Source organism: Heterodontus francisci, chromosome X (genome assembly GCF_036365525.1).
Source record: "Heterodontus francisci isolate sHetFra1 chromosome X, sHetFra1.hap1, whole genome shotgun sequence".
Classification (NCBI taxonomy): domain Eukaryota; kingdom Metazoa; phylum Chordata; class Chondrichthyes; order Heterodontiformes; family Heterodontidae; genus Heterodontus; species Heterodontus francisci.
In genome coordinates this window covers 37,209,147-37,281,235 of record NC_090421.1, presented here as the reverse complement: position 1 = coordinate 37,281,235, position 72,089 = coordinate 37,209,147, and positions in this window count along the sequence as shown.

Sequence of the window (72,089 nt, the reverse complement as noted above, 5' to 3'; positions counted from 1 at the left end):
ACCCCTTCCCCACACACTGAAACCACTTCCCCACACCATGAAACCACTTATCCAAACACTGAAACCCCTTCCCCACACACTGAAACCTCTTCCCCACAAACTGAAACCTCTTCCCCACAGACTGAAACCCCTTCCCCACACACTGAAACCCATCCCCACACACTGAAACCTCTTCCCCACACACTGAAACCCCTTCCCCAAACACTGAAACCCATCCCCACACACTGAAACACATCCCCACACACTGAAACCTCTTCCCCACACACTGAAACCCCTTCCCCACACACTGAAACCCATCCCCACACACTGAAACCCTTCCCCACACACTGAAACCCCTTCCCCCGCACTGAAACCTCTTCGCCACAGACTGAAACCACTTCCCCACACACTGAAACCCCTTCCTCACGCTCTGAAACCTCTTCCACACACACTGAAACCTCTTCCCCACGCACTGAAACCTCTTCCCCACACACTGAAACATCTTCTCCACAGACTGAAACCCCTTCCCCGCACACTGAAACCTCTTCCCCACACACTGAATCCCCTTCACCACACACTGAAACCCCTTCCCCACACACTGAAACATCTTCCCCACACACTGAAACCCCTTCCCCACAGACTGAAAACCCTTAACCACACACTGAAACCCATCCCCGCACACTGTAATCTCTTCCCCACACACTGATACCCCTTCCCCACACACTGAAACATCTTCCCCGCAAACTGAAACCTCTCCCCCACACACTGAAACCTCTTCCCCACACACATAAACCCTTCCCTACACGCTGAAACCCCTTCCCCACACACTGAAAACCCTTCCACACACACTGAAACCTCTTCCACACACACTGAAACCCCTTGCCCACACGCTGAAACCCCTTCCACACACACTGAAGCCCCTTCCCCACATACTGAAACCCTTCCCCACACACTGAAACCCTTCTCCACACACTGAAACCTCTTCCCCACAAACTGAAACCGCTTCCACACACACTGAAAACCCTTCCACACACACTGAAACCTCTTTCACAAACACTGAAACCCCTTCCCCACACGCTGAAATCCCTTCCACACACAATGAAGCTCATTCCCCACATACTGAAACGCTTCCCCACACACTGAAACCCTTCTCCACACACTGAAACCACTTCCCCACACACTGAAACATCTTTCACTCACACCGAAACCCATCCCCACACACTGAAACCTCTTCCCCACAAACTGAAACCTCTTCCCCACACACTGAAACCCCTTCCGCACACACTGAAACCCCTTGCACACACACTTAAACCTCTTCCACACACACTGAAACCTCTTCCCCACACTCTGAAACCCCTTCCCCACACACTGAAACCCATCCCCACACACTGAAACCCTTCCCCACACACTGAAACCCCTTCCCCCGCACTGAAACCTCTTCGCCACAGACTGAAACCACTTCCCCACACACTGAAACCCCTTCCTCACGCTCTGAAACCTCTTCCACACACACTGAAACCTCTTCCCCACGCACTGAAACCTCTTCCCCACACACTGAAACATCTTCTCCACAGACTGAAACCCCTTCCCCGCACACTGAAACCTCTTCCCCACACACTGAATCCCCTTCACCACACACTGAAACCCCTTCCCCACACACTGAAACATCTTCCCCACACACTGAAACCCCTTCCCCACAGACTGAAAACCCTTAACCACACACTGAAACCCATCCCCGCACACTGTAATCTCTTCCCCACACACTGATACCCCTTCCCCACACACTGAAACATCTTCCCCGCAAACTGAAACCTCTCCCCCACACACTGAAACCTCTTCCCCACACACATAAACCCTTCCCTACACGCTGAAACCCCTTCCCCACACACTGAAAACCCTTCCACACACACTGAAACCTCTTCCACACACACTGAAACCCCTTGCCCACACGCTGAAACCCCTTCCACACACACTGAAGCCCCTTCCCCACATACTGAAACCCTTCCCCACACACTGAAACCCTTCTCCACACACTGAAACCTCTTCCCCACAAACTGAAACCGCTTCCACACACACTGAAAACCCTTCCACACACACTGAAACCTCTTTCACAAACACTGAAACCCCTTCCCCACACGCTGAAATCCCTTCCACACACAATGAAGCTCATTCCCCACATACTGAAACGCTTCCCCACACACTGAAACCCTTCTCCACACACTGAAACCACTTCCCCACACACTGAAACATCTTTCACTCACACCGAAACCCATCCCCACACACTGAAACCTCTTCCCCACAAACTGAAACCTCTTCCCCACACACTGAAACCCCTTCCGCACACACTGAAACCCCTTGCACACACACTTAAACCTCTTCCACACACACTGAAACCTCTTCCCCACACTCTGAAACCCCTTCCCCACACACTGAAACCCCTTCCCCTCACACTGAAACCTCTTCCCCACACACTGAAACCCCTTCCCCACAGACTGAAACCACTTCCCAACACACAAAAACCTCTTCCCCTCACACAGAAAACTCTTCCCCACACACTGAAACCCCTTATCCACACACTGAAAACCCTTCCCCACACACTGATTCCTCTTCCCCACACACAGAAAGCTTTTCCCCAGAGGCAGAAACCCCTTCCCCACACACTGAAACCCATCCCCACACACTGAAACCGCATCCCCAAACACTGAAACCTCTTCCACACACACTGAAACCCCATCCCCACACACTGAAACCCATCCCCACACACTAAAACCTCTTCCCCACACACTGAAACCCCTTCCCCACACACTGAAGCCCATCCCCACACACTGAAACCCCTTCCCCACGCACTGAAACCCATCCCCACACACTGAAACCCATCCCCACACACTGAAACCTCTTCCCACGCACTGAAATCTCTTCGCCACAGACTGAACCACTTCCCCACAAACTGAAACCCTTCCCCACACACTGAAACCTATTCCCCACACACTGCAACCTCTTCCACACACACTGAAACCCCTTCCCCACACACTGAAACCTCATCCCCACACACTGATACCCCGTCCCCACACACTGAAACCCCTTCCCCACACACTGAAACCTCTTCCCCACACACTGAAACCCCTTCCCCACACACTGAAACCTCTTCCCCACACCATGAAACCACTTATCCAAACACTGAAACCCCTTCCCCACACACTGAAACCTCTTCCCCACAAACTGAAACCTCTTCCCCACAGACTGAAACCCCTTCCCCACACACTGAAACCCATCCCCACACACTGAAACCTCTTCCCCACACACTGAAACCCCTTCCCCAAACACTGAAACCCATCCCCACACACTGAAACACATCCCCACACACTGAAACCTCTTCCCCACACACTGAAACCCCTTCCCCACACACTGAAACCCATCCCCACACACTGAAACCCTTCCCCACACACTGAAACCCCTTCCCACGCACTGAAACCTCTTCGCCACAGACTGAAACCACTTCCCCACACACTGAAACCCCTTCCTCACGCTCTGAAACCTCTTCCACACACACTGAAACCTCTTCCCCACGCACTGAAACCTCTTCCCCACACACTGAAACATCTTCTCCACACACTGAAACCCCTTCCCCGCACACTGAAACCTCTTCCCCACACACTGAATCCCCTTCACCACACACTGAAACCCCTTCCCCACACACTGAAACCTCTTCCCCACAAAACCGAAATCACTTCCCCACAGTCAGAAACCCCTTCCCCACAATCTGAAACCTCTTCCCAACACACTGAAACTTCTTCCCCACACACTGAATCCCCTTCACCACACACTGAAACCCCTTCCCCACACACTGAAACCTCTTCCCCACAAAACCGAAATCACTTCCCCACAGTCAGAAACCCCTTCCCCACAATCTGAAACCTCTTCCCAACACACTGAAACACCTTCCCCACACACAGAATCCCCATCCCCACTCACTGAAACACCTTCCGCAAACACTGAAACCCCTTCCGCACGCACTGAAACACCTTCCCAACACACTGAAACCCCTTCCCCACACAGTGAAACCCCTTCCCCACACACTGAAACTTCTTCCGCACACACTGAAACATCTTCCCCACACACTGAAGCCACTTCCCCACACACTGAAACCCATTCCGCACACAGTGAAACCCTTCCCCACACACAGAATCCCTATCCCCACACACTGAAACCACTTCCCCACACACTGAAACCCTTCCCCACACACTGAAACCCCTTCGCCACACACTGAAACACCTTCCCCACACACTGAAACACCTTCCCGACACACAGAAACCCCTTCCCCACACACTGAAACAGCTTCCCCACTCACTGAAACCCCTTCCCCACACACTGAAACACCTTCCCCACACATTGAAACCCCTTCCCCACACACAGAATCCCCATCCCCACACACTGAAACCACTTCCCCACACACTGAAACCCTTCCCCACACACTGAAACAGCTTCCCCACACACTGAAAAAACCCCTTCCCCACACACTGAAACACCTTCGCCACACATTGAAACCCCTTCCCCACACTCTGAAACCGCTTCCCCAGAAACTGAAACACCTTCCCCACACACAGAAACCCCTTCCCCATGCACTGAAATCCCTTCCCCACACACTGAAACCCCTTCGGCACACGATAAAACCCATCCATACAAACTGAAACCCCTTCCCCACACACTGAAACACCTTCCCCACACACTTAAACACTTCCCCACACCCTGATATACCTTCCCCACACACCGAAACCCCTTGCGCAGTCACTGAAACCCATCCCCACACAGTGAAAACCATCCCCACACAATGATAACCATCCCCACACACTGAAACACCTTCCCCACACACTGAAACCCTTCCCCACACACTGAAACACATCCCCACACACTGAAACACATCCCCACACACTGAAACACCTTCCCCACACACTGAAACCCCTTCCCCACACACTAAAACACCTTCCCCACTCACTGAAACACCTTCCCCACACACTGAAATACCATCCCCACACACTGAAACACCTTTCCCACACTCTGAAACCCCTTCCCCACACACTGGAATCCTACCCCACTCACTGAAACACCTTCCCCTGACACTGAAAATCCTTCCCCATATACTGAAACCCTTTCCGCACACACTGAAACACATTCCCCACACACTGAAACCCTTCCCCAAACACTGAAACCCCTTCCCCACGCACTGGAACCGTTCCCCACATACTGAAACCCCTTCCCCACACACTGAAACACATTCCCCAAACACTGAAACACCTACCCCACACACTGAAAAGCCTTCCCCACAAACATAACCACCTTCGCCACTCACTGAAACACCTTCCCCGCACACTGAATCCCTTCCCCACACACTGAAACACCTTCCCCACACACTGAAACACCTTCCCCACACACTGAAACCCCTTCCCCACACACTGAAACACCTTCCCCGCACACTGAAACACCTTCCACACACAATGAAACCCATCCCCACAAACTGAAACCCATCCCCACACACTGAAACCCCTTCCCCACACACATAAACCCCTTCCCCACACACTGAAACACCTTCCCCACACACTGAAACACCTTCCCCACACACTGAAACCCCCTCCGCACACACTGAAACCAATCCACACACACTGAAACCCATCCCCACACACTGAAACACCTTCCCCACACACTGAAAACCTTCCCCACACACTGAAACACATCCCCACACACTGAAACACATCCCCACACACTGAAATTCATCCCCATACACTGAAATTCATCCCCACACTCTGAAACAACTTCCCCACACACTGAAACCCTTCCCCACACAATGAAACACATCCCCACACATTAAACCCTTCCAAACACACTGAAACACATTCCCCACACACTGAAACCCCTTCCCCACACACTGAAACCCCTTCCCCACACACTGAAGCGCCTTCCGCACTCACTGAAACCCCTTCCGCACACACAGAATCACCTTCCCCACAGACTGAAAGCCCTTCCCCACACACTGAAACCCCTTCCGCACACAGTGAAACCTTTCCCCCACACTGAAACACATTCCCCACACACTGAAACACATCCCCACACACTGAAACCACTTCCCCACACGCTGAATCACATCCCCACACACCGACGCCCCTTCCCCACACACTGAAACACCTTCCCCACGCACTGAAACACCATCCCCACACACTGAAACCCATTCTGCACATAGTGAAACCCTTCCCCACTCACTGAAACCCCTATCCCCACACACTGAAACACCTTCCCACACATTGAAACGCCTTCCCCACACACAGAATCCCCATCCCCACACACTGAAACCACTTCCCCACACACTGAAACCCTTCCCCACACACTGAAACAGCTTCCCCACACACTGAAAAAAACCCTTCCCCACACACTGAAACACCTTCGCCACACATTGAAACCCCTTCCCCACACTCTGAAACCGCTTCCCCAGAAACGGAAACACCTTCCCCACACACAGAAACCCCTTCTCCATGCACTGAAATCCCTTCCCCACACACTGAAACCCCTTCGGCACACGATAAAACCCATCCATACAAACTGAAACCCCTTCCCCACACACTGAAACACCTTCCCCACACACTTAAACACTTCCCCACACCCTATAGTACCTTCTCCACACACCGAAACCCCTTGCGCAGTCACTGAAACCCATCCCCACACAGTGAAAACCATCCCCACACAATGATAACCATCCCCACACACTGAAACACCTTCCCCACACACTGAAACCCTTCCCCACACACTGAAACACATCCCCACACACTGAAACACATCCCCACACACTGAAACACCTTCCCCACACACTGAAACCCCTTCCCCACACACTAAAACACCTTCCCCACTCACTGAAACACCTTCCCCACACACTGAAACACCATCCCCACACACTGAAACACCTTTCCCACACTCTGAAACCCCTTCCCCACACACTGGAATCCTACCCCACTCACTGACACACCTTCCCCTGACACTGAAAATCCTTCCCCATACACTGAAACCCTTTCCGCACACACTGAAACACATTCCCCACACACTGAAACCCTTCCCCAAACACTGAAACCCCTTCCCCGCACACTGAATCCCTTCCCCACACACTGAAACACCTTCCCCACACACTGAAACACCTTCCACACACAATGAAACCCATCCCCACAAACTGAAACCCATCCCCACACACTGAAACCCCTTCCCCACACACATAAACCCCTTCCCCACACACTGAAACACCTTCCCCACACACTGAAACACCTTCCCCACACACTGAAAACCCCTCCGCACACACTGAAACCAATCCACACACACTGAAACCCAGCCCCACACACTGAAACCCATCCCCACACACTGAAACACCTTCCCCACACACTGAAAAACTTCCCCACACACTGAAACACATCCCCACACACTGAAACACATCCCCACACACTGAAATTCATCCCCATACACTGAAATTCATCCCCACACTCTGAAACAACTTCCCCACACACTGAAAGCCTTCCCCACACAATGAAACACATCCCCACACAATAAACCCTTCCAAACACACTGAAACACATTGCCCACACACTGAAACCCCTTCCCCACACACTGAAACCCCTTCCCCACACACTGAAACGCCTTCCGCACTCACTGAAACCCCTTTGCACACACTGAATCACCTTCCCCACAGACTGAAAGCCCTTCCCCACACACTGAAACCACATCCGCACATACTGAAACACCTTCCCCACACACTGAAAGCCCTTCCCCACACACTGAAACCCCTTCCGCACACAGTGAAACCTTTCCCCCACACTGAAACACATTCCCCACACACTGAAACACATCCCCACACACTGAAACCACTTCCCCACACACTGAATCACATCCCCACACACCGAAGCCCCTTCCCCACACACTGAAACACCTTCCCGACGCACTGAAACACCATCCCCACTCACTGAAACCCATTCTTCACATAGTGAAACCCTTCCCCACTTACTGAAACCCCTTCCCCACACACTGAAACACATCCCCACACACTGAAACCCCTTCCCCACACACTGAAACCCCTTCCGCAGACACTGAAACACCTTCCCCACACACTGAAACCCCTTCCCCACACACTGAAACCCCTTCCGCACACACTGAAACCCCTTCAGCACACACTGAAACACGTTCCCCACACACTGAAACCCCTTCCCCACACACTGAAACCCCTTCCGCACACACTGAAACACGTTCCACACACACTGAAACCCCTTCCCCACACACTGAAACCCCTTCCGCACACAGTGAAACCCTTCCCCACACACTGAAACCCCTTCCCCACACACAGAAACCACTTCCGCACACACTGACACACATCCCCACACACTGAAACACCTTCCCCACACACTGAAACCCCTTCCGGACACACTGAAAAACCTTCCCCACACACTGGAACCCTTCCCCACACCCTGAAACCCCTTCCACACTCACTGAAACCCCTTCCCCACACACTGAAACCATTACCCACACTCTGAAACCCCTTCCCCACACACTGAAATACCTTCCGCACACACTGAAACCCATCCCCACACACTGAAAACCATCCCCACACACTGAAACCCCTTCCCCACACACTGAAACTCCTTCCCCACACACTGAAACACCTTTCCCACACACTGAAACACCATCCCCACACATTGAAACCCCTTCCGCACTCACTGAAACACATTCCCTACACACTGAAACCCTTCCCCACACACTGAAACCCCTTCCCCACACACTGAAACACCTTTCCCACACACTGAAACACCATCCCCACACATTGAAACACCTTCCGCACACACTGAAACCCTTCCCCACACACTGAATCCCCTTCCCCACACACGGAAACCCCGTCCCCACACACTGAAACCCTTCCCCACACACTGAAACCAGTTCCCCAAACACTGAAACCACTTCCCCACACACTGAAACCCCTTTCCCACACACTGAATCCCTTCCCCACACACCGAAACGCCTTCCCCACAACTGAAACCCTTCCCCACACACTGAAACCCTTCCCCACACACTGAAACCCCTTCCCCACATACTGAAACCCCTTCGCCACACACTGAAACCCCTTCCGCACACAGTTAAACAATTCCCCAGACACTGAAACCCCTTCCCCACACACTGAAACCCCTTCCCTACACAGTGCATCCCCTTCCGCACACAATAAAACCTCTTCCCCGCACAATGAAACACCTTCACCTCAAACAGAATCCCCTTCCCCACACACTGAAACCCCTTCCGCACACAATGAAACACCTTCCCCACACACTGAAACCCCTTCCCCACACACTGAAACAACTTCTGCACACACTGATACCCCTTCCCCACACACTGAAACACCTTCCCAACACACTGAAACACCTTCCCCACACACTGAAACCGCTTCCTCACACACTGCAACCACTTCCGCACACAATGAAACACCTTCCCCACACACTGCAACCACTTCCGCACACACTGAAACACCTTCCCCACACACTGAAACCCCTTCCGCACACAATGAAACACCTTCCCCACACACTGCAACCACTTCCGCACACACTGAAACACCTTCCCCATACATTGAAACACCTTCCGCACACACTGAAACCCCTTCCGCACACACTGAAACACCTTTCCCACACACTGAAACCCCTTCCCCACACACTGAAACACCTTCCCCACACACTGAAACACCTTCCCCATACATTGAAACACCTTCCCCACACACTGAAACCCCTTCCGCACACAGTGAAACCCCTTCCGCACACTTTGAAACCCCTTGCTCACACACTGAAACCCCTTCCCCACAGACTGCAAAACATCCCCAGACACAGAAAAACTTTCCCCACACACTGAAAAACCTTCCCCACACAATGAAACCCCTTCCCCACACACTGCAACCCCTTCCCTACACACTGAAACACATTCCCACATACAGAAACACCTTCCCCACACACTGAAACCCCTTCTGCACACACTGAAACCCATCCCCACACACTGAAACCCATCCCTACACACTGAAAACCATCCCCACACACTGAAACACCTTCCCCACACAGTGAAACCGTTCCCCACACACAGAAGCACATCACCACAAACAGAAACACCGTCCCCACACACTGAAACCCCTTCCCCACACACTGAAACACCTTCCCCACACACTGAAACGCATCCCCACACACAGAAACACCTTCCCCACACACTGAAACCCCTTCTGCACACACTGAAACCCATCCCCACACACTGAAACCCATCCCTACACACTGAAGACCATCCCCACACACTGGAACACCTTCCCCACACAGTGAAACCGTTCCCCACACTCAGAAGCACATCACCACACACTGAAACACCGTCCCCACACACTGAAACCCCTTCCCCACACACTGAAACACCTTCCCCACACACTGAAACACCTTCCCCATAAAATGAAATCCCTTCCCCAAACACTGAAATACCTTCCCCAGACACCGAAACACCTTCCCCACACACTGATACCCCTTCCCCACAAACTGAAACCCTTCCCCGCACACTGAAACAGCTTTCCCACACACTGAAACCCTTCCCCACAAACTGAAACCCCTTCCGCACACACAGAAACCCTTCCCCACACACTGAAACCCTTCCCCACACACTGAAACACCTTCCCCACACACTGAAACTCTTCCCCACAAACTGAAACCCCTTCCGCACACACAGAAACACTTCCCCACACACTGAAACCCTTCCCCACACACTGAAACCCTTCCCCACACACCGAAACCCCTTCCCCACAACTGAAACCCTTCCCCACACACTGAAACCCTTCGCCACACACAGAAACCCCATCCCCACTTCCTGAAACCCCTTCCCCACACACTGCAACACCTTCCCCACACACTGAAACCCCTTCCGCACACAGTTAAACAATTCCCCACACACTGAAACCCCTTCCCCACACACTGATACCCCATCCCTACACACTGCATCCCCTTCCGCACACAATAAAACCCCTTCCCCACACAATGAAACACCTTCCCCACAAACTGAATCCCCCTCCCCACACACTGAAACCCCTTCCGCACACAGTGAAACACCTTCCCCACACACTGAAACCCCTTCCCCACATACTGAAACACCTTCCGCACACACTGAAACCCCTTCCGCACACACTGAAACACCTTCACCACACACTGAAACACATCCCCACACAGAGAAACCCCTTCCCCACAGACTGAAACCCCTTCCGTACACACTGAAACACCTTCCCCACACAGTGAAATCCTTCCCCACAAACTGAAACCCCTTCCGCACACACTGAAACCCTTCCCCACACACTGAATCCCCTTCCCCACACGCGGAAACCCCGTCCCCACAAACTGTAACCCTTCCGCACTCAATAAAACCCCTTCCCCACACAATGAAACACCTTCCCCACAAACTGAATCCCCTTCCCCACACACTGAAACCCCTTCCGCACACAATGAATCACCTTCCCCACACACTGAAACCCCTTCCCCACACACTGAAACACCTTCTGCACACACAGATACCCCTTCCCCACACAGTGAAACACCTTCCCCACACACTGAAACCGCATCCTCACACACTGAAACACCTTCCGCACTCACTGAAACACCTTCCCCACACACTGAAACCACATCCCCACACACTGAAACCCCTTCCGCACACAGTGAAACCCTTCCCCACACACTGAAAACCATTCCCCACACACTGAAACACTTCCCCACACACTGAAACCCCTTCCCCACACACTGAAACACATCCCCACACACTGAAACCCCTTCCCCACACACTGAAACACATCCCCACAAACTGAAACACCTTCCCCACACACTGAAACCCCTTTGGCATACCGTGAAACCCTTCCCCACATACTGAAACCCCTTCCCCACACAATGAAACACATCCCCACACAGATAAACCCCTTCCCCACAGACTGAAACCCCTTCCGCACACACTGAAACACCTTCCCCACACACTGAAACCCCTTCGGCACACAATGAAACCCCTTCCCCACACTCTGAAAACCCTTCCCCACACACTGAAACCCCTTCCGCACACACTGAAACAGCTTCCCACACACTGTAACACCTTCCCCACACACTGATACCCCTTCCCCACACACTGAAACACCTTCCCAACACACTGAAACACCTTCCCCACACACTGAAACCGCTTCCTCACACACTGAAACCCCTTCTGCACACACTGAAACACCTTCCCCACACACTGCAGCCACATCCCCACACACTGAAACCCCTTCCGCACACAGTGAAACCCTTCCCCACACACTGAAAACCATTCCCCACACACTGAAACACATCCCCACACACTGACGCCCCTTCCCCACACACTGAAACACATCCACACACACACTGAAACACATCCCCACAAACTGAAACACCTGCCCCACACACTGAAACTCCTTCGGCATACCGTGAAACCCTTCCCCACATACTGAAACCCCTTCCCCACACAATGAAACACATCCCCACACAGATAAACCCCTTCCCCACAGACTGAAACCCCTTCCGTACACACTGAAACACCTTCCCCACATAGTGAAACCCTTTCCCACACACTGAAACCCCATCCGCACACACTGAAACCCCTTCCGCACACACTGAAAGCCCTTCCCCACACAATGAAACCCCTTCCCCACACTCTGAAAACCCTTCCCCACACACTGAAAGACCTTCCGCACACACTGAAACACCTTCCCCACACACTGAAACACCTTCCCCACACACTGAAACCACTTCCCCACACACTGCAAAACATCCCCACACACTGAAAGACCTTCCCCACACACTGAAACACCTTCCCCAGTCTCTGAAACCCCTTCCCCACACACTGAAACCCTTACCCACACTCTTAAACCCCTTCCCCACACACTAAAGCACCTTCCCCAAACACTGAAACCTCTTCCGCACACACTGAAACCCATCCCCACACACTGAAACCCATCCCCACACACTGAAAACCCTTCCCCACACACTGAAACACCTTCCCCACACACTGAAACACCTTCCCCACAAACTGAATCCTCTTCCCCACACACTGAAACCCCTTCTGCACACACTGCAACACCTTCCCCACACACTGAAACCCCTTCCGCACACAGTTAAACAATTCCCCACACACTGAAACCCCTTCCCCACACACTGATACCCCATCCCTACACACTGCATCCCCTTCCGCACACAATAAAACCCCTTCCCCACACAATGAAACACCTTCCCCACAAACTGAATCCCCCTCCCCACACACTGAAACCCCTTCCGCACACAGTGAAACACCTTCCCCACACACTGAAACCCCTTCCCCACATACTGAAACACCTTCCGCACACACTGAAACCCCTTCCGCACACACTGAAACACCTTCACCACACACTGAAACACATCCCCACACAGAGAAACCCCTTCCCCACAGACTGAAACCCCTTCCGTACACACTGAAACACCTTCCCCACACAGTGAAATCCTTCCCCACAAACTGAAACCCCTTCCGCACACACTGAAACCCTTCCCCACACACTGAATCCCCTTCCCCACACGCGGAAACCCCGTCCCCACAAACTGTAACCCTTCCGCACTCAATAAAACCCCTTCCCCACACAATGAAACACCTTCCCCACAAACTGAATCCCCTTCCCCACACACTGAAACCCCTTCCGCACACAATGAATCACCTTCCCCACACACTGAAACCCCTTCCCCACACACTGAAACACCTTCTGCACACACAGATACCCCTTCCCCACACAGTGAAACACCTTCCCCACACACTGAAACCGCATCCTCACACACTGAAACACCTTCCGCACTCACTGAAACACCTTCCCCACACACTGAAACCACATCCCCCCACACTGAAACCCCTTCCGCACACAGTGAAACCCTTCCCCACACACTGAAAACCATTCCCCACACACTGAAACACTTCCCCACACACTGAAACCCCTTCCCCACACACTGAAACACATCCCCACACACTGAAACCCCTTCCCCACACACTGAAACACATCCCCACAAACTGAAACACCTTCCCCACACACTGAAACCCCTTTGGCATACCGTGAAACCCTTCCCCACATACTGAAACCCCTTCCCCACACAATGAAACACATCCCCACACAGATAAACCCCTTCCCCACAGACTGAAACCCCTTCCGCACACACTGAAACACCTTCCCCACACACTGAAACCCCTTCGGCACACAATGAAACCCCTTCCCCACACTCTGAAAACCCTTCCCCACACACTGAAACCCCTTCCGCACACACTGAAACAGCTTCCCACACACTGTACCACCTTCCCCACACACTGATACCCCTTCCCCACACACTGAAACACCTTCCCAACACACTGAAACACCTTCCCCACACACTGAAACCGCTTCCTCACACACTGAAACCCCTTCTGCACACACTGAAACACCTTCCCCACACACTGCAGCCACATCCCCACACACTGAAACCCCTTCCGCACACAGTGAAACCCTTCCCCACACACTGAAAACCATTCCCCACACACTGAAACACATCCCCACACACTGACGCCCCTTCCCCACACACTGAAACACATCCACACACACACTGAAACACATCCCCACAAACTGAAACACCTGCCCCACACACTGAAACTCCTTCGGCATACCGTGAAACCCTTCCCCACATACTGAAACCCCTTCCCCACACAATGAAACACATCCCCACACAGATAAACCCCTTCCCCACAGACTGAAACCCCTTCCGTACACACTGAAACACCTTCCCCACATAGTGAAACCCTTTCCCACACACTGAAACCCCATCCGCACACACTGAAACCCCTTCCGCACACACTGAAAGCCCTTCCCCACACAATGAAACCCCTTCCCCACACTCTGAAAACCCTTCCCCACACACTGAAAGACCTTCCGCACACACTGAAACACCTTCCCCACACACTGAAACACCTTCCCCACACACTGAAACCACTTCCCCACACACTGCAAAACATCCCCACACACTGAAAGACCTTCCCCACACACTGAAACACCTTCCCCAGTCTCTGAAACCCCTTCCCCACACACTGAAACCCTTACCCACACTCTTAAACCCCTTCCCCACACACTAAAGCACCTTCCCCAAACACTGAAACCTCTTCCGCACACACTGAAACCCATCCCCACACACTGAAACCCATCCCCACACACTGAAAACCCTTCCCCACACACTGAAACCCCTTCCCCACACACTGAAACACCTTCCCCACAAACTGAATCCTCTTCCCCACACACTGAAACCCCTTCTGCACACAGTGAAACACCTTCCCCACACACTGAAACCCCTTCCCCACACACTGAAACACCTTCCGCACACACTGAAACCCCTTCCACACACACTGAAACACCTTCCCAACACACTGAAACACCTTCCCCTCACAATGAAACCCCTTCCTCACACACTGAAACCCCTTCTGCACACACTGAAACACCTTCGCCATTCACTGAAACCACATCCCCACACACAGAAACACCTTCCCCACACACTGAAACCCTTCCCCACGCACTGAAACACATTCACACACACTGACACACATCCCCACACACTGAAACACCTTCCCCACACACTGAAACAACTTCCCCACGCACTGACACACCTTCCCCACACACTGAATCCCCTACTGCACATAGTGAAACCCTTCCCCACACACTGAAACCCCTTCCCCACACACTGAAACACATCCCCACACACTGAAACCCCTTCCCCACACACTGAAACCCCTTCCGCAGACACTGACACACCTTCCCCACACACTGAAACCCCTTCCCCACACACTGAAACCCCTTCCGCACACACTGAAACCCCTTCAGCACACACTGAAACAGATTCCCCACACACTGAAACCCCTTCCCCACACACTGAAACCCCTTCCGCACACACTGAATCACCTTCCCCACACACTGAAACCACTTCCCCACACACTGAAACCCCTTCCTCACACAGTGAAACCCTTCCCCACACTCTGAAATCCCCTACCCCACACACAGAAACCACATCCCCACACACTGAAACACCTTCCCCACACACTGAAACCCCTTCCCCACACACTAAAACACCTTCCCCACACACTGAAAAACCTTCCCCACACACTGCAACACCTTCCCCACACACTGAAACCCCTTCCGCACACATTGAAACCAATCCCCGCACACTGAAACCCATCCCCACACACTGAAACCCATCCCCACAAACCGAAACATCTTTCCCACACACTAAAACACTTCCCCACACACTGAAACACATCCCCACACACTGAAACACATCCCCGCACACTGAAACCCATCCCCATACAATGAAACCCATCCCCACACACTGAAACACCTTCCCCACACACTGAAACCCTGCCCCACACAATGAAACACATCCCCACACACTGAAACACATCCCTACACACTGAAACACTTACCCCACAAACTGAAACCCCTTCCCCACACACTAAAACAACTTCGCCACACACTGAAAACCATTCACCACACACTGAAACACATTCCCCACACATTAAACCCTTCCAAACACACTGAAACACATTCCCCACACACTGAAAACCCTTCCCCACACACTGAAACCCCTTCCGCACACACTGAAACACCTTCCCACACACTGAAACACCTTCCCCACACACTGATACCCCTTCCCCACACACTGAAACACTTTCCCAACACACTGAAACACCTTCCCCACACACTGAAAGCGCTTCCTCACACACTGAAACCCCTTCTGCACACACTGAAACACCTTCCCCACACACTGAAGCCACATCCCCACACACTGAAACCCCTTCCGCACACAGTGAAACCCTTCCCCACACACTGAAAACCATTCCCCACACACTGAAACACATCCCCACACACTGAAACCCCTTCCCCACACACTGAAACACATCCACACACACACTGAAACACATCCCCACAAACTGAAACACCTGCCCCACAGACTGAAACCCCTTCCGCACACACTGAAACACCTTCCCCACACAGTGAAACCCTTTCCCACACACTGAAACCCCATCCGCACACACTGAAACCCCTTCCGCACACACTGAAAGCCCTTCCCCACACAATGAAACCCATTCCCCACACTCTGAAAACCCTTCCCCACACACTGAAACCCCTTCCGCACACACTGAAACACCTTCCCCACACACTGAAACACCTTCCCCACACACTGAAGCCCCTTCCCCACACACTGAAACCCCTTCCACACACAGTGAAACCCCTTCCCCACACACTGAAACACCTTCCCCACACACTGAAACCACTTCCCCACACACTGCAAAACATCCCCACACACTGAAAGACCTTCCCCACACACTGAAACACCTTCCCCAGACACTGAAACCCCTTCCCCACACACTGAAACCCTTACCCACACTCTTAAACCCCTTCCCCACACACTGAAGCACCTTCCCCAAAGACTGAAACCTCTTCCGCACACACTGAAACCCATCCCCACACACTGAAACCCATCCCCACACACTGAAAACCCTTCCCCACACACTGAAACCCCTTCCCCACACACTGAAACACCTTCCCCACAAACTGAATCCTCTTCCCCACACACTGAAACCCCTTCTGCACACAGTGAAACACCTTCCCCACACACTGAAACCCCTTCCCCACACACTGAAACACCTTCCGCACACACTGAAACCCCTTCCACACACACTGAAGCACCTTCCCAACACACTGAAACACCTTCCCCTCAAAATGAAACCCCTTCCTCACACACTGACACCCCTTCCGCACACACTGAAACACCTTCGCCATTCACTGAAACCACATCCCCACACACAGAAACACCTTCCCCACACACTGAAACCCTTCCCCACGCACTGAAACACATTCACACACACTGAAACACATCCCAACACACTGAAACACCTTCCCCACACACTGAAACAACTTCCCCACGCACTGAAACACCATCCCCACACACTGAATCCCCTACTGCACATAGTGAAACCCTTCCCCACACACTGAAACCCCTTCCCCACACACTGAAACACATCCCCACACACTGAAACCCCTTCCCCACACACTGAAACCCCTTCCGCAGACACTGACACACCTTCCCCACACACTGAAACCCCTTCCCCACACACTGAAACCCCTTCCGCACACACTGAAACCCCTTCAGCACACACTGAAACAGATACCCCACACACTGAAACCCCTTCCCCACACACTGAAACCCCTTCCGCACACACTGAATCACCTTCCCCACACACTGAAACCCCTTCCCCACACACTGAAACCCCTTCCTCACACAGTGAAACCCTTCCCCACACTCTGAAACCCCTACCCCACACACAGAAACCACATCCCCACACACTGAAATACCTTCCTCACACACTGAAACCCCTTCCCCACACACTAAAACACATTCCCCACACACTGAAAAACCTTCCCCACACACTGCAACACCTTCCCCACACACTGAAACCCCTTCTGCACACATTGAAACCAATCCCCGCACACTGAAACCCATCCCCACACACTGAAACCCATCCCCACAAACTGAAACACCTTTCCCACAAACTGAAACCCTTCCCCACACACTGAAACACATCCCCACACACTGAAACACATCCCCGCACACTGAAACCCATCCCCATACAATGAAACCCATCCCCACACACTGAAACACCTTCCCCACACACTGAAACCCTGCCCCACACAATGAAACACATCCCCACACACTGAAACACATCCCTACACACTGAAACACCTACCCCACAAACTGAAACCCCTTCCCCACACACTAAAACACCTTCGCCACACTCTGAAAACCATTCACCACACACTGAAACACATTCCCCACACATTAGACCCTTCCAAACACACTGAAACACATTCCCCACACACTGAAACCCCTTCCCCACACACCAAAACCCCTTCCCCACACACTGAAACGCCTTCCGCACCCACTGAAACCCCTTCCGCACACACTGAAACACCTTCCCCACACACTGAAAGCCCTTCCCCACACACTGAAACCACTTCCGCACATACTGAAACACCTTCCCCACACAATGAAACCCCTTCCTCACACACTGAAACCCCTTCCGCACACAGTGAAAACCTTCCCCCCACACTGAAACACATTCCACACACACTGAAACACATCCCCACACACTGAAACCCCTTCCCCACACACTGTACCACATCCCCACACACCAAAACCCCTTCCCCACCCACTGAAACACCTTCCCCACGCACTGAAACACCATCCCCGCACACTGAATCCCATACTGCACATAGTGAAACCCATCCCCACACACTGAAACCCCTTCCCCACACACTGAAACACATCCCCACACACTGAAACCCCTTTCCCACACACTGAAACCCCTTCCGCAAACACTGAAACACCTTCCCCACACACTGAAACCCCTTCCCCACACACTGAAACCCCTTCCACACACAGTGAAACCCTTCCCCACACTCTGAAACCCCTACCCCAAACACAGAAACCACTTCCTCACACACTGAAACACATCCCCACACTCTGAATCCCCTTCCCAAAACACTGAAACCCGTTCCCCACACACTGAAAACCCTTCCCCACACACTGAAACCCTTCCCCACACTCTGAAACCCCTTCCCCACTCACTGAAACCCCTTCCCCACACACTGAAACACCCTTCCCCACACACTGAAACACCTTTCCCACACACTGAAACACCATCCCCACACACTGAAACCCCTTCTGCACACACTGAAACACCTTCCCCACACACTGAAACCCTTCCCCACAAACTGAAACCCCTTCCGCACACACTGAAACCCTTCCCCACACACTGAAACCCCTTCCCCACACACGGAAACCCCGTCCCCACACACTGTAACCCTTCCCCACACACTGAAACCCCTTCGCCACACACTGAAACCACTTCCCCACACACTGAAACCCTTGCCCACATACTGAAACCCTTCCCCACACACCGAAACCCCTTCCCCACACACTGAAACCCTTCCCCACACACTGAAAACCTTCCCCACACACTGAAACTCCTTCCCCACATACTAAAACCACTTCCCCACACACTGAAACACCTTCCCCACACACTGAAACCCCTTCCGCACACAGTTAAACCCTTCCCCACACACTGAATCCCCCTCCCCACACACTGAAATGCCTTCCCCACACACTGAAACACATCCCCACACACTGAAACCCCTTCCACACACACTGAAACCCTTCCCCACACACTGAAACCCCTTCCCCACGCACTGAAACCCCTTCCCCACCAACTGAAACCCTTCTCCACACACTGAAACCCTTCCCCACATACTGAAACCCCATCCCCACATAGTGAAACCACTTCCACACACACTGAAACACCTTCCCCACACACTGAAACCTCGTCCGCACACAGTTAAACAATACCCCACACATTGAAAACCCTTCCCCACAAACTGAAACCCCTTCCCTACACACAGCATCCCCTTCCGCACACAATGAAACCCCTTCCCCACACAATGAAACACCTTCCCCACAAACTGAATCCCCTTCCCCACACTCTGAAACCGCTTCTGCACGCAATGATACACCTTCCCCACACACTGAAACCCCTTCCCCACACACTGAAACACCTTCCGCACTCACTGAAACCCCTTCCGCACACACTGAAAGACCTTTCCAACACACTGAAACACCTTCCCCACACACAGAAACCCCTTCCTCACACACTGAAACTCCTTCCGCACACACTGAAATACCTTCCCCACACACTGAAACCACATCCCCACACACTGAAAACCCTTCCGCACACAGTGAAACCCTTCCCCACACACTGAATCCCCTTCCCCACACACTGAAACGCTTCCCCACACGCTGAAACCCCTTCCCCACACACTGCAAAACATCCCCACACACTGAAAGACCTTCCCCACACACTGAAACACCTTCCCCAGACACTGAAACCCCTTCCCCACACACTGAAACCCTTACCCACACTCTTAAACTCCTTCCCCACACACTGAAGCACCTTCCCCAAACACTGAAACCTCTTCCGCACACACTGAAACCCATCCCCACACACTGAAACCCATCCCCACACACTGAAAACCCTTCCCCACACACTGAAACCCCTTCCCCACACACTGAAACACCTTCCCCACAAACTGAATCCTCTTCCCCACACACTGAAACCCCTTCTGCACACAATGAAACACCTTCCCCACACACTGAAACCCCTTCCCCACACACTGAAACACCTTCCGCACACACTGAAACCCCTTCCACACACACTGAAGCACCTTCCCAACACACTGAAACACCTTCCCCTCACAATGAAACCCCTTCCTCACACACTGAAAGCCCTTCCGCACACACTGAAACACCTTCGCCATTCACTGAAACCACATCCCCACACACAGAAACACCTTCCCCACACACTGAAACCCTTCCCCACGCACTGAAACACATTCACACACACTGAAACACATCCCAACACACTGAAACACCTTCCCCACACACTGAAACAACTTCCCCACGCACTGAAACACCATCCCCACACACTGAATCCCCTACTGCACATAGTGAAACCCTTCCCCACACACTGAAACCCCTTCCCCACACACTGAAACACATCCCCACACACTGAAACCCCTTCCCCACACACTGAAACCCCTTCCGCAGACACTGACACACCTTCCCCACACACTGAAACCCCTTCCCCACACACTGAAACCCCTTCCGCACACACTGAAACCCCTTCAGCACACACTGAAACAGATTCCCCACACACTGAAACCCCTTCCCCACACACTGAAACCCCTTCCGCACACACTGAATCACCTTCCCCACACACTGAAACCCCTTCCCCACACACTGAAACCCCTTCCTCACACAGTGAAACCCTTCCCCACACTCTGAAACCCCTACCCCACACACAGAAACCACATCCCCACACACTGAAACACCTTCCCCACACACTGAAACCCCTTCCCCACACACTAAAACACATTCCCCACACACTGAAAAACCTTCCCCACACACTGCAACACCTTCCCCACACACTGAAACCCCTTCTGCACACATTGAAACCAATCCCCGCACACTGAAACCCATCCCCACACACTGAAACCCATCCCCACAAACTGAAACACCTTTCCCACAAACTGAAACCCTTCCCCACACACTGAAACACATCCCCACACACTGAAACACATCCCCGCACACTGAAACCCATCCCCATACAATGAAACCCATCCCCACACACTGAAACACCTTCCCCACACACTGAAACCCTGCCCCACACAATGAAACACATCCCCACACACTGAAACACATCCCTACACACTGAAACACCTACCCCACAAACTGAAACCCCTTCCCCACACACTAAAACACCTTCGCCACACTCTGAAAACCATTCACCACACACTGAAACACATTCCCCACACATTAAACCCTTCCAAACACACTGAAACACATTCCCCACACACTGAAACCCCTTCCCCACACACCAAAACCCCTTCCCCACACACTGAAACGCCTTCCGCACCCACTGAAACCCCTTCCGCACACACTGAAACACCTTCCCCACACACTGAAAGCCCTTCCCCACACACTGAAACCACTTCCGCACATACTGAAACACCTTCCCCACACAATGAAACCCCTTCCTCACACACTGAAACCCCTTCCGCACACAGTGAAACCCTTCCCCCCACACTGAAACACATTCCACACACACTGAAACACATCCCCACACACTGAAACCCCTTCCCCACACACTGTACCACATCCCCACACACCAAAACCCCTTCCCCACCCACTGAAACACCTTCCCCACGCACTGAAACACCATCCCCGCACACTGAATCCCATACTGCACATAGTGAAACCCATCCCCACACACTGAAACCCCTTCCCCACACACTGAAACACATCCCCACACACTGAAACCCCTTTCCCACACACTGAAACCCCTTCCGCAAACACTGAAACACCTTCCCCACACACTGAAACCCCTTCCCCACACACTGAAACCCCTTCCACACACAGTGAAACCCTTCCCCACACTCTGAAACCCCTACCCCAAACACAGAAACCACTTCCTCACACACTGAAACACATCCCCACACTCTGAATCCCCTTCCCAAAACACTGAAACCCGTTCCCCACACACTGAAAACCCTTCCCCACACACTGAAACCCTTCCCCACACTCTGAAACCCCTTCCCCACTCACTGAAACCCCTTCCCCACACACTGAAACACCCTTCCCCACACACTGAAACACCTTTCCCACACACTGAAACACCATCCCCACACACTGAAACCCCTTCTGCACACACTGAAACACCTTCCCCACACACTGAAACCCTTCCCCACAAACTGAAACCCCTTCCGCACACACTGAAACCCTTCCCCACACACTGAAACCCCTTCCCCACACACGGAAACCCCGTCCCCACACACTGTAACCCTTCCCCACACACTGAAACCCCTTCGCCACACACTGAAACCACTTCCCCACACACTGAAACCCTTGCCCACATACTGAAACTCTTCCCCACACACCGAAACCCCTTCCCCACACACTGAAACCCTTCCCCACACACTGAAAACCTTCCCCACACACTGAAACCCCTTCCCCACATACTAAAACCACTTCCCCACACACTGAAACACCTTCCCCACACACTGAAACCCCTTCCGCACACAGTTAAACCCTTCCCCACACACTGAATCCCCCTCCCCACACACTGAAATGCCTTCCCCACACACTGAAACACATCCCCACACACTGAAACCCCTTCCACACACACTGAAACCCTTCCCCACACACTGAAACCCCTTCCCCACGCACTGAAACCCCTTCCCCACCAACTGAAACCCTTCTCCACACACTGAAACCCTTCCCCACATACTGAAACCCCATCCCCACATAGTGAAACCACTTCCACACACACTGAAACACCTTCCCCACACACTGAAACCTCGTCCGCACACAGTTAAACAATACCCCACACATTGAAAACCCTTCCCCACAAACTGAAACCCCTTCCCTACACACAGCATCCCCTTCCGCACACAATGAAACCCCTTCCCCACACAATGAAACACCTTCCCCACAAACTGAATCCCCTTCCCCACACTCTGAAACCGCTTCTGCACGCAATGATACACCTTCCCCACACACTGAAACCCCTTCCCCACACACTGAAACACCTTCCGCACACACTGAAACCCCTTCCGCACACACTGAAAGACCTTTCCAACACACTGAAACACCTTCCCCACACACAGAAACCCCTTCCTCACACACTGAAACTCCTTCCGCACACACTGAAATACCTTCCCCACACACTGAAACCACATCCCACACACTGAAAACCCTTCCGCACCCAGTGAAACCCTTCCCCACACACTGAAACCCCTTCCCCACACACTGAAACGCTTCCCCACACGCTGAAACCCCTTCCCCACACACTGAAACACATCCCCACACACTGAAACCCCTACCCAACACACTGAAACACATCCCCACACACTGAAACCCCTTCCGCACACACTGAAACACCTTCCCCACACACTGAAACACTTCCCCACACACAGAAACCCCTTCCACACAAACTGAAACCCCTTCCGCACACACTGAAACACCTTCCCCACACAATGAAACCCCTTCCCCATTCTCTGAAAACCCTTCACCACACACTGAAACCCCTTCCGCACACACTGAAGCACCTTCCCCACACACTGAAACACCTTCCCCACACACTGAAACCCCTTCCGCACACAGTGAAACCCCTTCCCCACACACTGAAACCCGTTCCCCACACACTGAAAAACATCCCCACACACTGAAACAACATCCCCACACACTGAAACCCCTTCCACACACACTGAAACCCATCCCCACACACTGAAACCCATCCCCATACACTGAAACCCATCCCCACACACTGAAACACCATCCCCACACACTGGAACCCTTCCCCACACAATGAAACACATCCCCACACACTGAAACACCTCCCCCACAAACTGAAACCCCTTCGCTACACACTGAAACCCCTTCCCCGCACACTGAAACCCCTTCCCCACAATCTGAAACCCCTTCTGCACACACTGAAACCCCTTCAGTACACACTGAAACACGTTCCCCACAGACTGAAACCCCTTCCCCACACACTGAAACCCCTTCCGCACACAATGAAACAACTTCCCCACAGACTGAAACCCCTTCCTCACACACTGAATCCCCTTCCCCAAACACTGAAACCCGTTCCCCACACACTGAAAACCCTTACCCAAACACTGAACCCCTTCCCCACACTCTGAAACCCCTTCCCCACTCACTGAAACCCCTTCCCCACACACTGAAACACCCTTCCCCACACACTGAAACACCTTTCCCACACACTGAAACACCATCCCCACACACTGAAACCCCTTCTGCAAACACTGAAACACCTTCCCCACACACTGAAACCCTTCCCCACAAACTGAAACCCCTTCCGCACACACTGAAACCCTTCCCCACACACTGAAACCCCTTCCCCACACACGGAAACCCCGTCCCCACACACTGTAATCCTTCCCCACACACTGAAACCCCTTCCCCACACACTGAAACCACATCCCCACACACTGAAAACCTTGCCCACATACTGAAACCCTTCCCCACACACCGAAACCCCTTCCTCACACACTGAAACCTTCCCCACACACTGAAACCCTTCCACACACACTGAAACCCCTTCCCCACATACTAAAACCACTTCCCCACACACTGAAACACCTTCCCCACACACTGAAACCCCTTCCGCACACAGTTAAACCCTTCCCCACACACTGTATCCCCCTCCCCACACACTGAAATGCCTTCCCCACACACTGAAACACATCCTCACACACATGAAACCCCTTCCCCACGCACTGAGACCCCTTCCCCACCAACTGAAACCCTTCCCCACACACTGAAACCCTTCCCCACACACTGAAACCCCTTCCCCACATAGTGAAACCATTTCCACACACAGTGAAACCCTTCCCCACACTCTGAAACCCCTACCCCACACACAGAAACCACATCCCCACACACTGAAACACCTTCCCCGCACACTGAAACCCCTTCCCCACACACTAAAACACATTCCCCACACACTGAAAAACCTTCCCCACACACTGCAACACCTTCCCCACACACTGAAACCCCTTCTGCACACATTGAAACCAATCCCCGCACACTGAAACCCATCCCCACACACTGAAACCCATCCCCACAAACTGAAACACCTTTCCCACAAACTGAAACCCTTCCCCACACACTGAAACACATCCCCACACACTGAAACACATCCCCGCACACTGAAACCCATCCCCATACAATGAAACCCATCCCCACACACTGAAACACCTTCCCCACACACTGAAACCCTGCCCCACACAATGAAACACATCCCCACACACTGAAACACATCCCTACACACTGAAACACCGACCCCACAAACTGAAACCCCTTCCCCACACACTAAAACACCTTCGCCACACTCTGAAAACCATTCACCACACACTGAAACACATTCCCCACACATTAAACCCTTCCAAACACACTGAAACACATTCCCCACACACTGAAACCCCTTCCCCACACACCAAAACCCCTTCCCCACACACTGAAACGCCTTCCGCACCCACTGAAACCCCTTCCGCACACACTGAAACACCTTCCCCACACACTGAAAGCCCTTCCCCACACACTGAAACCACTTCCGCACATACTGAAACACCTTCCCCACAAAATGAAACCCCTTCCTCACACACTGAAACCCCTTCCGCACACAGTGAAACCCTTCCCCCCACACTGAAACACATTCCACACACACTGAAACACATCCCCACACACTGAAACCCCTTCCCCACACACTGTACCACATCCCCACACACCAAAACCCCTTCCCCACACACTGAAACACCTTCCCCACGCACTGAAACACCATCCCCACACACTGAATCCCATACTGCACATAGTGAAACCCATCCCCACACACTGAAACCCCTTCCCCACACACTGAAACACATCCCCACACACTGAAACCCCTTTCCCACACACTGAAACCCCTTCCGCAAACACTGAAACACCTTCCCCACACACTGAAACCCCTTCCCCACACACTGAAACCCCTTCCACACACAGTGAAACCCTTCCCCACACACTGAAACCCCTACCCCAAACACAGAAACCACTTCCTCACACACTGAAACACATCCCCACACTCTGAATCCCCTTCCCAAAACACTGAAACCCGTTCCCCACACACTGAAAACCCTTCCCCACACACTGAAACCCTTCCCCACACTCTGAAACCCCTTCCCCACTCACTGAAACCCCTTCCCCACACACTGAAACACCCTTCCCCACACACTGAAACACCTTTCCCACACACTGAAACACCATCCCCACACACTGAAACCCCTTCTGCACACACTGAAACACCTTCCCCACACACTGAAACCCTTCCCCACAAACTGAAACCCCTTCCGCACACACTGAAACCCTTCCCCACACACTGAAACCCCTTCCCCACACACGGAAACCCCGTCCCCACACACTGTAACCCTTCCCCACACACTGAAACCCCTTCGCCACACACTGAAACCACTTCCCCACACACTGAAACCCTTGCCCACATACTGAAACCCTTCCCCACACACCGAAACCCCTTCCCCACACACTGAAACCCTTCCCCACACACTGAAAACCTTCCCCACACACTGAAACCCCTTCCCCACATACTAAAACCACTTCCCCACACACTGAAACACCTTCCCCACACACTGAAACCCCTTCCGCACACAGTTAAACCCTTCCCCACACACTGAATCCCCCTCCCCACACACTGAAATGCCTTCCCCACACACTGAAACACATCCCCACACACTGAAACCCCTTCCACACACACTGAAACCCTTCCCCACACACTGAAACCCCTTCCCCACACACGGAAACCCCGTTCCCACACACTGTAATCCTTCCCCACACACTGAAACCCCTTCCCCACACACTGAAACCACATCCCCACACACTGAAAACCTTGCCCACATACTGAAACCCTTCCCCACACACCGAAACCCCTTCCTCACACACTGAAACCTTCCCCACACACTGAAACCCTTCCCCACACACTGAAACCCCTTCCCCACATACTAAAACCACTTCCCCACACACTGAAACACCTTCCCCACACACTGAAACCCCTTCCGCACACAGTTAAACCCTTCCCCACACACTGTATCCCCCTCCCCACACACTGAAATGCCTTCCCCACACACTGAAACACATCCCCACACACATGAAACCCCTTCCCCACGCACTGAGACCCCTTCCCCACCAACTGAAACCCTTCCCCACACACTGAAACCCTTCCCCACACACTGAAACCCCTTCCCCACATAGTGAAACCATTTCCACACACAGTGAAACCCTTCCCCACACTCTGAAACCCCTACCCCACACACAGAAACCACATCCCCACACACTGAAACACCTTCCCCACACACTGAAACCCCTTCCCCACACACTAAAACACATTCCCCACACACTGAAAAACCTTCCCCACACACTGCAACACCTTCCCCACACACTGAAACCCCTTCTGCACACATTGAAACCAATCCCCGCACCCTGAAACCCATCCCCACACACTGAAACCCATCCCCACAAACTGAAACACCTTTCCCACAAACTGAAACCCTTCCCCACACACTGAAACACATCCCCACACACTGAAACACATCCCCGCACACTGAAACCCATCCCCATACAATGAAACCGATCCCCACACACTGAAACACCTTCCCCACACACTGAAACCCTGCCCCACACAATGAAACACATCCCCACACACTGAAACACATCCCTACACACTGAAACACCGACCCCACAAACTGAAACCCCTTCCCCACACACTAAAACACCTTCGCCACACTCTGAAAACCATTCACCACACACTGAAACACATTCCCCACACATTAAACCCTTCCAAACACACTGGAACACATTCCCCACACACTGAAACCCCTTCCCCACACACCAAAACCCCTTCCCCACACACTGAAACGCCTTCTGCACCCACTGAAACCCCTTCCGCACACACTGAAACACCTTCCCCACACACTGAAAGCCCTTCCCCACACACTGAAACCACTTCCGCACATACTGAAACACCTTCCCCACACAATGAAACCCCTTCCTCACACACTGAAACCCCTTCCGCACTCAGTGAAACCCTTCCCCCCACACTGAAACACATTCCACACACACTGAAACACATCCCCACACACTGAAACCCCTTCCCCACACACTGTACCACATCCCCACACACCAAAACCCCTTCCCCACACACTGAAACACCTTCCCCACGCACTGAAACACCATCCCCACACACTGAATCCCATACTGCACATAGTGAAACCCATCCCCACACACTGAAACCCCTTCCCCACACACTGAAACACATCCCCACACACTGAAACCCCTTTCCCACACACTGAAACCCCTTCCGCAAACACTGAAACACCTTCCCCACACACTGAAACCCCTTCCCCACACACTGAAACCCCTTCCGCAAACAGTGAAACCCTTCCCCACACACTGAAACCCCTACCCCAAACACAGAAACCACTTCCTCACACACTGAAACACATCCCCACACTCTGAATCCCCTTCCCAAAACACTGAAACCCGTTCCCCACACACTGAAAACCCTTCCCCACACACTGAAACCCCTTCCCCACCAACTGAAACCCTTCTCCACACACTGAAACCCTTCCCCACATACTGAAACCCCATCCCCACATAGTGAAACCACTTCCACACACACTGAAACCCTTCCCCACAAACTGAAACCCCTTCCGCACACACTGAAACCCTTCCCCACACACTGAAACCCCTTCCCCACACACGGAAACCCCGTCCCCACACACTGTAATCCTTCCCCACACACTGAAACCCCTTCCCCACACACTGAAACCACATCCCCACACACTGAAAACCTTGCCCACATACTGAAACCCTTCCCCACACACCGAAACCCCTTCCTCACACACTGAAACCTTCCCCACACACTGAAACCCTTCCCCACACACTGAAACCCCTTCCCCACATACTAAAACCACTTCCCCACACACTGAAACACCTTCCCCACACACTGAAACCCCTTCCGCACACAGTTAAACCCTTCCCCACACACTGTATCCCCCTCCCCACACACTGAAATGCCTTCCCCACACACTGAAACACATCCCCACACACATGAAACCCCTTCCCCACGCACTGAGACCCCTTCCCCACCAACTGAAACCCTTCCCCAAACACTGAAACCCTTCCCCACACACTGAAACCCCTTCCCCACATAGTGAAACCATTTCCACACACAGTGAAACCCTTCCCCACACACAGAAACCACATCCCCACACACTGAAACACCTTCCCCACACACTGAAACCACTTCCCCACACACTAAAACACATTCCCCACACACTGAAAAACCTTCCCCACACACTGCAACACCTTCCCCACACACTGAAACCCCTTCTGCACACATTGAAACCAATCCCCGCACACTGAAACCCATCCCCACACACTGAAACCCATCCCCACAAACTGAAACACCTTTCCCACAAACTGAAACCCTTCCCCACACACTGAAACACATCCCCACACACTGAAACACATCCCCGCACACTGAAACCCATCCCCATACAATGAAACCCATCCCCACACACTGAAACACCTTCCCCACACACTGAAACCCTGCCCCACACAATGAAACACATCCCCACACACTGAAACACATCCCTACACACTGAAACACCGACCCCACAAACTGAAACCCCTTCCCCACACACTAAAACACCTTCGCCACACTCTGAAAACCATTCACCACACACTGAAACACATTCCCCACACATTAAACCCTTCCAAACACACTGAAACACATTCCCCACACACTGAAACCCCTTCCCCACACACCAAAACCCCTTCCCCACACACTGAAACGCCTTCCGCACCCACTGAAACCCCTTCCGCACACACTGAAACACCTTCCCCACACACTGAAAGCCCTTCCCCACACACTGAAACCACTTCCGCACATACTGAAACACCTTCCCCACACAATGAAACCCCTTCGTCACACACTGAAACCCCTTCCGCACACAGTGAAACCCTTCCCCCCACACTGAAACACATTCCACACACACTGAAACACATCCCCACACACTGAAACCCCTTCCCCACACACTGTACCACATCCCCACACACCAAAACCCCTTCCCCACACACTGAAACACCTTCCCCACGCACTGAAACACCATCCCCACACACTGAATCCCATACTGCACATAGTGAAACCCATCCCCACACACTGAAACCCCTTCCCCACACACTGAAACACATCCCCACACACTGAAACCCCTTTCCCACACACTGAAACCCCTTCCGCAAACACTGAAACACCTTCCCCACACACTGAAACCCCTTCCCCACACACTGAAACCCCTTCCACACACAGTGAAACCCTTCCCCACACACTGAAACCCCTACCCCAAACACAGAAACCACTTCCTCACACACTGAAACACATCCCCACACTCTGAATCCCCTTCCCAAAACACTGAAACCCGTTCCCCACACACTGAAAACCCTTCCCCACACACTGAAACCCTTCCCCACACTCTGAAACCCCTTCCCCACTCACTGAAACCCCTTCCCCACACACTGAAACACCCTTCCCCACACACTGAAACACCTTTCCCACACACTGAAACACCATCCCCACACACTGAAACCCCTTCTGCACACACTGAAACACCTTCCCCACACACTGAAACCCTTCCCCACAAACTGAAACCCCTTCCGCACACACTGAAACCCTTCCCCACACACTGAAACCCCTTCCCCACACACGGAAACCCCGTCCCCACACACTGTAACCCTTCCCCACACACTGAAACCCCTTCGCCACACACTGAAATCACTTCCCCACACACTGAAACCCTTGCCCACATACTGAAACCCTTCCCCACACACCGAAACCCCTTCCCCACACACTGAAACCCTTCCCCACACACTGAAAACCTTCCCCACACACTGAAACCCCTTCCCCACATACTAAAACCACTTCCCCACACACTGAAACACCTTCCCCACACACTGAAACCCCTTCCGCACACAGTTAAACCCTTCCCCACGCACTGAATCCCCCTCCCCACACACTGAAATGCCTTCCCCACACACTGAAACACATCCCCACACACTGAAACCCCTTCCACACACACTGAAACCCTTCCCCACACACTGAAACCCCTTCCCCACGCACTGAAACCCCTTCCCCACCAACTGAAACCCTTCTCCACACACTGAAACCCTTCCCCACATACTGAAACCCCATCCCCACATAGTGAAACCACTTCCACACACACTGAAACCCTTCCCCACAAACTGAAACCCCTTCCGCACACACTGAAACCCTTCCCCACACACTGAAACCCCTTCCCCACACACGGAAACCCCGTTCCCACACACTGTAATCCTTCCCCACACACTGAAACCCCTTCCCCACACACTGAAACCACATCCCCACACACTGAAAACCTTGCCCACATACTGAAACCCTTCCCCACACACCGAAACCCCTTCCTCACACACTGAAACCTTCCCCACACACTGAAACCCTTCCCCACACACTGAAACCCCTTCCCCACATACTAAAACCACTTCCCCACACACTGAAACACCTTCCCCACACACTGAAACCCCTTCCGCACACAGTTAAACCCTTCCCCACACACTGTATCCCCCTCCCCACACACTGAAATGCCTTCCCCACACACTGAAACACATCCCCACACACATGAAACCCCTTCCCCACGCACTGAGACCCCTTCCCCACCAACTGAAACCCTTCCCCACACACTGAAACCCTTCCCCACACACTGAAACCCCTTCCCCACATAGTGAAACCATTTCCACACACAGTGAAACCCTTCCCCACACTCTGAAACCCCTACCCCACACACAGAAACCACATCCCCACACACTGAAACACCTTCCCCACACACTGAAACCCCTTCCCCACACACTAAAACACATTCCCCACACACTGAAAAACCTTCCCCACACACTGCAACACCTTCCCCACACACTGGAACCCCTTCTGCACACATTGAAACCAATCCCCGCACCCTGAAACCCATCCCCACACACTGAAACCCATCCCCACAAACTGAAACACCTTTCCCACAAACTAAAACCCTTCCCCACACACTGAAACACATCCCCACACACTGAAACACATCCCCGCACACTGAAACCCATCCCCATACAATGAAACCGATCCCCACACACTGAAACACCTTCCCCACACACTGAAACCCTGCCCCACACAATGAAACACATCCCCACACACTGAAACACATCCCTACACACTGAAACACCGACCCCACAAACTGAAACCCCTTCCCCACACACTAAAACACCTTCGCCACACTCTGAAAACCATTCACCACACACTGAAACACATTCCCCACACATTAAACCCTTCCAAACACACTGGAACACATTCCCCACACACTGAAACCCCTTCCCCACACACCAAAACCCCTTCCCCACACACTGAAACGCCTTCCGCACCCACTGAAACCCCTTCCGCACACACTGAAACACCTTCCCCACACACTGAAAGCCCTTCCCCACACACTGAAACCACTTCCGCACATACTGAAACACCTTCCCCACACAATGAAACCCCTTCCTCACACACTGAAACCCCTTCCGCACTCAGTGAAACCCTTCCCCCCACACTGAAACACATTCCACACACACTGAAACACATCCCCACACACTGAAACCCCTTCCCCACACACTGTACCACATCCCCACACACCAAAACCCCTTCCCCACACACTGAAACACCTTCCCCACGCACTGAAACACCATCCCCACACACTGAATCCCATACTGCACATAGTGAAACCCATCCCCACACACTGAAACCCCTTCCCCACACACTGAAACACATCCCCACACACTGAAACCCCTTTCCCACACACTGAAACCCCTTCCGCAAACACTGAAACACCTTCCCCACACACTGAAACCCCTTCCCCACACACTGAAACCCCTTCCTCACACACTGAAACACATCCCCACACTCTGAATCCCCTTCCCAAAACACTGAAACCCGTTCCCCACACACTGAAAACCCTTCCCCACACACTGAAACCCCTTCCCCACCAACTGAAACCCTTCTCCACACACTGAAACCCTTCCCCACATACTGAAACCCCATCCCCACATAGTGAAACCACTTCCACACACACTGAAACCCTTCCCCACAAACTGAAACCCCTTCCGCACACACTGAAACCCTTCCCCACACACTGAAACCCCTTCCCCACACACGGAAACCCCGTCCCCACACACTGTAATCCTTCCCCACACACTGAAACCCGTTCCCCACACACTGAAACCACATCCCCACACACTGAAAACCTTGCCCACATACTGAAACCCTTCCCCACACACCGAAACCCCTTCCTCACACACTGAAACCTTCCCCACACACTGAAACCCTTCCCCACACACTGAAACCCCTTCCCCACATACTAAAACCACTTCCCCACACACTGAAACACCTTCCCCACACACTGAAACCCCTTCCGCACACAGTTAAACCCTTCCCCACACACTGTATCCCCCTCCCCACACACTGAAATGCCTTCCCCACACACTGAAACACATCCCCACACACATGAAACCCCTTCCCCACGCACTGAGACCCCTTCCCCACCAACTGAAACCCTTCCCCACACACTGAAACCCTTCCCCACACACTGAAACCCCTTCCCCACATAGTGAAACCATTTCCACACACAGTGAAACCCTTCCCCACACTCTGAAACCCCTACCCCACACACAGAAACCACATCCCCACACACTGAAACACCTTCCCCACACACTGAAACCACTTCCCCACACACTAAAACACATTCCCCACACACTGAAAAACCTTCCCCACACACTGCAACACCTTCCCCACACACTGAAACCCCTTCTGCACACATTGAAACCAATCCCCGCACACTGAAACCCATCCCCACACACTGAAACCCATCCCCACAAACTGAAACACCTTTCCCACAAACTGAAACCCTTCCCCACACACTGAAACACATCCCCACACACTGAAACACATCCCCGCACACTGAAACCCATCCCCATACAATGAAACCCATCCCCACACACTGAAACACCTTCCCCACACACTGAAACCCTGCCCCACACAATGAAACACATCCCCACACACTGAAACACATCCCTACACACTGAAACACCGACCCCACAAACTGAAACCCCTTCCCCACACACTAAAACACCTTCGCCACACTCTGAAAACCATTCACCACACACTGAAACACATTCCCCACACATTAAACCCTTCCAAACACACTGAAACACATTCCCCACACACTGAAACCCCTTCCCCACACACCAAAACCCCTTCCCCACACACTGAAACGCCTTCCGCACCCACTGAAACCCCTTCCGCACACACTGAAACACCTTCCCCACACACTGAAAGCCCTTCCCCACACACTGAAACCACTTCCGCACATACTGAAACACCTTCCCCACACAATGAAACCCCTTCGTCACACACTGAAACCCCTTCCGCACACAGTGAAACCCTTCCCCCCACACTGAAACACATTCCACACACACTGAAACACATCCCCACACACTGAAACCCCTTCCCCACACACTGTACCACATCCCCACACACCAAATCCCCTTCCCCACACACTGAAACACCTTCCCCACGCACTGAAACACCATCCCCACACACTGAATCCCATACTGCACATAGTGAAACCCATCCCCACACACTGAAACCCCTTCCCCACACACTGAAACACATCCCCACACACTGAAACCCCTTTCCCACACACTGAAACCCCTTCCGCAAACACTGAAACACCTTCCCCACACACTGAAACCCCTTCCCCACACACTGAAACCCCTTCCACACACAGTGAAACCCTTCCCCACACACTGAAACCCCTACCCCAAACACAGAAACCACTTCCTCACACACTGAAACACATCCCCACACTCTGAATCCCCTTCCCAAAACACTGAAACCCGTTCCCCACACACTGAAAACCCTTCCCCACACACTGAAACCCTTCCCCACACTCTGAAACCCCTTCCCCACTCACTGAAACCCCTTCCCCACACACTGAAACACCCTTCCCCACACACTGAAACACCTTTCCCACACACTGAAACACCATCCCCACACACTGAAACCCCTTCTGCACACACTGAAACACCTTCCCCACACACTGAAACCCTTCCCCACAAACTGAAACCCCTTCCGCACACACTGAAACCCTTCCCCACACACTGAAACCCCTTCCCCACACACGGAAACCCCGTCCCCACACACTGTAACCCTTCCCCACACACTGAAACCCCTTCGCCACACACTGAAACCACTTCCCCACACACTGAAACCCTTGCCCACATACTGAAACCCTTCCCCACACACCGAAACCCCTTCCCCACACACTGAAACCCTTCCCCACACACTGAAAACCTTCCCCACACACTGAAACCCCTTCCCCACATACTAAAACCACTTCCCCACACACTGAAACACCTTCCCCACACACTGAAACCCCTTCCGCACACAGTTAAACCCTTCCCCACGCACTGAATCCCCCTCCCCACACACTGAAATGCCTTCCCCACACACTGAAACACATCCCCACACACTGAAACCCCTTCCACACACACTGAAACCCTTCCCCACACACTGAAACCCCTTCCCCACGCACTGAAACCCCTTCCCCACCAACTGAAACCCTTCTCCACACACTGAAACCCTTCCCCACATACTGAAACCCCATCCCCACATAGTGAAACCACTTCCACACACACTGAAACACCTTCCCCACACACTGAAACCTCGTCCGCATACAGTTAAACAATACCCCACACATTGAAAACCCTTCCCCACAAACTGAAACCCCTCCCTACACACAGCATCCCCTTCCGCACACAATGAAACCCCTTCCCCACACAATGAAACACCTTCCCCACAAACTGAATCCCCTTCCCCACACTCTGAAACCGCTTCTGCACGCAATGATACACCTTCCCCACACACTGAAACCCCTTCCGCACACACTGAAAGACCTTTCCAACACACTGAAACACCTTCCCCACACACAGAAACCCCTTCCTCACACACTGAAACTCCTTCCGCACACACTGAAATACCTTCCCCACACACTGAAACCACATCCCCACACACTGAAAACCCTTGCGCACACAGTGAAACCCTTCCCCACACACTGAAACCCCTTCCCCACACACTGAAACGCTTCCCCACACGCTGAAACCCCTTCCCCACACACTGAAACACATCCCCACACACTGAAACCCCTACCCAACACACTGAAACACATCCCCACACACTGAAACCCCTTCCGCACACACTGAAACACCTTCCCCACACACTGAAACACTTCCCCACACACAGAAACCCCTTCCACACAAACTGAAACCCCTTCCGCACACACTGAAACACCTTCCCCACACACTGAAACCCCTTCCCCACTCTCTGAAAACCCTTCACCACACACTGAAACCCCTTCCGCACACACTGAAACACCTTCCCCACACACTGAAACACCTTCCCCAAACACTGAAACCCCTTCCGCACACAGTGAAACCCCTTCCCCACACACTGAAACCCGTTCCCCACACACTGAAAAACATCCCCACACACTGAAACAACATCCCCACACACTGAAACCCCTTCCACACACACTGAAACCCATCCCCACACACTGAAACACGTTCCCCACAGACTGAAACCCCTTCCCCACACACTGAAACCCCTTCCGCACACAATGAAACAACTTCCCCACAGACTGAAACCCCTTCCTCACACACTGAATCCCCTTCCCCAAACACTGAAACCCGTTCCCCACACACTGAAAACCCTTCCCCACACACTGAACCCCTTCCCCACACTCTGAAACCCCTTCCCCACTCACTGAAACCCCTTCCCCACACACTGAAACACCCTTCCCCACACACTGAAACACCTTTCCCACACACTGAAACACCATCCCCACACACTGAAACCCCTTCTGCACACACTGAAACACCTTCCCCACACACTGAAACCCTTCCCCACAAACTGAAACCCCTTCCGCACACACTGAAACCCTTCCCCACACACTGAAACCCCTTCCCCACACACGGAAACCCCGTCCCCACACACTGTAATCCTTCCCCACACACTGAAACCCCTTCCCCACACACTGAAACCACATCCCCACACACTGAAAACCTTGCCCACATACTGAAACCCTTCCCCACACACCGAAACCCCTTCCTCACACACTGAAACCTTCCCCACACACTGAAACCCTTCCCCACACACTGAAACCCCTTCCCCACATACTAAAACCACTTCCCCACACACTGAAACACCTTCCCCACACACTGAAACCCCTTCCGCACACAGTTAAACCCTTCCCCACACACTGAATCCCCCTCCCCACACACTGAAATGCCTTCCCCACACACTGAAACACATCCCCACACACATGAAACCCCTTCCACACACACTGAAACCCTTCCCCACACACTGAAACCCCTTCCCCACGCACTGAGACCCCTTCCCCACCAACTGAAACCCTTCCCCACACAGTGAAACCCTTCCCCACACACTGAAACCCCTTCCCCACATAGTGAAACCATTTCCACACACACTGAAACACCTTCCCCACACACTGAAACCCCGTCCGCACACAGTTAAACAATACCCCACACATTGAAAACCCTTCCCCACAAACTGAAACCCCTTCCCTACACACAGCATCCCCATCCGCACACAATGAAACCCCTTCCCCACACAATGAAACACCTTCCCCACAAACTGAATCCCCTTCCCCACACTCTGAAACCGCTTCTGCACGCAATGATACACCTTCCCCACACACTGATACCCCTTCCCCACACACTGAAACACCTTCCGCACACACTGAAACCCCTTCCGCACACACTGAAAGACCTTTCCAACACACTGAAACACCTTCCCCACACACAGAAACCCCTTCCTCACACACTGAAACTCCTTCCGCACACACTGAAACACCTTCCCCACACACTGAAACCACATCCCCACACACTGAAAACCCTTCCGCACACAGTGAAACCCTTCCCCACACACTGAAACCCCTTCCCCACACACTGAAACACTTCCCCACACGCTGAAACCCCTTCCCCACACACTGAAACACATCCCCACACACTGAAACCCCTACCCAACACACTGAAACACATCCCCACACACTGAAACCCCTTCCGCACACACTGAAACACCTTCCCCACACACTGAAACACTTCCCCACACACAGAAACCCCTTCCACACAAACTGAAAACCCTTCCGCACACACTGAAACACCTTCCCCACACACTGAAACCCCTTCCCCACTCTCTGAAAACCCTTCACCACACACTGAAACCCCTTCCGCACACACTGAAACACCTTCCCCACACACTGAAACACCTTCCCCACACACTGAAACCCCTTCCGCACACAGTGAAACCCCTTCCCCACACACTGAAAAACATCCCCACACACTGAAACAACATCCCCACACACTGAAACCCCTTCTGCACACACTGAAACCCATCCCCACACACTGAAACCCATCCCCATACACTGAAACCCATCCTCACACACTGAAACACCATCCCCACACACTGGAACCCTTCCCCACACAATGAAACACATCCCCACACACTGAAGCACCTCCCCCACAAACTGAAACCCCTTCGCTACACACTGAAACCCCTTCCCCACACTGTGAAACCCCTTCCCCACACACTGAAACCCCTTCGGCACACAATGAAACCCATCCATACAAAATAAAACCCATCCCCACACAGTGAAATCTCTTCCCCAAACACTGAAACACTTCCTCACACACTGAAATACCTTCCCCACACACTGAAAACCCTTCCGCACGCACTGAAACCTATCCCCACACACTGAAACCCATCCCCACACACTGAAACCCCTTCCGCAGACACTGAAACACCTTCACCACACACTGAAACCGCTTCCCCACAAACTGAAAACCCTTCTGCACACTCTGAAACCCCTTCAGCACACACTGAAACACGTTCCCCACAGACTGAAACCCCTTCCCCACTCACTGAAACCCCTTCCGCACACAATGAAACAACTTCCCCACAGACTGAAACCCCTTCCCCACACACTGAAACACCTTCCGCACACATTGAAACACTTCCCCACACACTGAAACACCTTCCCCACACTCTGAAACCCCTTCCCCACTCACTGAAACACCTTCCCCACACACTGAAACCCTTACCCACACTCTGAAACCCCTTCCCCACACACTAAAACATCTTCCCCACACACTGAAACACCTTCCCCACACACTGAAACCCTTCCCCACACACTGAAACCCTTCCCCACACACTGAAACACCTTCCCCACAAACTGAAACCCCATCCCCACACACTGAAACACCTTCCACACAAACTGAAACCCCTTCCGCACACACTGAAACCCATCCCCACACACTGAAACCCATCCCCACACACTGAAACCCCTTCCCCACTCACGGAAACCCCATCCCCACACACTGAAACACATCCCCACACACAGAAACACCTTCCCCACGCACTGAAACCCCTTCCGCACTCACAGAAACCCATCCTCACACACTGAAACCCATCCCTACACACTGAAACCCATCCTCACACACTGAAACACCTGCCCCACACAGTGAAGAACATCCCCACACACTGAAACACCTTCCCCACACACTGAAACCCCTTCCCCACACACTGAAACACATTCCCCACACACTGAAACACCTTCCCCACACACTGACACCCATCCCCACACACTGAAACCCCTTCCCCACAAACTGAAATCCCTTCCGCACACAATGAAATACCTTCCCCAGACACTGAAACACCTTCCCCACACACTGATACTCCTTCCCCACACACTGAAACTCTTCCCCACACAATGAAACACCTTCCCCACTCACTGATACCCCTTCCCCACACACTGAAACCCATCCCCATACACTGAAACCAATCCCCACACACTGAAACACCTTCCCCACACACTGCAACCCTTCCCCACACAATGAAACACATCCCCACACACTGAAACACATCCCAACACACTGAAACACCTACCCCACACACTGAAACCCCTTCCACACACACTAAAACACCTTCCAAACACACTGAAATAGCTTCCCCACACACTGAAACCCCTTCCGCACACACTGAAACCTATCCCCACACACTGAAACCCATCCCCACACACTGAAACCCATCCCCACACACTGAAACACATTCCCCACAGACTGAAACCATTCCCCACACACTGAAACACTTCCCCACACACTGAAACACATCCCCACACACTGAAACACCTTCCCCACACACTGAAACCCCTTCCACACACACTAAAACACCTTCCCCACACACTGAATCACCTTCCCCACACACTGAAGTACCATCCCCACACACTGAAACACCTTCCCCAGACACTGAAACACCTTCCCCACACACTGATACTCCTTCCCCACACACTGAAACCCTTCCCCACACAATGAAACACCTTCCCCAGACACTGAAACACCTTCCCCACACACTAAAACTCTTACCCACACACTGAAACCCCTTCCCCACACACGGAAACCCCGTCCCCACACACTGTAACCCTTCCCCACACACTGAAACCCCTTCCCCACACACTGAAACCCCTTCCCCACACACTGAAGCACCTTCCCCACAAACTGAAATCCCTTCCCCACACACTGAAATACCTTCCCCAGACACTGAAACACCTTCCCCACACACTGAAACCCCTTCCCCACACACTGAAACCCCTTCCCCACAAACTGTTAGCCATTTCCCACACACTGAAACCCTTCCCCACACACTGAAACCCCTTTCCCACACACAGTTAAACGCTTCCCCACAAACTGAAACCCTTCCCCACACACTGATACCCTTCCCCACACACTGAAACACCTTCCCCACACACTGAAACCCCTTCCGCACACAGTTAAACCCTCTCCCACGCACTGAAACCCTCTCCCCACACACTGAAACTCCTTCCCCACACACTGAAACACATCCCCACACACTGAAACCCCTTCCACACACACTGAAACCCTTCCACACACTCTGAAACCCCTTCCCCACGCACTGAAACCCCTTCCGCACAAACTGAAACCCTTCCCCACACAATGAAACCCTTCCCTGCACACTGAAACCCCTTCCCCACATACTGAAACCCCTTCCCCACACACTGAAACACCTTCCCCACACACTGAAACCCCGTCCGCACACAGTTAAACAATTCCCCACACACTGAAACCCCTTCCCCACACACTGAAACCCCTTCCCTACACACTGCATCCCCTTCCGCACACAATGAAACCCCTTCCCCACACAATGAAACACCTTCCCCACAAACTGAATCCCCTTCCCCACACACGGAAACCCCTTCTGCACACAATGAAACACCTTCCCCACACACTGAAACCCCTTCCGCACACACTGAAACACCTTCCCCACACACTGAAACCACATCCCCACACACTGAAAACCCTTCCGCACACAGTGAAACCCTTCCCCACAGACTGAAACCCCTTCCCCACACAGTGGAACACTACCCCGAACACTTTAACCCCTTCCCCACACACTGAAACGCATCCCCACACACTGAAACCCCTTCCCCACACACTGAAACACATCCCCACACACAGAAACCCCTTCCCCAAACACTGAAACCCCATCCACACACACACTGAAACACCTTCTCCACACACTGAAACCCTTCCCCACACACTGAAACCCCTTCCGCACACACTGAAACCCCTTCCGCACACACTGAAACACCTTCCCCACACAATGAAACCCCTTCCCCACACTCTGAAAACCCTTCCCCACACATTGAAACCCCTTCCGCACACACTGAAACGTCATCCCCACACTCTGAAACACCTTCCCCACACACTGAAACCCCTTCCCCACAAACTGAAACCCCTTCCGCACACAGTGAAACCCCTTCCCCACACATTGAAACCCCTTCCCCACCCACTGAAACCCCTTCCCCACACACTGAAAAACATCCCCACACACTGAAACTACATCCCCACACACTGAAACCCCTTCCGCACACACTGAAACCCCTTCCCCACACACTGAAACACATCCCCACACACTGAAACACCTTCCCCACACACTGAAACACCTTCCGCAGACACTGAAACACCTTCCCCACATACTGAAACCCCTTCAGCATAACGTGAACCCCTTCCCCACACACTGAAACCCCTTCCCCACACGCTGAAACCACTTCCGCACACACTGTAGCCCCATCCCCACACACTGAAACACCTTCCTCACACAATGAAACACCTTCCCCACACACTGAAACCCCTTCTGCACACACTGAAACTCCTTCCCCACACACTGAAACCCTTCCCCACACACTAAAACCCCTTCCCCACACACTGAAACCCCTTCCCCACACAGTGAAACACATCCCCACACACTGAAATCCCATCCCCACACACTGAAACCCCTTCCGCGTACCGTGAAACCCTTCCCCACACACAGAAACCCCTTCCGCACACACTGAAACCCCTTCCGCACACACTGAAACACCTTCCCCACACACTGACACCCCTTTCCCACACACTGAAACCCCTTCCGCTCACATTGAAACCCCTTCCGCACTCACTGAAACCCCTTCCCCATACACTGAAACCCCTTCCCCACACACTGAAACCACTTCCGCACACACTGTAACCCCTTCCCCACACACTGAAACACCTTCCCCACACACTGAAACACCTTCCCCACACACTGAAACCCCTTCTGCACACACTGAAACTCCTTCCCCACACACTGAAACCCTTCCCCACACACTGAAACACCTTCCTCACACACTGAAAGCCTTCCCGATACACTGGAACCCCTTCCCCACACACTGAAACACCTTCCCCACACACTGAAACCCTTCCCCACACCCTGAAACATCTTCCCCACAGACTGAAACACATCCCCACACACTGAAACCCATCCCCATACACTGAAACCCATCCCCACACACTGAAACACATCCCCACACACTGAAACCCCATCCTCACACACTGAAACACATCCCCACACACTGAAACACCATCCCCGCACACTGAAACACCTTCCCCACACACCGAAACCCTTCCCCACACACTGAAACACCTTCCCATGCACTGAAACACTTCCCCACACACTGAAACCCCTTCCCCACACACTGAAACACCTTCCCCACACACTGAAACCCCATCCCCAGACATTGCAACACATCCCCACACACTCAAACACCATCCCCACACACTGAAACCACTTCCCCACACACTGAAACACATCCCCACACACTGAAACCCCTTCCCCACACACTGAAACACATCCCCAAACACTGAAATCCCATCCCCACACACTGAAACCCCTTCCGCATACCGTGAAACCCTTCCCCACAAGCTGAAACCCCATCCCCACACACTGACACTCGTCCCCACACACAGAAACCCCTTCCCCACACACTGAAACCCCTTCCGCACATACTGAAACACCTTCCCCACAAACTGAAACCCCTTCCGCACACATTGAAACCCCTTCCGCACACACTGAAACGCCTTCTCCACACACTGAAACCCCTTCCCCACAATCTGAGACCCCTTCCCCACACACTGAAACCCCTTCCCCACCCACTGAAACCACTTCCGCACACACTGTAACCCCTTCCCCACACACTGAAACACCTTCCCCACACACTGAAACCCCTTCTGCACACTCTGAAACACCTTCCCCATGCACTGAAACCCTTCCCCACACACTGAAACACCTTTCCCACACACAGAATACCTTCCCCACACACTGAAACCCCTTCCCCACACACTGAAACACCTTCCACACACACTGAAACCCCTACGGCACACACTAAAACACATTCCCCACACACTGAAACCCTTCCCCACACACTGAAACACCTTCCCCACAGACTGAAACACATCCTCAGACACTGAAACCCACCCCCATACACTGAAACCCATCCCCACACACTGAAACACCTTCCCCACACACTGAAACACCTTCCCAACACACTGAAACCCCTTCCGCACACACTAAAACACCTTCCCCACACACTGAAACCCTTCCCCACACACTGAAACACCTTCCCCACAGACTGAAACACATCCCCACACACTGAAACCCATCCCCTCACACTGAAACCCATCCCCACACAATGAAACACATTCCCACACACTGAAACACATCCCAACACACTGAAACACCGACCGCACAAAGTGAAACCCCTTCCCCACACACTAAAACACCTTCCCCACACACTGAAGCACCTTCCCCACACACTGAAATACCATTCCCACTCACTGAAACACCTTTCCCACACACTGAAACCCCTTCCCCACACACTGGAACCCTACCCAACACACTGAAACACCTTCCCCAAATACCTAAACCCCTTCCCCAGACACTGAAACAGCTACCCCACACACCGAAACCCCTTCCTCACACACTGGAACACCTTCCCCACACACTGAAACACCTTCCCCACACACTGAAACAACGTCCCCACACACTGAAACACCTTCCGCACACCCTGAAACACCTTCCCCACACACTGAAACACCTTCCCCACACACTGAAACTCCTTCCGCACAAACTGAAGCACCTTCCCCACACACTGAAACCCATCCCCACACACTGAAACACCTTCCCCACACACTGGAATCTCTTCCCCACACACTGAAACCCCTTCTCCACACACTGAAACACCTTCCCCGCACACTGAAACCCAATCCCCACACACTGCAACACATCCCCACACACTGAAACACCATCCCCACACACTGAAACCCCTTCCCCACACACTGAAATCCCTTCCGCACATACTGAAACACCTTCCCCACACACTGAAACCCCTTCACCACACTCTGAAACCCCTTCCGCACACAGTGAAACCCTTCACCACACACTGAAACACATTCCCCACACACTGAAACACATCCCCACACACTGAAACCCCTTCCCCACACACTGAAACACCTTCCCCATGCACTGAAACACCTTCCCCACAAACTGAAACCCCTTCTGCACACAGTGAAACCCTTGCCCACACACTGAAACAACTTCTCCACACACTGAAACACATCCCCACACACTGAAACACCTTCCCCACACACTGAAACACCTTCCGCAGACACTGAAACACCTTCCCCACACACTGAAACCCCTTCAGCATACCGTGAAACACTTCCCCACACACTGAAACCCCTTCCCCACACACTGAAACACATCCCCACACACAGAAACCGCTTCCCCACACACTGAAACACCTTCCCCACACACTTTAACACCATCCCCACACACTGAAACCCCTTCCCCACACACTGAAACCCCTTCCGCACAAACTGAAACCCCTTCCGCACACACTGAAACACCTTCCCCACACACTGAAACCCCTTCCCCACACTCTGAAATCCCTTCCCGACACACTGAAAACCCTTCCGCAAACACTGAAACACCTTCCGCACCCACTGAAACACCTTACCCACACACTGAAACCCCTTCCCCACACACTGAAACACCTTCCCCACACACTGAAACCCATCCCCACACACTGAAACCCCTTTCCCACGCACTGAAACCCTTCCCCACACACTGAAACCCCTTCCCCACACACTGAAACCATTCCCCACACACTGAAACCCCTTGCCCACACACTGAAACCGCTTCCCCACACACTGAAACACTTCCCTACATACTGAATCCCCTTCCGCACACAATGAAACACCTTCCCCACACAATGAAACACTTACACCACACACTGAGTCCCCTTCCCCACACACTGAAACCCCTTCCGCACACAATGAAACACTTTCCCCACACACTGAAACCCCTCCGCACACACAGAAACCCCTTCCCCATATACTGAAACCCCTTCGCCACACGCTGAAACCACTTCCGCACACACTGTAACCCCTTCCCCACACACTGAAACACCCTCCCCACACACTGAAACACCTTCCCCACTCACTGAAACCCCTTCTGCACACACTGAAACTCCTTCCCCACACACTGAAACCCTTCCCCACACACTAAAACACCTTCCCCACACACTGAAAGCCTTCCCGACAGACTGAAACCCCTTCCCCACACACTGAAACACCTTCCCCACACACTGAAACCACTTCTGCACACAATAAAACACCTTCCCCACACACTGAAACTCTTCCCCACACACTGCAACATCTTCCCCACAGACTGAAACACATCCCCACACACTGAAACCCATCCCCATACACTGAAACCCATCCCCACACACTGAAACACCTTCCCCACACTCAGAAACACCTTCCCCACACACTGAAACCCCTACCGCACACACTAAAACACCATCCCCACACACTGAAACCCTTCCCCACTCACTGAAACACCTTCCCCACAGACTGAAACACATCCCCACACACTGAAACCCATCCCCATACACTGAAACCCATCCCCACACAATGAAACACATCCCCACACACTGAAACACATCCCGACACACTGAAACACCGACCCCAAAACTGAAACCCCTTCCCCACACACTAAAACACCTTCCCCACACACTGAAGCACCTTCCCCACACACGGAAATACCATCCCCACTCACTGAAACACCTTCCCCACAGACTGAAACCCCTTCCCCACACACTGGAACCCTACCCCACACATTGAAACACCTTCCCCAAACACTGAAACCCCTTCCCCTGACACTGTAACAGCTTCCCCACACACTGAAACCCCTTCCCCACACACTGCAACACCTTCCCCACACACTGAAACATCTTCCCCAAACACTGAAACAACTTCCCCACACGCTAAAACTCCTTCCGCACACACTGAAACACCTTCCCCACACACTGAAACACCTACCCCACACACTGAAACCCCTTCCGCACACATTGAAGCACTTTCCCCAAACACTGGAAACTCTTCCCCACACACTGAAACCCCTTCCCCACACACTGAAACACCTTCCCCACACACAGAAACCCCATCCCCACACACTGAAACACATCCCCACACACTGAAACACCATCCCCACACACTGAAACACCTTCCCCACACACTGAAACCCTTCCCCACACACTGAAACACCTTCCCCCACGCACTGAAACACTTCCCCACACACTGAAACCCCTTCCCCACACACTGAAACCCCATCCCCAGACACTGCAACACATCCCCACACACTCAAACACCATCCCCACACCCTCAAACACCATCCCCACACATTGAAACCACTTCCCCACATACTGGAACACATCCCCACACACTGAAACCCCTTCCCCACACACTGAAACACATCCCCAAACACTGAGATCCCATCCCCACACACTGAAACCCCTTCCGCATGCCATGAAACCCTTCCCCACAAGCTGAAACCCCATCCCCACACACTGAAACTCGTCCCCACACACAGAAACCCCTTCCCCACACACTGAAACCCCTTCCCCACACACTGAAACACCTTCCCCACAAACTGAAACCCCATCCGCACACATTGAAACCCCGTCCGCACACACTGAAACGCCTTCTCCACACACTGAAACCCCTTCCCCACACACTGAAACCACTTCCGCACACACTGGAACCCCTTCCCCACACACTGAAACACCTTCCCCACACACAGAAAACCTTCCCCACACACTGAAACCCCTTCCCCACACACTGAAACACCTTCCACACACACTGAAACCCCTACGGCACACACTAAAACACATTCCCCACACACTGAAACCATTCCCCACACACTGAACCACCTTCCCCACAGACTGAAACACATCCCCACACACTGAAACCCATCCCCTCACACTGAAACCCATCCCCACACAATGAAACACATCGCCACACACTGAAACACATCCCGACACACTGAAACACCTACCGCACAAAGTGAAACCCCTTCCCCACACACTAAAACACCTTCCCCACACACTGAAGCACCTTCCCCACACACGGAAATACCATCCCCACTCACTGAAACACCTTTCCCACACACTGAAACCCCTTCTCCACACACTGGAACCCTACCCAACACACTGAAACACCTTCCCCAAACACGGAAACCCCTTCCCCAGACAGTGAAACAGCTACCCCACACACCGAAACCCCTTCCCCACACACTGGAACACCTTCCCCACACACTGAAACACCTTCCCCACACACTGAAACAACTTCCCCACACACTGAAACCCCTTCCGCACACACTGAAACACCTTCCCCACACACTGAAACACCTTCCCCACACACTGAAACCCCTCCCACACAAACTGAAGCACCTTCCCCACACACTGAAACCCTTCCGCACACACTGAAACAACTTCCCCCACACTGAAACACTTCCCCACACATTGAAACACCTTCCCCAAACACGGGAAACTCTTCCCCACACACTGAAACCCCTTCCCCACACACTGAAACACCTTCCCCGCACACTGAAACCCCATCCCCACACACTGCAACACATCCCCACACACTGAAACACCATCCACACACACTGAAACCCCTTCCCCACACACTGAAATCCCTTCCGCACATACTGAAACACCTTCCCCACACACTGAAACCCCTTCCCCACACTCTAAAACCCCTTCCGCACACAGTGAAACCCTTCGCCACACACTGAAACACATTCCCCACACACTGAAACACATCCCCACACACTGAAACCCCTTCGCCAAACACTGAAACACCTTCCCCATGCACTGAAACACCTTCCCCACATACTGAAACCCCTTCTGCACACAGTGAAACCCTTGCCCACACACTGAAACCCCTTCCCCACACACTGAAACACATCCCCACACACTGAAACACCATTCCCACACACTGAAAGACCTTCCGCAGACACTGAAACACCTTCCCCACACACTGAAACCCCTTCGGCATACCGTGAAACCCTTCCCCACACACTGAAACCCCTTCCCCACACACTGAAACACATCCCCACACACAGAAACCGCTTCCCCACACACTGAAACCCCTTCCGCACACACTGAAACCCCTTCCGCACACACTGAAACACCTTCCCCACACCGTGAAACCCCTTCCCCACACACTGAAACACCTTCCCCACACACTGAAAAACATCCCCACACACTGAAACACCTTCCCCACACACTGAAACCCCTTCCGCACAGACTGAAACACCTGCCCCACACACAGAAACACCTTCTGCACACACTGAAACACCTTCCGCACACACTGAAACCCATCCCCACCCACTGAAGCCCCTTTCCCACACAATGAAACCCTTCCCCACACACTGAAACCCCTTCCCCACTCACTGAAACCCTTCTCCACACACTGAAACCCCTTCCCCACACAATGAAACCGCTTCCCCACACACTGAAACCCTTCCCTACACACTGAATCCCCTTCCGCAAACAATGAAACACCTTCCCCACACAATGAAACACCTTCACCACACACTGAGTCCCCTTCCCCACACACTGAAACCCCTTCCGCACACAATGAAACACTTTCCCCACACACTGAAACCCCTCCTCACACACAGAAACACCATCCGCACACACTGAAACCCCTTCCGCACACACTGAAACACATTCCCAACACACTGAAACACCTTTCCCACACACGGAAACCCCTTCCGCACAAACTGAAACACCTTCCCAACACACTGAAACCACATCCGCACACAGTGAAACCCTTCCCCACACACTGCAACCCCTTCCCCTCACACTGAAACACTTCCCCACACACTGAAACCCCTTCCCCACAAACTGAAACACATCCCTACACACTGAAATCCCATCCCCAAACACTGAAACCCCTTCCGCATACCGTTAAACCCTTCCCCACACGCTGAAACCCCATGCCCACACACTGAAACACATCCCCACACACAGTAACCCCTTCCCCACACACTGAAACACCTTCCGCACACACTGAAACACCTTCCCCACACACTGATACCCCTTCCCCACACACTGAAACCCTTCCCCACACACTGAAACACCTTCCCCACTCACTGATACCACTTCCCCACACACTGAAACACCTTCCCCACACACTGAAACCCCTTCCCCACACACTGAAACAATACCCCACACACTGAAACCCTTCCCCACACACTGTAACCGTTCCCCGCATACTGAAACCACTTCCAAAATTCTAAAACCCCTTCCCCACACACTGAAACAAATTCCCCACACACTGAAACCCCTTCCGCACACAGTTAAACCCTTCCCCACACACTGAAACCCCCTCCCCACACACTGAAATCCCTTCCCCACAAACTGAAACACATCCCCACACACTGAAACCCCTTCCACACTCACTGAAACACTTCCCCACACTCTGAAACCCCTTCCCCACACACTGAAACCCCTTCCCCACAAACTGAAATCCTTCCCCACACACTGAAACCTTTCCCCACAGACTGAAACCCCTTCCCACATACTGAAACCCCTTCCCCACACACTGAAACACCTACGACCCACACTGTAACCCATTCCGCACACGGTTAAACAATTCCCCACACACTGAAACCCCTTCCCCACACACTGAAAACCCTTCCCTAGACACTGAATCCCCTTCCTCACACACTGAAACCCCTTCAGCACGCAATGAAACACATTCCCCACACACTGAAACCCCTCCCCACAAACAGAAACCCCTTCCGTACACACTGAAACACCTTCCAAACACACTGAAACACATTCCCCACACACTGAAACCCCTTCCGCACAAACTGAAACAACTTCCCCACACACTGAAACCACATCCCCACACACTGAAACCCCTTCCACACACACTGAAACACTTCCCCACACACTGAAACCCCTTCCCCACACACTGAAACACATCCCCACAAACTGAAACCCCTTCCCCACACACTGAAACACATCCCCACACACTGAAATCCCATCCCCACACACTGAAACCCCTTCCGCGTACCGTGAAACCCTTCCCCACACGCTGAAACCCCAACCCCACAAACTGAAACACATCCCCACACACAGAAACCCCTTCCCCACACACTGAAACCTCTTCCGCACACACTGAAACACCTTCCCCACACACTGAAACACCTTCCCCACACACTGAAACCCCTTCCGCTCACATTGAAACCCCTTCCGCACACACTGAAACACCTTCTCCACACACTGAAACCCCTTCCCCACACTCTGAAACCCCTTCCCCATACACTGAAACCCCTTCCCCACACACTGAAACCACTTCCGCACACACTGTAACCCCTTCCCCACACACTGAAACACCTTCTCCACACACTGAAACACCTTCCCCACACACTGAAACCCCTTCTGCACACTCTGAAACTCCTTCCCCACACACTGAAACCCTTCCCCACACACTGAAACACCTTCACCACACACTGAAACCCCTTCCGTACACACTGAAACACCTTCCAAACACACTGAAACACATTCCCCACACACTGAAACCCCTTCCGCACAAACTGAAACAACTTCCCCACACACTGAAACCACATCCCCACACACTGAAACCCCTTCCACACACACTGAAACCCTTCCCCACACACTGAAACCCCTTCCCCACACACTGAAACACATCCCCACCAACTGAAACCCCTTCCCCACACACTGAAACACATCCCCACACACTGAAATCCCATCCCCACACACTGAAACCCCTTCCGCGTACCGTGAAACCCTTCCCCACACGCTGAAACCCCAACCTCACAAACTGAAACACATCCCCACACACAGAAACCCCTTCCCCACACACTGAAACCTCTTCCGCACACACTGAAACACCTTCCCCACACACTGAAACCCCTTCCCCACACACTGAAACCCCTTCCGCTCACATTGAAACCCCTTCCGCACACACTGAAACACCTTCTCCACACACTGAAACCCCTTCCCCACACTCTGAAACCCCTTCCCCATACACCGAAACCCCTTCCCCACACACTGAAACCACTTCCGCACACACTGTAACCCCTTCCCCACACACTGAAACACCTTCTCCACACACTGAAACACCTTCCCCACACACTGAAACCCCTTCTGCACACTCTGAAACTCCTTCCCCACACACTGAAACCCTTCCCCACACACTGAACCACCTTCACCACACACTGAAACCCCTTCCGCACACACTAAAACACCTTCCCCACACACTGAAACCCTTCCCCACACACTGAAACCCCTTCCGCACAAACTGAAACACCTTCCCCACACACTGAAACCCCTTCCGCACACAGTTAAACCCGTCCCCACACACTGAAACCCCCTCCCCACACACTGAAATCCCTTCCCCACAAACTGAAACACATCCCCACACACTGAAACCCCTTCCACACTCACTGAAACACTTCCCCACACTCTGAAACCCCTTCCCCACACACTGAAACCCCTTCCCCACAAACTGAAATCCTTCCCCACACACTGAAACCTTTCCCCACAGACTGAAACCCCTTCCCACATACTGAAACCCCTTCCCCACACACTGAAACACCTACGACCCACACTGTAACCCATTCCGCACACGGTTAAACAATTCCCCACACACTGAAACCCCTTCCCCACACACTGAAAACCCTTCCCTAGACACTGAATCCCCTTCCTCACACACTGAAACCCCTTCAGCACGCAATGAAACACATTCCCCACACACTGAAACCCCTCCCCACAAACAGAAACCCCTTCCGTACACACTGAAACACCTTCCAAACACACTGAAACACATTCCCCACACACTGAAACCCCTTCCGCACAAACTGAAACAACTTCCCCACACACTGAAACCACATCCCCACACACTGAAACCCCTTCCACACACACTGAAACACTTCCCCACACACTGAAACCCCTTCCCCACACACTGAAACACATCCCCACAAACTGAAACCCCTTCCCCACACACTGAAACACATCCCCACACACTGAAATCCCATCCCCACACACTGAAACCCCTTCCGCGTACCGTGAAACCCTTCCCCACACGCTGAAACCCCAACCCCACAAACTGAAACACATCCCCACACACAGAAACCCCTTCCCCACACACTGAAACCTCTTCCGCACACACTGAAACACCTTCCCCACACACTGAAACCCCTTCCCCACACACTGAAACCCCTTCCGCTCACATTGAAACCCCTTCCGCACACACTGAAACACCTTCTCCACACTCTGAAACCCCTTCCCCACACTCTGAAACCCCTTCCCCATACACTGAAACCCCTTCCGCTCACATTGAAACCCCTTCCGCACACACTGAAACACCTTCTCCACACTCTGAAACCCCTTCCCCACACACTGAAACCCCTTCCCCACACACTGAAACCCCTTCCGCTCACATTGAAACCCCTTCCGCACACACTGAAACACCTTCTCCACACTCTGAAACCCCTTCCCCACACTCTGAAACCCCTTCCCCATACACTGAAACCCCTTCCCCAAACACTGAAACCACTTCCGCACACACTGTAACCCCTTCCCCACACACTGAAACACCTTCTCCACACACTGAAACACATCCCCACACACTGAAATCCCATCCCCACACACTGAAACCCCTTCCGCGTACCGTGAAACCCTTCCCCACACGCTGAAACCCCAACCCCACAAACTGAAACACATCCCCACACACAGAAACCCCTTCCCCACACACTGAAACCTCTTCCGCACACACTGAAACACCTTCCCCACACACTGAAACCCCTTCCCCACACACTGAAACCCCTTCCGCTCACATTGAAACCCCTTCCGCACACACTGAAACACCTTCTCCACACACTGAAACCCCTTCCCCACACTCTGAAACCCCTTCCCCATACACCGAAACCCCTTCCCCACACACTGAAACCACTTCCGCACACACTGTAACCCCTTCCCCACACACTGAAACACCTTCTCCACACACTGAAACACCTTCCCCACAAACTGAAACCCCTTCTGCACACTCTGAAACTCCTTCCCCACACACTGAAACCCTTCCCCACACACTGAAACACCTACACCACACACTGAAACCCCTTTCGCACACACTAAAACACCTTCCCCACACACTGAAACCCTTCCCCACACACTGAAACCCCTTCCGCACAAACTGAAACACCTTCCCCACACACTGAAACACCGTCCGCAGACACTGAAACACCTTCCCCACATACTGAAACTCCTTCTGCACACACTGAAACCCCTTCTCCACACACTGAAACACATCCCCACACACTGAAACCTCTTCCCCACACACTGAAACACCGTCCGCAGACACTGAAACACCTTCCCCACACACTGAAACCCTTTCCGCACACACTAAAACCCCTTCCGCAAACACTTAAACCCCTTCTGCACACACTGAAACCCCTTCCCCACACACTGAAACCCCTTCCGTAAACACTGTAACACCTTCCCCACACAGTGAAACCCCTTCCGCACAAACTGAAACAACTTCCCCACACACTGAAACCACATCCCCACTCACTGAAACCCCTTCCACACACACTGAAACACTTCCCCACACACTGAAACCCCTTCCCCACACACTGAAACACATCCCCACACACTGAAACCCCTTCCCCACACACTGAAACACATCCCCACACACTGAAATCCCATCCCCACACACTGAAACCCCTTCCGCGTACCGTGAAACCCTTCCCCACACGCTGAAACCCCATCCCCACAAACTGAAACACATCCCCACACACAGAAACCCCTTCCCCACACACTGAAACCTCTTCCGCACACACTGAAACACCTTCCCCACACACTGAAACCCCTTCCCCACACACTGAAACCCCTTCCGCTCACATTGAAACCCCTTCCGCACACACTGAAACAGCTTCTCCACACACTGAAACCCCTTCCCCACACTCTGAAACCCCTTCCCCATACACTGAAACCCCTTCCCCACACACTGAAACCACTTCCGCACACACTGTAACCCCTTCCCCACACACTGAAACACCTTCTCCACACACTGAAACACCTTCCCCACACACTGAAACCCCTTCTGCACACTCTGAAACTCCTTCCCCACACACTTAAACCCTTCCCCACACACTGAAACACCTTCACCACACAGTGACACCCCTTCCGCACACACTAAAACACCTTCCCCACACACTGAAACCCTTCCCCACACACTGAAACCCCTTCCGCACAAACTGAAACACCTTCCCCACACACTGAAACACCGTCCGCAGACACTGAAACACCTTCCCCACATACTGAAACCCCTTCTGCACACACTGAAACCCCTTCCCCACACACTGAAACACATCCCCACACACTGAAACCTCTTCCCCACACACTGTAACACCGTCCGCAGACACTGAAACACCTTCCCCACACACTGAAACCCTTTCCGCACACACTAAAACCCCTTCCGCAAACACTAAAACCCCTTCCGCACACACTGAAACCCCTTCCCCACACACTGAAACCCCTTCCGTACACACTGTAACACCTTCCCCACACACTGAAACCCCTTCCCCACATATTGAAACCCCATCCGCACACAGTGAAACCCTTCCCCACACACTGAAACCCCTTCCCCAAACACTGAAACCCCTTCTGCACACTCTGAAACTCCTTCCCCACACACTGAAACCCTTCCCCACACACTGAAACACCTTCACCACACAGTGACACCCCTTCCGCACACACTAAAACACCTTCCCCACACACTGAAACCCTTCCCCACACACTGAAACCCCTTCCGCACAAACTGAAACACCTTCCCCACACACTGAAACACCGTCCGCAGACACTGAAACACCTTCCCCACATACTGAAACCCCTTCTGCACACACTGAAACCCCTTCCCCACACACTGAAACACATCCCCACACACTGAAACCTCTTCCCCACACACTGAAACACCGTCCGCAGACACTGAAACACCTTCCCCACACACTGAAACCCTTTCCGCACACACTAAAACCCCTTCCGCAAACACTTAAACCCCTTCCGCACACACTGAAACCCCTTCCCCACACACTGAAACCCCTTCCGTACACACTGTAACACCTTCCCCACACACTGAAACCCCTTTCCCACATATTGAAACCCCATCCGCACACAGTGAAACCCTTCCCCACACACTTAAACCCCTTCCCCACACACTGAAACCACTTCCTCACACATTGAAACACATCCCCACACACTGAAACCCCTTCCCCACTCACTGAAACTCCTTTTCCACACACTGAAAACCCTTCCCCACAAACTGAAACCCTTCCACACACTCTGAAACCCCTTGCCCACTCACTGAAACCCCTTCTGCACACACTGAAACCCATCCCCACACACTGAAACCCATCCCTACACACTGAAACCCCTTCCCCACACACTGAAACACATCGCCACACACAGAAACACCTTCCCCATACACTGAAACCCCTTCCCCACACACTGAAACCCCTTCCCTACACACTGAATCCCCTTCCGCACACAATGAAACACCTTCCGCACACAATGAAACATCTTCCCCACACACTGAATCCCCTTCCCCACACACTGAAACCCCTTCCGCACACAATGAAACACCTTCCCCACACGCAGAAACAACTTCTGCACACACTGAAACACCTTCCACACAGACTGAAACACCTTCCCCACACACAGAAACAGCTTCTGCACACACTGAAACACCTTCCCCACACAGTGAAACCCATCCCCACACACTGAAACCCCTTTCCCACACACTGAAACCCTTCCCCACACACTGAAACCCCTTCCCCACACACTGAAACCCTTCCCCACACACTGAAACCCCTTCCCCACACTCTGAAACCGCTTCCCCACACACTGAAACCCTTCCCTACACACTGAATCCCCTTCCGCACACAATGAAACACCTTCCCCACACAATGAAACACCTACACCACTACCTGAGTCCCCTTCCCTACACACTGAAACCCCTTCCGCACACAATGAAACACTTTCCCCACACACTGAAACCCCTACGCACACACAGAAACACCATCCGCACACACTGAAACCCCTTCCGCACACACTGAAACACATTCCCAACACACTGAAACACCTTCCCCACACACTGAAACCCCTTCCGCACAAACTGAAACACCTTCCCCACACACTGAAACCCCTTCCGCACACAGTGAAACCCTTCCCCACACACTGAAACCCCTTCCCCTCACACTGAAACACTTCCCCACACACTGAAACCCCTTCCCCACACACTGAAACACATCCCCACACACTGAAACCCCTTCCCCACACACTGAAGCACATCCCCACACACTGAAATCCCATCCCCACACACTGAAACCCCTTCCGCATACCGTGAAACCCTTCCCCACACGCTGAAACCCCATGCCCACACACTGAAAAACATCCCCACACAGAGAAACCCCTTCCCCACACACAGAAACCCCTTCCCCACACACTGAAACACCTTCCGCACACACGGAAACACCTTCCCCACACACTGATACCCCTTCCCCACACAGTGAAACCCTTCCCCACACACTGAAACACCATCCACAAATACTGAAACACCATCGCCACAAACTGAAACCCCTTCCGCACACACTGAAACATCTTCCCCACACACTGAAACCCTTCCCCACACACTGAAACAATACCCCACACACTGAAACCCCTTCACCACTCACTGAAACCCTTCCCCACACACTGTAACCGTTCCCCGCATACTGAAACCACTTCACACATTCTAAAACCCCTTCCCCACACACTGAAACACCTTCCCCACACACTGACACCCCTTCCGCACACAGTTAAACCCTTCCCCACACACTGAAACCCCCTCCCCACACACTGAAATCCCTTCCCCACAAACTGAAACACATCCCCACACACTGAAACCCCTTCCACACTCACTGAAACCTTTCCCCACACACTGAAACCCCTTCCGCACAAACTGAAACACCTTCCCCACACACTGAAACACCGTCCGCAGACACTGAAACACCTTCCCCACATACTGAAACCCCTTCTGCACACACTGAAACCCCTTCCCCACACACTGAAACACATCCCCACACACTGAAACCTCTTCCCCACACACTGTAACACCGTCCGCAGACACTGAAACACCTTCCCCACACACTGAAACCCTTTCCGCACACACTAAAACCCCTTCCGCAAACACTAAAACCCCTTCCGCACACACTGAAACCCCTTCCCCACACACTGAAACCCCTTCCGTACACACTGTAACACCTTCCCCACACACTGAAACCCCTTCCCCACATATTGAAACCCCATCCGCACACAGTGAAACCCTTCCCCACACACTGAAACCCCTTCCCCAAACACTGAAACCCCTTCTGCACACTCTGAAACTCCTTCCCCACACACTGAAACCCTTCCCCACACACTGAAACACCTTCACCACACAGTGACACCCCTTCCGCACACACTAAAACACCTTCCCCACACACTGAAACCCTTCCCCACACACTGAAACCCCTTCCGCACAAACTGAAACACCTTCCCCACACACTGAAACACCGTCCGCAGACACTGAAACACCTTCCCCACATACTGAAACCCCTTCTGCACACACTGAAACCCCTTCCCCACACACTGAAACACATCCCCACACACTGAAACCTCTTCCCCACACACTGAAACACCGTCCGCAGACACTGAAACACCTTCCCCACACACTGAAACCCTTTCCGCACACACTAAAACCCCTTCCGCAAACACTTAAACCCCTTCCGCACACACTGAAACCCCTTCCCCACACACTGAAACCCCTTCCGTACACACTGTAACACCTTCCCCACACACTGAAACCCCTTTCCCACATATTGAAACCCCATCCGCACACAGTGAAACCCTTCCCCACACACTTAAACCCCTTCCCCACACACTGAAACCACTTCCTCACACATTGAAACACATCCCCACACACTGAAACCCCTTCCCCACTCACTGAAACTCCTTTTCCACACACTGAAAACCCTTCCCCACAAACTGAAACCCTTCCACACACTCTGAAACCCCTTGCCCACTCACTGAAACCCTTCTGCACACACTGAAACCCATCCCCACACACTGAAACCCATCCCTACACACTGAAACCCCTTCCCCACACACTGAAACACATCGCCACACACAGAAACACCTTCCCCATACACTGAAACCCCTTCCCCACACACTGAAACCCCTTCCCTACACACTGAATCCCCTTCCGCACACAATGAAACACCTTCCACACACAATGAAACATCTTCCCCACACACTGAATCCCCTTCCCCACACACTGAAACCCCTTCCGCACACAATGAAACACCTTCCCCACACGCAGAAACAACTTCTGCACACACTGAAACACCTTCCACACAGACTGAAACACCTTCCCCACACACAGAAACAGCTTCTGCACACACTGAAACACCTTCCCCACACAGTGAAACCCATCCCCACACACTGAAACCCCTTTCCCACACACTGAAACCCTTCCCCACACACTGAAACCCCTTCCCCACACACTGAAACCCTTCCCCACACACTGAAACCCCTTCCCCACACTCTGAAACCGCTTCCCCACACACTGAAACCCTTCCCTACACACTGAATCCCCTTCCGCACACAATGAAACACCTTCCCCACACAATGAAACACCTACACCACTACCTGAGTCCCCTTCCCTACACACTGAAACCCCTTCCGCACACAATGAAACACTTTCCCCACACACTGAAACCCCTACGCACACACAGAAACACCATCCGCACACACTGAAACCCCTTCCGCACACACTGAAACACATTCCCAACACACTGAAACACCTTCCCCACACACTGAAACCCCTTCCGCACAAACTGAAACACCTTCCCCACACACTGAAACCCCTTCCGCACACAGTGAAACCCTTCCCCACACACTGAAACCCCTTCCCCTCACACTGAAACACTTCCCCACACACTGAAACCCCTTCCCCACACACTGAAACACATCCCCACACACTGAAACCCCTTCCCCACACACTGAAACACATCCCCACACACTGAAATCCCATCCCCACACACTGAAACCCCTTCCGCATACCGTGAAACCCTTCCCCACACGCTGAAACCCCATGCCCACACACTGAAAAACATCCCCACACAGAGAAACCCCTTCCCCACACACAGAAACCCCTTCCCCACACACTGAAACACCTTCCGCACACACGGAAACACCTTCCCCACACACTGATACCCCTTCCCCACACAGTGAAACCCTTCCCCACACACTGAAACACCATCCACAAATACTGAAACACCATCGCCACAAACTGACACCCCTTCCGCACACACTGAAACATCTTCCCCACACACTGAAACCCTTCCCCACACACTGGACCAATACCCCACACACTGAAACCCCTTCACCACTCACTGAAACTCTTCCCCACACACTGTAACAGTTCCCCGCATACTGAAACCACTTCCCACATTCTAAAACCCCTTCCCCACACACTGAAACACCTTCCCCACACACTGACACCCCTTCCGCACACAGTTAAACCCTTCCCCACACACTGAAACCCCCTCCCCACACACTGAAATCCCTTCCCCACAAACTGAAACACATCCCCACACACTGAAACCCCTTCCACACTCACTGAAACCTTTCCCCACACACTGAAACCCCTTCCCCACACACTGAAACCCCTTCCCCACACACTGAAACCCCTCCGCACACACAGAAACACCATCCGCACACACTGAAACCCCTTCCGCACACACTGAAACACATTCCCTACACACTGAAACACCTTCCCTACACACTGAAACCCCTTCCGCACAAAATGAAACACCTTCCCCACACAATGAAACACCTTCACCACACACTGAGTCCCCTTCCCCAAACACTGAAACCCCTCCGCACACACAGAAACACCATCCGCACACACTGAAACCCCTTCCGCACACACTGAAACACATTCCCAACACACTGAAACACCTTCCCTACACACTGAAACCCCTTCCGCACAAACTGAAACACCTTCCCCACACACTGACACCACATCCCCACACACTGAAACCCCTTCCGCACACAGTGAAACCCTTCCCCACACACTGAAACCCCTTCCCCTCACACTGAAACACTTCCCCACACTCTGAAACCCCTTCCTCACACACTGAAACACATCCCCACACACTGAAACCCCTTCCCCACACACTGAAACACATCCCCACACACTGAAATCCCATCCCCACACACTGAAACCCCTTCCGCATACCGTGAAACCCTTCCCCACACGCTGAAACCCATGCCCACACACTGAATCACATCCCCACACACAGAAACACCTTCCCCACACACTGAAACACCTTCCGCACACACTGAAACACCTTCCCCACACACTGATACCCTTCCCCACACACTGAAACACCTTTCCCACTCACTGATACCCCTTCCCCACACACTGAAAAACCATCCACAAACACTGAAACACCATCGCCACAAACTGAAACCCCTTCCGCACACACTGAAACACCTTCCCCACACTCTGAAACCCTTCCCCACACACTGAAACCCCTTCCGCACACACTGAAACCCTTCCCCACGCACTGAAACCCCTTCCCCACACACTGAAACCCCTTCCCCACACACTGAAACAATACCCCACACACTGAAACCCCTTCACCACACACTGAAACCCTTCCCCACACACTATAACCGTTCCCCGCATACTGAAACCACTGCCCACATTCTAAAACCCCTTCCCCACACACTGAAACACCTTCCCCACTCACTGAAACCCCTTCCGCACACAGTTAAACCCTTCCCCACACACTGAAACCCCCTCCCCACACACTGAAATCCCTTCCCCACAAACTGAAACACATCCCCACACACTGAAACCCCTTCCACACTCACTGAAACACTTCCCCACACACTGAAACCTCTTCCCCACACACTGAAACCCCTTCCCCACAAACTGAAAACCTTCCCCACACACTGAAACCTTTCCCCACAGACTGAAACCCCTTCCCCACATACTGAAACCCCTTCCCCACACACTGAAACACCTACCCCACACACTGTAACCCATTCCGCACACAGTTAAACAATTCCCCACACACTGAAACCCCTTCCCCACACACTGAAAACCCTTCCCTACACACTGAATCCCCTTCCCACAAACAGAAACACCTTCCGCACACAGTGAAACCCCTTCCGTACACACTGAAACACCTTCCCAACACACTGAAACACATTCCCCACACACTGAAACCCCTTCCGCACAAACTGAAACACCTTCCCCACACACTGAAACCACATCCCCACACACTGAAACCCCTTCCACACACAGTGAAACCCTTCCTCACACACTGAAACCCCTTCCCCACACACTGAAACACTTCCCCACACACTGAAACCCCTTCCCCACACACTGAAACACCTTCCCCACACACTGAAACACCTTCCCCACACACTGAAACACATCCCCACACACTGAAATCCCATCCCCACACACTGAAACCCCTTCCGCGTACCGTGAAACCCTTCCCCACACGCTGAAACCCCATCCCCACACACTGAAACTCATCCCCACACACAGAAACCCCTTCCCCACACACTGAAACCTCTTCCGCACACACTCAAACACCTTCCCCACTCACTGAAACCCCTTCCCCACACACTGAAACCCCTTCCGCTCACATTGAAACCCCTTCCGCACACACTGAAACACCTTCTCCACACACTGAAACCCCTTCCCCACACTCTGAAACCCCTTCCCCATACACTGAAACCCCTTCCCCACACACTGAAACCATTTCCGCACACACTGTAACCCCTTCCCCACACACTGAAACACCTTCTCCACACACTGAAACACCTTCCCCACACACTGAAACCCCTTCTGCACACTCTGAAACTCCTTCCCCACACACTGAAACCCTTCCCCACACACTGAAACACCTTCCCCACACACTGAAAGCCTTCCCCACACACTGAAACCCTTCCCCACACACTGAAACACCATCACCACACACTGAAACCCCTTCCGCACACACTAAAACACCTTCCCCACACACTGAAACCCTTCCCCACACACTGAAACCCCTTCCGCACAAACTGAAACACCTTCCCCACACACTGAAACACCGTCCGCAGACACTGAAACACCTTCCCCACATACTGAAACCCCTTCTGCACACAGTGAAACCCTTCACCACACACTGAAACCCCTTCCCCACACACTGAAACACCGTCTGCATACACTGAAACACCTTCCCCACACACTGAAACCCTTTCCGCACACACTGAAACCCCTTCCGCAAACACTTAAACCCCTTCCGCACACACTGAAACCCCTTCCCCACACACTGAAACCGCTTCCGTACACACTGTAACACCTTCCCCACACACTGAAACCCCTTCCCCACATACTGAATCCCCTTCCGCACAAAGTTAAACCCTTCCCCACACACTGAAACCCCTTCCCCACACACTGAAACCCCTTCCTCACACACTGAAACACATCCCCACACACTGAAACCCCTTCCCCACTCACTGAAACTCCTTCCCCACACACTGAAAACCCTTCCCCACAAACTGAAACCCCTTGCCCACTCACTGAAACCCCTTCTGCACACACTGAAACCCATCCCCACACACTGAAACCCATCCCCACACACTGAAACCCCTTCCTCACACACTGAAACCCCATCCCCACACACTGAAACACATCGCCACACACAGAAACACCTTCCCCACACACTGAAACCCCTTCCCCACACACTGAAACCCCTTCCGCACACAATGAAACATCTTCCCCACACACTGAATTCCCTTCCCCACTCACTGAAACCCCTTCCGCACACAATGAAACACCTTCCCCACACACAGAAACACCTTCTGCACACACTGAAACCCCTTCCGCACACAGTTAAACCCTTCCCCACACACTGAAACCCCCTCCTCACACACTGAAATCCCTTCCCCACAAACTGAAACACATCCCCACACACTGAAACCCCTTCCGCACACAGTGAAACCCTTCCCCACACACTGAAACCACTTCCCCTCACACTGAAACACTTCCCCACACTCTGAAACCCCTTCCCCACACACTGAAACACATCCCCACACACTGAAACCCCTTCCCCACACACTGAAACACATCCCCACACACTGAAATCCCATCCCCACACACTTGAAACCCCTTCCGCATACCGTGAAACCCTTCCCCACACGCTGAAACCCATGCCCACACACTGAATCACATCCCCACACACAGAAACTCCTGCCTCACACACTGAAACACCTTCCGCACACACTGAAACACCTTCCCCACACACTGATACCCCTTCCCCACACACTGAAACCCTTCCCCACACACTGAAACACCTTTCCCACTCACTGATACCCCTTCCCCACACACTGAAAAACCATCCACAAACACTGAAACACCATCGCCACTAACTGAAACCCCTTCCGCACACACTGAAACACCTTCCCCACACTCTGAAACCCTTCCCCACACACTGAAACCCCTTCCGCACACACTGAAACCCTTCCCCACGCACTGAAACCCCTTCCCGACACACTGAAACCCCTTCCCCACACACTGAAACAATACCCCACACACTGAAACCCCTTCACCACACACTGAAACCCTTCCCCACACACTGTAACCGTTCCCCGCATACTGAAACCACTTCCCACATTCTAAAACCCCTTCCCCACACACTGAAACACCTTCCCCACACACTGAAACCCCTTCCGCACACAGTTAAACCCTTCCCCACACACTGAAACCCCCTCCCCACACCCTGAAATCCCTTCCCCACAAACTGAAACACATCCCCACACACTGAAACCCCTTCCACACTCACTGAAACACTTCCCCACACACTGAAACCCCTTCCCCACACACTGAAACACCTTCCCCACAAACTGAAAACCTTCCCCACACACTGAAACCTTTCCCCACAGACTGAAACCCCTTCCCCACATACTGAAACCCCTTCCCCACACACTGAAACACCTACCCCACACACTGTAACCCATTCCACACACAGTTAAACAATTCCCCACACACTGAAACCCCTTCCCCACACACTGAAAACCCTTCCCTACACACTGAATCCCCTTCCCACAAACAGAAACACCTTCCGCACACAGTGAAACCCCTTCCGTACACACTGAAACACCTTCCCAACACACTGAAACACATTCCCCACACACTGAAACCCCTTCCGCACAAACTGAAACACCTTCCCCACACACTGAAACCACATCCCCACACACTGAAACCCCTTCCACACACAGTGAAACCCTTCCTCACACACTGAAACCCCTTCCCCACACACTGAAACACTTCCCCACACACTGAAACCCCTTCCCCACACACTGAAACACATCCCCACACACTGAAACACCTTCCCCACACACTGAAACACATCCCCACACACTGAAATCCCATCCCCACACACTGAAACCCCTTCCGCGTACCGTGAAACCCTTCCCCACACGCTGAAACCCCATCCCCACACACTGAAACTCATCCCCACACACAGAAACCCCTTCCCCACACACTGAAACCTCTTCCGCACACACTCAAACACCTTCCCCACTCACTGAAACCCCTTCCCCACACACTGAAACCCCTTCCGCTCACATTGAAACCCCTTCCGCACACACTGAAACACCTTCTCCACACACTGAAACCCCTTCCCCACACTCTGAAACCCCTTCCCCATACACTGAAACCCCTTCCCCACACACTGAAACCACTTCCGCACACAGTGTAACCCCTTCCCCACACACTGAAACACCTTCTCCACACACTGAAACACCTTCCCCACACACTGAAACCCCTTCTGCACACTCTGAAACTCCTTCCCCACACACTGAAACCCTTCCCCACACACTGAAACACCTTCCCTACACACTGAAAGCCTTCCCCACACACTGAAACCCTTCCCCACACACTGAAACACCATCACCACACACTGAAACCCCTTCCGCACACACTAAAACACCTTCCCCACACACTGAAGCCCTTCCCCACACACTGAAACCCCTTCCGCACAAACTGAAACACCTTCCCCACACACTGAAACACCGTCCGCAGACACTGAAACACCTTCCCCACATACTGAAACCCCTTCTGCACACAGTGAAACCCTTCACCACACACTGAAACCCCTTCCCCACACACTGAAACACCGTCTGCATACACTGAAACACCTTCCCCACACACTGAAACCCTTTCCGCACACACTGAAACCCCTTCCGCAAACACTTAAACTCCTTCCGCACACACTGAAACCCCTTCCCCACACACTGAAACCGCTTCCGTACACACTGTCACACCTTCCCCACACACTGAAACCCCTTCCCCACATACTGAAACCCCTTCCGCACAAAGTTAAACCCTTCCCCACACACTGAAACCCCTTCCCCACACACTGAAACCACTTCCTCACACACTGAAACACATCCCCACACACTGAAACCCCTTCCCCACTCACTGAAACTCCTTCCCCACACACTGAAAACCCTTCCCCACAAACTGAAACCCCTTGCCCACTCACTGAAACCCCTTCTGCACACACTGAAAACCCATCCCCACACACTGAAACCCATCCCCACACACTGAAACCCCTTCCCCACACACTGAAACCCCATCCCCACACACTGAAACACATCGCCACACACAGAAACACCTTCCCCACACACTGAAACCCCTTCCCTACACACTGAATCCCCTTCCGCACACAATGAAACACCTTCCCCACACAATGAAACATCTTCCCCACACACTGAATCCCCTTCCCCACACACTGAAACCCCTTCCGCACACAATGAAACACCTTCCCCACACACAGAAACACCTTCTGCACACACTGAAACCCCTTCCGCACACAGTTAAACCCTTCCCCACACACTGAAACCCCCTCCTCACACACTGAAATCCCTTCCCCACAAACTGAAACACATCCCCACACACTGAAACCCCTTCCACACTCACTGAAACACTTCCCCACACACTCAAACCCCTTCCCCACACACTGAAACCCCTTCCCCACAAACTGAAAACCTTCCCCACACACTGAAACCCTTCGTCACACACTGAAACCCCTTCCCCACGCACTGAAACCGCTTCCCCACACACTGAAACCCTTCCCTACACAATGAATCCCCTTCCGCACAAAATGAAACACCTTCCCCACACAATGAAACACCTTCACCACACACTGAGTCCCCTTCCCCACACACTGAAACCCCTCCGCACACACAGAAACACCATCCGCATACACTGAAACCCCTTCCGCACACACTGAAACACATTCCCAACACACTGAAACACCTTCCCTACACACTGAAACCCCTTCCGCACAAACTGAAACACCTTCCCCACACACTGAAACCACATCCCCACACACTGAAACCCCTTCCGCACACAGTGAAACCCTTCCCCACACACTGAAACCCCTTCCGCACAAACTGAAACACCTTCCCCACACACTGAAACACCGTCCGCAGACACTGAAACACCTTCCCCACATACTGAAACCCCTTCTGCACACAGTGAAACCCTTCACCACACACTGAAACCCCTTCCCCACACACTGAAACACCGTCTGCATACACTGAAACACCTTCCCCACACACTGAAACCCTTTCCGCACACACTGAAACCCCTTCCGCAAACACTTAAACTCCTTCCGCACACACTGAAACCCCTTCCCCACACACTGAAACCGCTTCCGTACACACTGTAACACCTTCCCCACACACTGAAACCCCTTCCCCACATACTGAAACCCCTTCCGCACAAAGTTAAACCCTTCCCCACACACTGAAACCCCTTCCCCACACACTGAAACCACTTCCTCACACACTGAAACACATCCCCACACACTGAAACCCCTTCCCCACTCACTGAAACTCCTTCCCCACACACCGAAAACCCTTCCCCACAAACTGAAACCCCTTCCCCACACACTGAAACCCCTTCCGCACAAACTGAAACACCTACCCCACACACTGAAACACCGTCCGCAGACACTGAAACACCTTCCCCACATACTGAAACCCCTTCTGCACACAGTGAAACCCTTCACCACACACTGAAACCCCTTCCCCACACACTGAAACACCGTCTGCATACACTGAAACACCTTCCCCACACACTGAAACCCTTTCCGCACACACTGAAACCCCTTCCGCAAACCACTTAAACTCCTTCCGCACACACTGAAACCCCTTCCCCACACACTGAAACCGCTTCCGTACACACTGTAACACCTTCCCCACACACTGAAACCCCTTCCCCACATACTGAAACCCCTTCCGCACAAAGTTAAACCCTTCCCCACACACTGAAACCCCTTCCCCACACACTGAAACCACTTCCTCACACACTGAAACACATCCCCACACACTGAAACCCCTTCCCCACTCACTGAAACTCCTTCCCCACACACTGAAAACCCTTCCCCACAAACTGAAACCCCTTGCCCACTCACTGAAACCCCTTCTGCACACACTGAAACCCATCCCCACACACTGAAACCCATCCCCACACACTGAAACCCCTTCCCCACACACTGAAACCCCATCCCCACACACTGAAAAACATCGCCACACACAGAAACACCTTCCCCACACACTGAAACCCCTTCCCCACACACTGAAACCCCTTCCCTACACACTGAATCCCCTTCCGCACACAATGAAACACCTTCCCCAAACAATGAAACATCTTCCCCACACACTGAATCCCCTTCCCCACACACTGAAACCCCTTCCGCACACAATGAAACACCTTCCCCACACACAGAAACACCTTCTGCACACACTGAAACCCCTTACGCACACAGTTAAACCCTTCCCCACACACTGAAACCCCCTCCTCACACACTGAAATCCCTTCCCCACAAACTGAAACACATCCCCACACACTGAAACCCCTTCCACACTCACTGAAAACACTTCCCCACACACTGAAACCTCTTCCCCACACACTGAAACCCCTGCCCCACAAACTGAAACCTTCCCCACACACTGAAACCCTTCGTCACACACTGAAACCCCTTCCCCACGCACTGAAACCGCTTCCCCACACACTGAAACCCTTCCCTACACAATGAATCCCCTTCCGCACAAAATGAAACACCTTCCCCACACAATGAAACACCTTCACCACACACTGAGTCCCCTTCCCCACACACTGAAACCCCTCCGCACACACTGAAACACCATCCGCACACACTGAAACCCCTTCCGCACACACTGAAACACATTCCCAACACACTGAAACACCTTCCCTACAGACTGAAACCCCTTCCGCACAAACTGAAACACCTTCCCCACACACTGAAACCACATCCCCACACACTGAAACCCCTTCCGCACACAGTGAAACCCTTCCCCACACACTGAAACCCCTTCCCCTCACACTGGAACACTTCCCCACACTCTGAAACCCCTTCCCCACACACTGAAACACATCCCCACACACTGAAACCCCTTCCCCACACACTGAAACACATCCCCACACACTGAAATCCCATCCCCACACACTGAAACCCCTTCCGCATACCGTGAAACCCTTCCCCACACGCTGAAACCCATGCCCACACACTGAATCACATCCCCACACACAGAAACACCTTCCCCACACACTGAAACACCTTCCGCACACACTGAAACACCTTCCCCACACACTGATACCCCTTCCCCACACACTGAAACCCTTCCCCACACACTGAAACACCTTTCCCACTCACTGATACCCCTTCCCCACACACTGAAAAACCATCCACAAACACTGAAACACCATCGCCACAAACTGAAACCCCTTCCGCACACACTGAAACACCTTCCCCACACTCTGAAACCCTTCCCCACACACTGAAACCCCTTCCGCACACACTGAAACCCTTCCCCACGCACTGAAACCCCTTCCCCACACACTGAAACCCCTTCCCTACACACTGAAACAATACCCCACACACTGAAACCCCTTCACCACACACTGAAACCCTTCCCCACACACTGTAACCGTTCCCCGCATACTGAAACCACTTCCCACATTCTAAAACCCCTTCCCCACACACTGAAACCCCTTCCGCACACAGTTAAACCCTTCCCCACACACTGAAACCCCCTCCCCACACACTGAAATCCCTTCCCCACAAACTGAAACACATCCCCACACACTGAAACCCCTTCCACACTCACTGAAACACTTCCCCACACACTGAAACCCCTTCCCCACACACTGAAACCCCTTCCCCACAAACTGAAAACCTTCCCCACACACTGAAACCTTTCCCCACAGACTGAAACCCCTTCCCCACATACTGAAACCCCTTCCCCACACACTGAAACACCTACCCCACACACTGTAACCCATTCCGCACACAGTTAAACAATTCCCCACACACTGAAACCCCTTCCCCACACACTGAAAACTCTTCCCTACACACTGAATCCCCTTCCCACAAACAGAAACACCTTCCGCACACAGTGAAACCCCTTCCGTACACACTGAAACACCTTCCCAACACACTGAAACACATTCCACACACACAAATCCCTTCCGCACAAACTGAAACACCTTCCCCACACACTGAAACCATATCCCCACACACTGAAACCCCTTCCACACACAGTGAAACCCTTCCTCACACACTGAAACCCCTTCCCCACACACTGAAACACTTCCCCACACACTGAAACCCCTTCCCCACACACTGAAACACATCCCCACACACTGAAACACCTTCCCCACACACTGAAACACATCCCCACACACTGAAATCCCATCCCCACACACTGAAACCCCTTCCGCGTACCGTGA